The 72,089-nt window shown below is 42.3% G+C and overlaps 1 protein-coding gene and 1 pseudogene across 3 annotated transcripts; one reads left to right on the top strand and one right to left on the bottom strand.

Moving 5' to 3' along the window:
• The first annotated feature begins 17,440 nt into the window (after positions 1-17,440).
• On the top strand, positions 17,441-29,172 carry KLF17 (KLF transcription factor 17). Of its 3 annotated transcripts, XM_040469968.1 has the most exons (5): positions 17,443-17,590; positions 23,538-23,630; positions 25,978-26,102; positions 26,783-27,641; positions 27,993-29,172. In XM_040469968.1, the coding sequence occupies exons 4-5, from the start codon at positions 26,798-26,800 to the stop codon at positions 28,235-28,237; spliced, it is 1,089 nt and encodes a 362-aa protein (XP_040325902.1). In that variant the 5' UTR covers positions 17,443-17,590; positions 23,538-23,630; positions 25,978-26,102; positions 26,783-26,797; the 3' UTR covers positions 28,238-29,172. The 3 variants fall into 3 exon arrangements, with proteins under 3 accessions (XP_040325903.1, XP_040325902.1, XP_040325901.1); XM_040469967.1 differs by lacking the exon at positions 23,538-23,630; XM_040469969.1 differs by lacking the exons at positions 23,538-23,630; positions 25,978-26,102 and having other exon boundaries at positions 17,441-17,590.
• Positions 29,173-66,153: 36,981 nt separating this feature from the next.
• On the bottom strand, positions 66,154-67,326 carry LOC121018332 (metaxin-3-like; annotated as a pseudogene).
• Positions 67,327-72,089: the final 4,763 nt, after the last annotated feature.

A 72,089-nucleotide genomic window follows, 5' to 3' on the forward strand; every position in this document is an offset into this window, starting at 1 on the left:
AGCAATATAATGGAACAAGAATTTAGAATAACAGTCATAAAGTTATTTGCTGGGCTTGAAAAAAGTACAGAGGACAGCAGAGAATCTATTGCTACAGAGATCAAGGGACTAAGAAATAGTCATGAGGAATTAAAAAATGCTCTAAATGAGGTGCAAAATAAAATTGAGGCAGCCATAGCACAGATTGAAGAGGCAGAGGAGAGAATAGGTGAATTACAAGATAAAATTATGGAAAAAGAGAAGCTGAGAAAAAGAGAGATTAAAAAAAATCCAGGAGTATGAGGGGAGAATTAGAGAACTAAGTGATGCAATCAAACAGAACAATATCCGTATAATAGGAATTCCAGAAGAGGAAGAGAGAGAGAAAGGGACTGAAGGTGTACTTGAATAAATCATAGCTGAGAACTTGCCTGATCTCGGGAAGGAAAAAGGCATGGAAATCCAAGAGACACAAAGAACTCCCTTCAGGCATAACTTGAATCAATCTTCTGCACGACATATCATAGTGAAACTGGCAAAATACAAGGATAAAGAGAAAATTCTGAAAGCAGCTAGGGATAAACAGGCTCTAACTTATAAAGGGAGACCCATAAGACTAGTGGCAGACCTAACTACGGAAACTTGGCAGGTCAGAAAGGAATGGCAGGAAATCTTCAATGTGATGAACAGAAAAAATATGCAGCTGAGAATCCTTTATCCAGCAAGTCTGTCATTCAGAATAGGAGAGATAAAGGTCTTCCCAAACAAACAAAAACTGAAGGAATTCATCACCACTAAACCAGCCCTACAAGAAATCCTAAGGGGGATTCTGTGAGTGAAATGTTGCAAGGACCACAAAGGACCAGAGACATCACTACAAGCATGAAACCTACAGACGTCACAGTGACTTTAAACCCATATCTTTCAATAATAATACTGAATGTAAATGGACTAAATGCTCCAACCAAAAGACATAGGGTATCAGAATTGATAAAAAAACAAGACCCATCTATTTGCTGTCTACAAGAGACTCATTTTAGACCTGAGGACACCTTCAGATTGAAAGTGAGGGGATGGAGAACTATCTATCATGCTACTGGAAGTCAAAAGAAAGCTGGAGTAGCAATACTTATACCTGACAAACTAGACTTTAAATTAAAGGCTGTAACAAGAGATGAAGAAGGGCATTATATAATTACAGGGTCTATCCATCAGGAAGAGCTAACAATTATAAATGTCTATGCGCCAAATATGGGAGCCCTCAAATATATAAAACAATTAATCACAAACATAAGCAACCTTATTGATAAGAATGTGGTAATTGCAGGGGACTTTAATACTCCACTTACAACAATGGATAGATCACCTATGCACAGGATCAATAAACAAACAAGGGCCCTGAACGATACATTGGATCAGATGGACTTGACAGATATATTTAGAACTCTGCATCCCAAAGCAATAGAATATACTTTCTTCTCGAGTGCACATGGAACATTCTCCAAGACAGATCACATATTGGGTCACAAAACAACCCTTCATAAGTATAAAAGAATTGAGATCATACCATGCACACTTTCAGACCACAATGCTATGAAACTTGAAATCAACCACAGGAAAAAGTCTGGAAAATCTCCCAAAGCGTGGATGTTAAAGAACACCCTACTAAAGAATGAATGGGTCAACCAGGAAATTAGAGAAGAAATTTAAAAATATATGGAAACAAATGAAAATGAAAATACAACAATCCAAACGTGTTGGGGTGCAGCGAAGGCAGTCCTGAGAGGAAAATACATTGCAATCCAGGCTTATCTCGAGAAACAAGAAAAATCCCCAATACAAAATCTGACAGCACACCTGAAGGAAATAGAAGCAGAACAGCAAAGACACTCCAAACCCAGCAGAAGAAGAGAAATAATAAAGATCAGAGCAGAAATAAACAATATAGAATCTAAAAAAACTGTAGAGCAGATCAATGAAACCCAGAGTTGGTTTTGTGAAAAAATAAACAAAATTGATAAACCTCTAGCCAGGCTTCTCAAAAAGAAAAGGGAGATGACCCAAATAGATAAAATCATGAATGAAAATGGAATTATTACAACCAATCCCTCAGAGATACAAGCAATTATCAGGGAATACTATGAAAAATTATATGCCAACAAATTGGACAACCTGGAAGAAGTGGACAAATTCCTAAGCACCCACACACTTCCAAAACTCAAACAGGAAGAAATAGAAAACTTGAACAGACCCATAACCAGCAAAGAAATTGAATCAGTTATCAAAAATCTCCCAACAAATAAGATTCCAGGACCAGATGGCTTCCCTGCGGGATTCTACCAGACATTTAAAGCAGAGATAATACCTATCCTTCTCAAGCTGTTCCAAAAAATAGAAAGGGAAGGAAAACTTCCAGACTCATTCTATGAAGCCAACATTACTTTGATTCCTAAACCAGACAGAGACCCAGCAAAAAAAAAAAAGAGAACTACAGGCCAATATCCCTGATGAATATGGATGCAAAAATTCTCAATAAGATACTAGAAAACTGAATTCAACAGCATATAAAAAGAATTATTCACCATGATCAAGTGGGATTCATTCCTGGGCTGCAGGGCTGGTTCGACATGACCCCGAGACCAAGAGTCACATGCTCCACCAACTGAGCCAGTCAGGTGCCCCAGGGTTGATCAATTTTATTAATAATTTCAAAATAATTTCAAATAATTAAAACTTCAAAATAATTGAATTCTCAATAATTTCAATAATTTCAAAATGTTTTGAAATTTGATCAATTGGGGCTTGTTGCTTTTTTTAATTTTATGCTTGTTTTGCCTCATTATTTCTGCCTTTATCATTATTTCTTTTCTTAGGCTTTTGATTGGTCGCCCCCCCCCCAGGTTTATTGAGATATAATTGGCACATCACATTGTGTAAGATGAAGGTATACAGCATGATGATTTGATACCCATGTATATTGCAAAATGATTGTCACTGTTGCATTAACATCTCCATCACCTCACATAATTACTTCTTGTATGTGTGTCTGCTTTATTAAGATTTACTTTCTTAGCAACTTAAAAAAAAATTTTTTTTAATGTTTATTTATTTTTTGACAGAGAGAGATGGAGAGCAAGCATGGAAAGGGCAGAGAGAGAGAGGGAGACACAGAATCCTGAGCTGTCAGCACAGAGCCTGACACGAGGCTCAAACTCACGAACTGTGAGACCATGACCTGAACTGAAGTCAGATTCTTAACTGACTGAGCCACCCAGGCGCCCCTCTTAGCAACTTTTAAATATATAATTAGGTATTATTAACTATAGTAACCATGCTATACATTAGATCTCCAGAACTCACTCATCTTACAACTGAAACTTTGTGCCCTTTGACTGACTTCTCCCCATTTCTCCCCATCCCCCGACCTGCCCAAGGCCCTGGCAGCAGCCACTCTACTCTGTTTCTAGGACTTCAGCTTTTGTAGATTGCACATATAAATAAGATCATATGGTACTTGTCTTTCTCTGTCTGACTCACTTCACTTAGCATAATGCTCTCAAGGTCCATCCATGTTGCAAATGGCAAGATTTCCTTCTTTATGGCTGAATAATATACATGATATTACACAATGATAATAAGTTACATGTAACAATATACATAATAATATACATACACCATGTGATGTATGTGTCATGTGTATTGTTGGATGGCATGTTTTGCATGTGTCTATTGGTTCGATTTGGTCTAACCTGTAGTTTTTTTTTAAATTTTTTTTTTTCAACATTTATTTATTTTTTGGGACAGAGAGAGACAGAGCATGAACAGGGGAGGGGCAGAGAGAGAGGGAGACACAGAATCGGAAACAGGCTCCAGGCTCTGAGCCATCAGCCCAGAGCCCGACGCGGGGCTCGAACTCACGGACCGCGAGATCGTGACCTGGCTGAAGTCGGACGCTTAACCGACTGCGCCACCCAGGCGCCCCTGGTCTAACCTGTAGTTTAAGTCCAATGTTTACTTGTTGGTTTTCTGTCTGGAGGATCTGTTGTTGAAAGTGGGGTGTTGAATTCTCCTTTGACTGTATGGTTACCTATTTCTCCCTTCAGATCCATTGGTATTTGCTCAGTATTTTAAGGTGCTCCAATGTTGGATGGATGCATGTGTTTTTATAATTGCTATATCTTGTTTATGAATTGACCCCATTGTTATTATATAATGATCTTCTTCATCTCTTGTTACAGGTTTTTTTTTTTGTTGTTTGGTTTGGTTTTTTGTTTTTGCTTTTAATTAATTTTTTTTTTAGTAATCTCTACAGCATGGGGCTGGAACTCATGACCCCAAGATCAAGAGTTGCATGTTCTTTCAACTGAGCCAGCCAGGCACCCCTCTTGTTATAGCTTTTGACTTGAAGTCGACGTTGTGTGATATTGTATAGCTACCCCCCTCTCTCTTTTGGTTTCTATTTGCATGGAACATCTTTATCCATCCCTTTGTTTTGAGCTTATGTATGTCTTTAAAGCTGAAGTGAGTCTCTTGAAGGCAGCATATGGTTGGGTCTTATTTTCTATGCATTCAGTCACCCTCTGTCTTTTGTTTGGAGAAATCAATCCATTTGCATTTAAAGTATTATTGATAGGGGCGCCTGGGTGGCTCATTTGGTTAGGCGTCCGACTCCAGCTCAGGTCACGAAGCCGCGGTCCGTGAGTTCGAGCCCCGCGTCGGGCTCTGGGCTGACGGCTCAGAGCCTGGAGCCTGCTTCCGATTCTGTGTCTCCCTCTCTCTCTGCCCCTCCCTCATTCATGCTCTGTCTCTGTCTCAAAAATAAATGAAACGTTAAAAAAAATAAAAAAAAATAAAGTATTATTGATAGATAAGAACTTAATAATGCCATCTTACGGTTTTCCAGCCATTTTATTCCTTTCTTCCTCTCTTGCTATCTTCCTTTGTGAATTGTGAATTATCTTTTTCTGTAGTCCTATGCTTTGATTTCCTTCTCTTTTGTGTATCTACTGTAGGTTTTTGCTTTTTGGTTACCATGAGGCTGACACAAAATATCTCACAGACGTATCGACCTGTTTTGGACTGATAACAATTGAAATTTGATTGCATACAAAGACTCTACTCCTTACTCCCTCACTATGCTTTCTGTTTTGATGTCTCAACTTATCTCTTTTTATATTGTGTGTTAACAAATTATTATGGTTATAGTTATTTCTAATATTTTAACCTTTATACTAGTTTAAGTGGTTAATACATGACCATATTGCAGTATGAGTATTCTGAATTTGACTATACACTTACCTTTGCCAGTGAGTTTTTTTTTTTTTTAATTTTTTTTTCAACGTTTTTATTTATTTTTGGGACAGAGAGAGACAAAGCATGAATGGGGGAGGGCCAGAGAGAGAGGGAGACACAGAATCGGAAACAGGCTCCAGGCTCTGAGCCATCAGCCCAGAGCCTGACGTGGGGCTCGAACTCCCGGACCGCGAGATCATGACCTGGCTGAAGTCGGACGCTTAACCGACTGCGCCACCCAGGCGCCCCTGCCAGTGAGTTTTATACTTTCAGAAGTGCTTTTTAGATGTTAGTCTCTAATTTTGTTTACTTGTTTGTTTAAAATTTTTATTTTGAGCATGAGCTGGAGAGAGGGGCAGAGGGAGAGAGAGAGAATCTTAAGCAGGCTCCATGCTCAGTGCAAAGCCCGCTCAGTGGGAAGCTGGTCGTGGGACTCTATCTCACAACCCTGGGATCATGACCTCAGCTAAAATCAAGGTGAACCGACTGAGCCACCCAGGTATCTGCTTTCAGAGGTTTCCATGTTACTGACTAACATCTTTTCATTTCAGCTTGAAGAACTTCCTTCAGCATTTTACATAAGGCAGGCTTACGGTTTTAATTCCGTGGGCGGCATTAACTAGTTTCACCTCTGTCTCAGTATGCAGGCTGCTATCCTAAAGCACCGCAGGCTGGGGGGCTCATAAAGAACTGAAATGTATTTCTCCCAGTGCCGAAGGCTGGCAGTCTGAGGTCAGGTGCGAGCACGGTCAGGTTCCGCTGAGAGCCCTCTTCTGTGTTGCAGACTGCTAGCTTCTCATTGCCGCCTCTTGTGGCAGAAACACAGTGAGGGAGCTCTTTGGAATGCCTTTTTATAAGGGTGCTGGCGCCATTCATGAGGGTTCTAGTCCCATAATCTAATTACCTCCCCAAAGCTCCACCTCCTAATACCATCACCTTTCAATTTAGGAATTTGACAGGGGGCGGGGGTGACAAACATTCAGTCCATAATAGTCTCTTATTTAGCAAACTTACTTAAGTTTCCTCTTCTTATGAAATTATCTCTGTTCCTTAAACGCTCTTTGAATCAGCTTTCCCAACCTCCTGATTAATGAGCTAACTTTTAAAAAATTCTACTTTGAAAAAATAAAAAAATAAAACATTCTACTTTGACAGAATTAGCATGAATCTGGGGTGGAGGGTTGAGATGACATTACTGAGAAATTAAGATATGCTCTGTAGTTATATATAATTTGACAATTCAGAAAGCCCTTTATTCCTTTCTCAAAAAAAAAAAAAGAAACTAAAATAAAACAGGGCACCTCGGTGGCTCAGGCAGTTAAGCATGTTTGACTCTTTTTTTTTTTTTTTTTTTAAGCATCTGACTCTTGATCTCACCTCAGGTCTTGATCTTGGGGTCATAAGTTCAAGCCCTGCAATGGTCTCTGTGCTGGGCAGCAAGCCTACTTTAAATGAATGAATGAATGAATGAATAAATAAATAACACATTAAAACATATAGAGAATAATATAATAATGAACACCAATGCACTTGGCTCCCAGGTTTGTCAGATCTTAGCATTTACAATATTGCCCCAGGGGCGCCTGGGTGGCTCAGTGGGTTGAGCAGCTGACTTCAGCTCAGGTCATGATCTCCTGGTTCATGGGTTCCAGCCCGCATCAGGCTCTGTGCTGACAGCTCAGAGCCTGGAGCCTGCTTTGGATTCTGTGTCTCCCTCTCTCTCTGCCCCTCGCCTGCTTGCGCTCTCTCTCTAAGATAAATAAACATTAAAAAAAAAGTGTTTACAATATTTGCCCCAAAGGTAATATTTAAAGAGGAAGAAACAGACTACCTCTCTTGGATCTGTTTCCTTACTCTCTCCTCCCTCCTGCTCCTAGAAACTACTATCTTAAATAAGATACTTTTCATTCACATGAATGTTTTTATATTTTTATTACATATGTATGTATCTATAATCCATATCTAGTATTGTTTTGTATGTTTGGAAACTATTTATAAATATTACCCTATTGCATGAATTCCTTTTTATCTTTGAGCCTTTACTTTTATTTTAAAGACTTGCTTTTTTTCTTTCAGCTTACATTTTTACAAGCTATTTGGGAGTAATTTTAAAATTCTTTTTTTTTAATCTTTATTTATTTTTGAGAAAGAGACAGAGTGCGAGTGGGGGAGGAACAGAGAGAGAGGGAGATACAGAATCTGAAGCAGGCTCCAGGCTCCAAGCTGTCAGCCTGGAGATCGACGCGGGGTTCAAACTCACAGACCGCCAGATCATGACCTGAGCTGAAGTCGGCTGCTTAACCAACTGAGCCACCCAGGCACTCCAGGAGTAATTTTAAATTTCAGAGAAGTTGCGAAGGTAGTACAGAGAGTAACTGTATACCCTTTGCTCAGCTTCATGCAATGTTAGTATCATACATGACTGTGGTACATTTGTCAAAGCCAAGAAACAAATACTGATAAAATCCTCCTAACTAAACTAAAGACTCTATTCAGATCTCACTAGTTTTTCCACTAACGTCCTATTCCTGTTGTAGGATCCAACCCTAGATACCACATTACATTTAGCAGATTGCATTTTTGAGATTTATGATGATGCATGGCATTCTTACTCATTCTGATTGAAATTAGAATTCTACTATAACTATAACATAATGTTTTTATTCTCTAATTAGTAGATATTTAGGTTATTTCCAAGTTTCTTTTGCTATTATAAATTGGTGCAATCCTGGGATGCCTGGGTGGCTCAAGCTGTTGAGATTCTGACTTCGGCTCAGGTCATGATTTCACAGTTGGTGAGTTTGAGAGCCCTGCGTTGGGCTCTGTGCTGACAGCTCAGAGCCTGGAGCCTGCTTCAGATTCTGTGTCTCCTTCTGTCTCTACCCCTCCTCCAATCACACTTTCTCTCTCTCTCTCTCCCAAAAATAAATAAAAATTAAAAAAAAAATTAAATTGGCGCAACCCTTGTACTGTTGTCCTTATCTTCTTTACGCTGTCAGGAAACAGACAGAAAGCATCTCTCTGCAACTTATGATGAAGTGCAAGCCTGTACCTTCAAAATCTGGCTCTGACTTTCTTCTATAGCCACCTCAGCACCCCCAGCCAACCCTCCAAGTTCATGACTGAATTTTCCAGCTCTCCTCTGTTTTCTAAGTTGCCTTGTGCTTTCCTGTTTCCCACTCTTGCCTTTTCTGGTCTTCTTCCTCACCCCACTATCAGCCCCAGCAGTGTCTGTTAGAATGCTGTACAGACTAAAAGCCAAAAGGGGTTAGTAAGTATGTTGTAAGGAACAATTAATGTTACTTAAAATGGGGTTTTTGATCACTGGCCTGGACTGAAACCACACGGAAGCGTAAGAAAGTGAAGGTAGAGAAGAGGGAGGCAGACGTGCTCTGCTGGGGGCATATGAGGGCAGCACCAAGGGAGCGCACTCAACCAAGCAGTTGGGAAACCCAGAGAGCAAGGACAATTGCCTTTATGGGGGTCGGGGCGGAGGACACAAGCAGAAGGCAGGAAGGGATTCCTTGGCGTGTGTGAATGTCACTAGGGCAGGGCAGCGCGAGAAGGGGAGCTCGTGGCAGGGACCGCCCTTCTCACACTGGTGCACCTGGTATCCTGAACCGGGGGCTCACAGCCTGTTTGTGGGGCTGTTGAAGTCGCAGGAAAATACGAAGTTAAAATTTATAATACAGAAAGGAGAGCTTGGGCTTAGAATGAAATGGACTTAGGTCTTAACAACCTCTTCACTTGCCTTAAGAATCGCCAGTCATGTCCCTGTGCCAGACGCTGTGCTAGGCACCCAGAGCTTTGTCTGTGGCCACTTTTCGTCCCATTCTGTATTCTAATGGTTTCAACTTGGAAAACTACACCTCCAGCTTTGACTCTGTGTCCTGAGCTTCTAACCCATATATAGCTAACTGCGTTCTAGACATCCTTATTTGGCTATCTCATAGGTAACCTCAAAGTCAACCTGGTCAAAAATTAATTCACTATCTGTAAAATGTCCTGAATCTGCACGTCTTTCACTGTACCCTATATGTTAGGGAATGGCCTCAGGAAGAAAACACCTGGGGGTTTCCCTTGACCCCCTGATCTTCCCCAGTATCAATCCAATGCAGCACTAAATCTCTTTTATTCCATTACCTTAGAATAGACACTTTTGTCAGCTCTATTCATTTATTATTCACTTTTGCATTTAATTTTTTTTTAACGTTTTTATTTATTTTTGGGACAGAGAGAGACAGAGCATGAACGAGGGAGGTGCAGAGAGAGAGGGAGACACAGAATCGGAAACAGGCTCCAGGCTCCGAGCCATCAGCCCAGAGCCTGACGCAGGGCTCGAACTCACGGACCGCGAGATCGTGACCTGGCTGAAGTCGGACGCTTAACCGACTGCGCCACCCAGGCACCCCAATTCACTTTTGCATTTATTCAATGCCTTTTTATGGCAGAACTCAGGGAAATAAAAATAAACCATTGCTTCTCAAATTATCTTGGTGAGGGAACTTTTTTCCACCCCTAATCATTCAAGGATGGATTCTTTCCTAAAACACAATGAAAGCCAATTACTAGGAAAATAACGTGAAAAAAAAAGGGCGTACAAAATACAAGCCCCAGTTTTTCATTATTAGATTCAGTACGCAAGAATAACTTGCCAAACAGCTATGAAAGTTTTAAACGTTCGTCTCAGTTTCTGTACCGATCCCGTTGAAGACTGGTTCAGTTTGCAAACTGGGGTCATCCATGGACTGCGCTTTGAGAAGGCACAGAGGAGAGAGGCAAACACAGAACAGGGTGTGTATATGTGGGCTTCAGAGTGGAAGGAAGGAAGGCAGGAAAGGAAGATGCTTGAGCAATAAATACCAACCAACTTGTCAGCAGCAAAAGCAATTAGTTATCTATGCCAGGACGCGGGTGATCCAGGACACTGAGAGTACAGAGGAGGCACCTAACCCAGTGTATCGGGATAGGCTACCTTATAGGGGGTACAAGACGAGTAGTAGTAGTCAGGTTGGGGACACTAGCGATGAGTGGGCAGGGTGCTCCCAGCAGAGAAACAAACTCTGGAGGCATTAAGAAGCATATGGCTTGGGAATTCCCTTTCCTATGGTTTGAGGGACTGCTTTTCCCTGGGAGTCAGCATCCATTTCCACATGTGTAAGATGGCAGAACAGAAGTCATGTAAGTGCCTACAACAGATCCTGGCATTTAGCACCGTGCTATGTTGTGTGTAATGGGTACTCACAGGAATCAGAGCTGCCCCAGGTGGCAGCTGGGTTGGGGCACAGTGGGTTGGGGCGCAGCTCATCGACTCAGGACTGGGGTCTAGAATGACCCAGCTTCTAAGAGATGATAAGGAAATCAAGGGGGCATGCCTCTGGGATAGTCAGCCAAGGATGGGGTGTAGTTTGATGTTGTGGCAGGAGGCTGGACCCCCAGTGTAAGTGCCTCTTTCCCATAAGCCCCTGGTGTTCTAGATGTCCACAACAAAAATAGGCTCTAAGTTAAAAAGTTAAAGGGTGGGGCTGGCTCTGGCCTGACCTGCCTTGCCTTTGGAAGGTTGATAGGATAAAATAATGGAACATTGGTAAGTCACAAAGCTAATCCTCTCAGGTGCTGGTTTCTTTCTCTCTCCCTCCCTCCCTTCCTTCCTCCCTTCTTCCTTCCTTCCTTTCTTTTTAAAAGATTGTATTTTAGATAATCTCTACATCCAAAACGTGGGACTCAAATTTATAACCCTGAGATCAAGAGTCCCATACTCTGGCATGCCTGAGTGGCTCAGTCGGTTAAGCGTCCAACTTTGGCTCAGGTCATGATCTCGAGGTTTGTGAGTTTGAGCCTTGCCTCAGGCTCTGTGCTGAGGGCTCGGAACCTGGAGCCTGCTTTGGATTCTGTGTCTCCTTCTCTCTCTGCCCGCCCTCCCCCCCTTGTGCTCTGTCTCTATCAAAAATAAATAAATGTAAAAAAAAATTAAAAAAGAGTCCCATGCTCTACCAACGGAGTCAGCCAGGCACCCCTCAGTTGCTCATGTAGCAGGATTCTCGCACAGAGAGTCATGACACTGAGGCTTTTCTTTCTAGGAAGTGTTATGCCCAGAATTTGTGATCCCCAAAGACCACCAGGGAGCCAAGTCTGATGTAAAAGCAAAGAGCCTTTATTCGAGCTAGCTCGAGCTCAATCCCCTACCTGCACCGACGCAGCGGTGAGATACCGGAGAGAGAGAGCGAGGGTTTCAAAAAGCACAAAGGTTTTGGAGGTGCCTGGGTGGCTCAGTCGGTTGAGCGTCCGACTTCAGCTCAGGTCACGATCTTGTGGTCTGTGAGTTCTAGCCCCGCGTCGGGCTCTGGGCTGATGGCCCAGAGCCTGGAGCCTGCTTCCGATTCTGTGTCTCCCTCTCTCTCTGCCCCTCCCCCATTCATGCTCTGTCTCTCTCTGTCTCAAAAATAAATAAATGTTAAAAAAAAAAAAAAAGCACAAAGGTTTTATAGGGATCATGGCCTCAGCTGATTGGCTGGGGAAGGATAGAACAATGGCTGCCAAGGTGTGGTCCCAGATCAGCAATTATCAGCTTCACCTGGAACTTGTTAAAAATGCAAATGTTGGGCCTGGTGGTCACAGACCTACTAAATCAGAAACTCTGCGGGTGGGGCTCAGCAATCTGTGTTTGAACAAGTCTTCCAGGAGATTCTGATGCACCTGAAGTTTAAGAACCACTGTATCTGAGGATCTCTAACATGTTTGGCCTCAGTGTATACAGAACGTTTCTCACTGGTCACCTATTAACCATTGGCTGTCAGCCTTGATGTGCTATATAAATACCTAGCACCAAACACCATCCCCAGAGACTCTGATTAATTGGTTTGGGGAGGGGTAAAATGCTCCCAGGTCATTCTAAGCCTGGACAGGGTTGAGGGCTCCTGCCTCTGGCCCCTACCTGAGAGAAGCCCTCCCTCTTCTACTCACACTTTCCACGCCTCTCATACTCCCCTTCCTCCCACCTTAGACTTTGGAAGAAAGCATCAATCAGTAGTCTGCTTTCTTAGAAAACATAAGTTACTCAAGGGGAGGAGGCGTGGTCTGAGGTTTGAGCGGGAACCTCTTTCTGCGGACATGTCAGGGCATAGTCACTAGTCGGCCAGCCTAGGTCTGCTCTTTCAGAAGCAACTTTATTCTGGCTGGCACCGCTCAGTTGGGTTCATACCCAAAGAACTGAGCCCTCGAACGTCAAGAGGCACAGTTTTTTATATATTTTCTACTTCTTTGTCTCCCATGTATGGTAATACACACAAACATGCAGTCTGATTAAGCGGTCTCATGTTACAAGGTCATGAGTGACGTTGTCATGTGCGTGCATATCCAGGTTACCTTGAGGTTTGTTTTGTTTTGTTTTGTTTCTTTCCTTAGGGAGGGGGCCCTACCACACTAGTTTCTAATAAACAAAGTAAGAATCAGGGAAATTAAATCACACATTCCAAAATCTCAGAACCAGAGCCATCTCTAGGAGTTAAGCCTAGGCCCTGACTCCAGATTTCACCTCTGAACCAGAGGATACATTTAGACAATTTTCCCGATTTTTTTTTTTTTTTTAAGTAGGTTCCATGCCCAGCATGGAGGCCACCTCGGTGCTTGAACTCATGACCCTGAGATCAAGACCGGAGCTGAGATCAAGAGTCAGATGTTTGACTGACTGAGCCACCCAGGTGCCCCATTTCCTGACTTCTTTTTTTTTTTGCCTGAAAATATCTTGTTTTTACTCAAAGCACAAAAACTGAGACATAACATATGCATTTGTACATGAAGAAAAAAATACCAGAAAGTTTACAAAATATTGGTCACTGCCATGAATATATATGTACACCCAACACATATATGAACACACATACAATGGAATATTATTCAGCCATAAAAAGAAGGAAATCCTGCCATTTGTGACAACATGGATGGACCTTGAGAGCATTATGTAAACGAAATAAGTCAGGCGGAAAAAGACAAATATGATCAGATATCACTCATATGTGGATTCTAAATAAAATAAAGCAGAGCAAAGCACTGATTCATAGAACAGATTGGTTGTTGTCAGAAGTCGGGGAGGGGGGGAAGTGAATGAGGAAGGAGGGCGGGCAAAAATGGGTCAAGGTGGTCAATAGGTACACACTTCTAGTTGTAAGATAAAGAAGTCCTAGGGATGTAAGGTACAACATGGTGACTATAGTCAATAACACTGCATTGTATGTATATATTTTTTACTTATTTTTTTAATGTTTATTTATATTTGAGAGAGAGATACAGAGTGCAAGCGAGGAGGGGCAGAGAGAGGGAGGGAAACAGAATCTGAAACAGGCTCCAGACTCTGAGCTGTCAAGCCAGAGCTCAACATGGGGCTCGAACTCAGAAGCAGCAAGATCATGACCTTGAAACGCCCAGAGTCTAAGAGACCCCCAAAAACAAACCACCAGAGTCCAGAGTCAAAGCTAAGCAGCAAGGGTCATTTATTGCAGGTTCGAACCTGGACCTCTGCGCCCCGGTTGCCGGTGACGCCAAGAGGCCCTGAGAGAGGTTTTTACACCCCTTTTATAGACAGGTACAAACAATTCATGGGGAAATCAGGAATTTTCCACAGTTACAGAGCTGCGATTGGTTGGTGTTTAAAGTTGGACACTTAACAGTATTCGATTGGTTCCTGCCTTTAGGTCAGACCACAACCGGGGGTACGGGTATCACAATGATTGATCAGGAATACACGGATGTGCCAAGCAACAATGATCAGGAGTACACGGATGTGCCAAGTAACAATGGTTGATCAAGAATATACGGATGTGCCAGGCAATAATGATTGATCAGGAATACATGGGCGCGCCAAGCAATTGTACAGAAGCGGAACAAGCTGGTTAAGCTTGGTTAGGTTTCAGTTTCCCATAACTTAAGCTTTTAAGTTTCAATTTTCTCAGGCCTCTCAACCTGAGCCGAAGTTGGATGCTTAACCAACCGAGCCACCCAGGAGCCTCTACTGTATTGTATATTTGAAAAGGGGTGCCTGGGTGGCGCAGTCGGTTAAGCGTCCGACTTCAGCCAGGTCATGATCTCGCGGTCTGTGAGTTCGAGCCCCGCGTCGGGCTCTGGGCTGATGGCTCAGAGCCTGGAGCCTGTTTCCGATTCTGTGTCTCCCTCTCTCTCTGCCCCTCGCCCGTTCATGCTCTGTCTCTCTCTGTCCCAAAAATAAATAAACGTTGGAAAAAAAAAAATTGAAAGTTGCTGAGAGAGAGTACATTTTGTAGTCTCATCACAAGATAAAAAATTGTAATGGTGGTGATGGGTGTTAATTATTGTGGTAATCACTTTGTGGTATATACAAACATCAAAACATTATGTTGTATACCTGAAACTAATATAATATGTCAATTATATCTCGATAAAAAAGGAAAAAAAACCCACAAAAATCATGTAAGCTTACATTAGCATACTTTTATTACAGTACTTTTAATAAAATTGCATTCAATGTGGAAGTTAATTAAGAGAATGTTCAGTTCTATGTGTTTGGAATTCTAGGCATGGGTCATGTCTCCAACCCCTGTGGTTATTAGATGTGCCTGTTTCATGATAGCTTCAAAAGATTTATAGTCAATGTTTATAAAGGCGAGGAAACAACTTGATTTACTTCAATTTTGTCCTTCAATGTAACCAGTTGGAATTTTGTCTTAAAAGTGAGAACAGTGAAACAGAATGCAAATGGGAACCAAAATATTTTTGCTTGGTTAAGTACAAATTTTAATTCATACATGAAATATTTTACTGAATGGGAATCATATTTTTTAATGGAAAGTTATCCTTTTTTAAAAAATATTTTTTAACATTTATTTTTGAGAGAGAGAGACAGAACATGAGCCAGGGAGGGGCAGAGAGAGAGACACAGAATCTGAAGCAGGCTCCAGGCTCTGAACTGTCAGCACAGAGCCTGACACGGGGCTTGAATCCATGAACCATGAAATCATGACCTGGGCTGAAATTGGACACTTAACCTACTGAGCCACCCAGGTGCCCCTGGAAACGTATTCTTTAAAAATTGTTAGCTGTTTTAAAATGAAAGGCGAATCAGGAAAATAAATGTTATATCACGGGTACAATTTAGCTGTTTTGGTTCAAGAGTCCCAGGCTCCACGACTCAGACAGCCAGGCGCCATTATAGCAAAACTTCTTTGAAAAAGTTGTTTACAATGTTTCAGTGTCCCACAGCATCAATTCCTATTCTTTTTTCATGCGCTCCCATCAGGCTTCTCTCTCCTCTGTAGCTGGTTTTGTCAGTCACTGATGACCTCTAACTTGTCAGATACAATAGGTAGTTAGCTGGTTCTTAGCAACATTCAGTTCACCTGAATAGTCCCTCTTTTTTAAAATGCTTATTTGATTTAGAGAGTGGGGGATGGGCGGGAGAGGGAGAGAGAGATTCCCAAGCAGGCTCTACCCTGTCAGCTCAGATGTTGACTCGGGTTCAAGCTAATGAACCATGAGGTCGTGACCTGGCCTGAGGCAAAATCAAGAGTCAGTGGCTTAACCCACTGAGCCACCCAGGTGCCCTGAAAGGTCCCTCTTTTGAATGCATACTTCTCTCGGCTTCTTGAAATATAATCTCCTGACTTTCTCCCTACTTCCGTTACTTCTCAGTCTCCTTGCATGAGCTTTCTGTTCTGCTGAATCCTACAGGAGGTCCTCAGGTTTTGTCCCCAGTCCTTCTCTCTAACCAGCTCCCTAATTGGTATCACTCACTCTAATGGCCTCATAACCACCACCTCTGTGCTGATAGCACCCACATTTACATTTACAGCCCTAACCTCTCCATGAGCATTTTTAATAGACACTTCAAAACCAATGTCTAAAATGGAATTCTTGTTTTGGCTGTCTCCAAATCTGCTCTTCTCCTTTTTCCATATTACCAAATGGTACAGTCATCACTTGGTTGCTCAAGCCAATAATCTAGGGGTTATCTTTGATTTCTCTTTTCCTCCCAGCCCTTCACCATTCCAAACCATTACCAAGTCCTGTCCCTTTTAATTGTAGAATATTCTCTAATCACCATCACCCCCCCCCCCCCCAACAAACACTAACAGCTTTTTCTTGGAGAGCTCCTTTAGCTTTCTAACTGGTGTCCCTGCTTTGATCTCATTTCCTATAATCCATAAGCCTCAAAGAAACAGAGGATTATTTGTAAAACTTAGATCCTGTCAATTTCCTGTTTAAATTCCTTCAGTAGCTTCCCATCACACTTTGAATAAAGTTCAAACTGCTGTCCATGGTCTCTAAGACCATCCCCATCATGTCATCCCACTCTCTCCTTTGCTCACGTGGTGGAGATTGCCTGGCCCCTTTGCGTTTCCTCTAGCATGCCAAGCTCTTTCTTGCCTCAGATCCTTCCAATTTTCCTATGGGGAGGTTCCTTTCAGGCACTTAGTTCTCAGCTCACATTTTCCTATTTTGTTTTCTCTGTGGCACTCAACACCGAAGAAAATTCTATTAACTATTGGCTTTACTATATTCGTTTGTCTGCCCTTTTTGGATGAAAATTCCTTCAGAGCAAAGACCCTTGGTTCTGTCTTGTTTGCCATTGCATCCCCAGTCCCCCCAAACAGTGCCTACACACAGGAGGTACTCTGTGAGTCTGCTGGAATGAAGACACCGTGCCACGGAGCTCCCGGTATTCGTTTTGTACACGCAACAGACAGGGATACCTGGTCTACAGCAGAGAAGGTCCAGGCCTCCAGGAGCTTGTATCAAGAACCCTGACCTGGTGGGGAGTGGGGTGGAGGCTCTCCTGTCTCCTACACCCCTATCTGCCTCTGCCTCTGCCTCCAGCATCCTTCCTTGGTTTTTCCACTCTTGAGACTCCACAGGCCTGGAGTCTGAAACCTCGGTGTCCTTATCCCTACTTGGGCTAAACAGAGATGTTCAGACCGAAGGGTGGATGGGGGAAGTAGGGTGAGGCAGACATAAGATACAAGATATAGTGAAGGTCTGAGGTCCCCGGGCAGGACCCGGGTGCCTGCTGGGGCGGGGTGGGGCAGCGGCTGAGGGGTGGGTCGGTGGGTGAGCCCCTTGGCTCCGCCCCCCCGGCACCGTGGTAGGTAGAAGCTGAGCGCGGTGATTGTGATTGTGGCGTGGTGGTGTGAGGACACCCGACCTGCGACCCCGAGGCGTCGCGTATCAGCTGTCCTCTGGTGCGGGTCTGGACCCGCACACAGTCCTGATGTGCAGCCGATCCCAGGCTGAAATGGAGCAGGAGGCCGAGAGGCTGAGCCAGTGGCAGGAGGCTCGGCACCAGCTCGTGCAGGTGAGTCCAGAAGTCAGCACCAGGGCGGGCGGGGGGGTTGGGGGTGGGTGGGTGGGTGGGATGGATGCAGGCTGGCGGTGGAGGGAAGTACATATCTGGGGCATTAGAAGTATGAGGGATGGAGTTGGGAAGGGGGTGGGGATGGGAGATCGAGGACACAAATCATGTGTCATTTATGCAATTAATATCCATCGAGTATTAGCACCTCTGCTGGGAGCTGGGGGGTTAAAAAAAAGGTCCAGGTAACTCGTGTCGAGGGACTTGAGTATCCAGGAAAGAAGACAAAGTTAGGAAGTCAGCGGGGAGCAGGCAGGGAGGAAAAAATTACTAGGTGGCAATACTTTGCCAAGGCCCTGGGAATACAATGGTGAGCTCACTATAAGATATTATACCATTTTATTAATAAATCGCTGAATGATTGCAAGTGTACAAATTACTGTGAAGAAGAACAGGTGCCACAGGAGCAAATAGCAGAGGTGTTTGAGTTGATTTAGGAGGTTGAGAAGACAGCTGAGGATTTCGTTTGGGACTGAGAAACTGGTTAGGTCAAGGGTTTGCAGGGCCTGAGACCAGAGACAGTATGCCTCTATGTTGGAGGAAATGAAAGATGGACAGAGACCAAGGCCAAGAGAGTGATGAGAGCATGGCCCAAGGGGAGGGAGGCAGGGATTCCCCGACCTTACTGAGATCATGGAGGGGGCTTCAGCCAGTAGGAAGCCACTGAGGATTTTAAATGTGATCAGTTATGATTAGATTTGCATTTTGTACAGAGTGCCCTGGTGGAGATGGGGGAATTCAAGGCAATAGTTAGAAAGGTATTGGGATAATCCAAGTGAGAACTAAAATGGCAGTCTAACTAGGGAGGTGAGAGTGGAGACAGACAAAACCAAATAGATCCTGGACATATTTTGGAGGTAGACACTGCAGGAATTGGTAATTACTTAGACCTAGGTGGTGAAGGAGCCATCCAGCACACCTTACCAGGTTTCTGGCTTGCATGGTGGGCAACAATAGGGACATTTTCTGAGAGAGCAAAGGATGGGAGGGAACCAGCTCATTTTGTTGTTGTTTTTAAACCCCTTTGGTTGGGTGAGTGGAATGAATGGGAGTTTTAGATACAGTCTGTTGAAGTGCCTTTGGGCTATCCAAATGAACTGAGCATTGGGCAGCTGGAAGATTCAGGAGAAGTCTGCCCTGGAGCTACTGGTTTAAGAATAAGTGGAATATAAACCAAGATGGATCATTAGCCTGAGAAAGATTGACTAGAAATTTGTAGGTGAGGGAAACCAGTAGAAGAGATGGAGGAGGAGGGAGGGCCAGGGAGGAGGGAAGGAGAAAAATCCAGCAAGTGTGACAATGTGTTCTTGAGTCCAAGGAAGGAAAACATTTCAAGAGAGTATGGCCAGTAGTCTCAGGAGCTCCTGAGAGGCCAATCAAGAAGGGATCTGACAAGTGTTTGGACTTAGTAGAGACAATGAAGGTCATCAATGACCTTTATGAAAGCTGTTTCTGTGGTGAGATGGGGGCCATATGGAATTTGGGAATAATAAAGCAAGGTAGTGATAAAGGCGTATTTTTTAGACATGTCCAAAGAAGTTTGCCTGTGAAGGATCAGGAAAATGAAAGAGGGCCATCACTGAGAGGGAGGAAAAAGGGGCTGGGCACCCCAGAAATACTCATCCAATAGACAGTGACTGATCTGGGGCCTATTATGTGCCTACTTTATGCTAGTTGCATATAGTGGTAAATAAAACAAGATAGGATCTCCTCAGCCCTTCTAGAGGTAAAAAAAAAAATTATTTTCAGGGCACCTGTGTGGCTCAGTCAGTTGAGCGTCTGAATCTTTTTTTTTTTTTTTTAATTTTTAATGTTTTTATTTTTGAGACAGAGACAGAGACAGAGCATGAACAGGGGAGGGTCAGAGAGAGGGAGACAGAATCCAAAGCAGGCTCCAGGTTCTGAGCTGTCAGCACAGAGCCGGACGCGGGGCTCAAACTCATGGACTGAGAGATCATGACCTGAGCCGAAGTCGGATGCTTAACCAACTAAGCCACCCAGGCGCCCCGAGTGTCTGACTCTTGATCTCCACTCAGGTCATGATCTCACAGTTTGTGTGTTTGAGCCCCTTATTAGGCTCTGATCTGACAGCATGCAGCCTGCTTGTGTTTCTCTCTCTCCCTCTCTTTGCCCTTCTCCTTCTGTCATGTGCACTCTCTCTATTTCTCAAAAATAAATATTTTAAAAGAATAAAAAAATGTTTTCTTCCATAGTCAAAACATTTTCAAAACTACCAAAATTTATAATTTCTTAATATCATCTTGAATGTAATTCTTGTTCAAATTCCCCTAGTTCTCCCTAAAATGTCCTTAATGCTAATATGTCCAAACCAGGATCCAATTTAAGACCACACACTGCATCTAGTTGTTACATCTCTTGAGTTTCTTTGAAATTAGAATAGTTTTCTTTTTTCCTGACTGGCTTTCCACTTTTCACAATCCTAATTTTGTTTTATAGACAAAATCCTTCTTCTGGATTTATCAGATTGTTTTCTCATGGCATAATTTAGTTTGATATCCTATCTCTTGTATCACCTCTAAATTGGAGATAGACCTTAAAGTTTAATTGCATTCCTGATTTTTGGTGAGAATGTCTCAAAGATACAATGGGCTCCATCCTCATCAGGAGACATATCTGGCTTCCCCACATCGGGGGGATGCTAGAATTAAGGTAGTGAAAAGCCTGGTTGATCTCATCTCTCTTTTCAAACTTAACATTTAGCCTTGTGGTCAGAAAGTAATCCATGTTATATGTTTCCTCGGATACATCCAAATGTCCAGTTCCCCACCAATCATCCACCTAATGGTGTCAACCAAATATTAATTTTTCCTTAAAAGTTTCATTAAGGGTTGTAAAATAATTTCCATTCCCACCATTCCTTCTACATTCATTAGTGTGCGTTCTTCTGTAAAATAGGATTTTTCTTAAACCCCTGGGCTCTTTTTTCGGTGATTTTGAAGACGTTTCCTCCCGGAAAGATAATAAATGATTAATTCTTTCACTTCAATTCACGATGTTCAAAGCTTCTGTTAAAACCAACAGTCATTATTCTTCTTGATTCTCAAACTGTCACAAATTTGGCCAGTGGGAACCCCTTCTGTGTCCTTTTTTAGACATTTAAAAAAAGGGTGGTAAAATCTACATCCATGTTTAAGTGTATAGTTAGTGACATTAATCATATTCATGTTACTGTGCAACCATCACCACTATTAATCTCCACAGCTTTTTTCAGCTTCCCAAACGGAAGCTCTTTAACCAATAAAAAGTAGCTTCCTAATTCCATCCCCCATCCCCACCCCAAATCCCTACCAGGCCACCACCATTCTACTTTGTCTCTTGGAGAGCTCTGAATCCTAACCACTAGACCACCAGGTTCTGTTTCTTTGATTTTTGACTTCCTTAACTACCTCATATAAATGGAATCATACATTCTTTGTCCTTTTGTGACTATCTTATTTTACTTAGCTTAATGTCTCACAGGCTCATTTGTGTTGATTTCCTTCTTTTTTCTTTTTTGTAAATGTTTGTTTATTTTGAGAAAGAGTGTGTGCACACAGGCCCTCGTGAGCTGGGGAGGGGCAGAGAGGGAGAGAGAATCCCAAGCAGGCTTCTCGCTGTCAGCGCAGGGCCCTTTTGCTGGCTCCATCCCACAACCATGAGATGATATTGACCTGAGCTGATAACCCACGGAGCAACCCAGGCACCCCTCCTTTTTTTAAGGCTGAATAATATTCCAATGTATGTGTATGCCACATTTTGTTGATCCATTCATCTGTAAATGGATGCTTGGGTTGCTTCCACGTTTTGGCCACTGTGAATGATGGTGCTCTGGACATGGGTGTACAAATATTTATTTCGGTCCTTGCTTTCAGTTCTTGTAGGTATATACCAGAAGCGGAGTTGTTGCATCACATGGTAATTTTATGTTTAATTTGTTGAGGGAATGTCATACTGGTTTCCACAGTGGCTGCACCATTTTACATTCCTACCATCAGTGTGCGAGGATTCCAATTTCTCCATATCTTGCCAACACTTTGGGTGTGGTTTTATGTTTTTGTTTTGATAGAAATCATTTTATTTAAAAAAAAATTTTTTTTCAACGTTTATTTATTTTTGGGACAGAGAGAGACAGAGCATGAACGGGGGAGGGGCAGAGAGAGGGAGACACAGAATCGGAAACAGGCTCCAGGCTCTGAGCCATCAGCCCAGAGCCTGACGCGGGGCTCGAACTCACAGACCGCGAGATCGTGACCTGGTTGAAGTCGGACACTTAACCGACTGCGCCACCCAGGCGCCCCTATAGAAATCATTTTAAATGGGTGTGAAGTGATATCACATTGTGGATTTGATTTGCGTTTCCCTAATGATTAGTTATGTTGAGCATCTTTCATTTGTTTATTACCCATTTGTTTATCTTTGGAGAAAAGTCTAGTTAAGTCCTTTGCCCATTTTTGAATTGGGTTGTTTCTATGTTAAGTTTTAGGAGCTCTCCATCTTTGCTGGATAAAGTCTCTATTAGATATGTGATTTGTGGGGTGCCTGGGTGGCTCAGGTGGTTAAGCGTCCGACTTTGGCTCAGGTCATGATCTCGAGGTCCAAGAGTTCAAGCCCCACCGTTGGGCTCTGTGCTGACAGCTCAAAGCCTGGAGCCTGCTTCAGCTTCTGTGTCTCCCTCTCTCTCAGCCCCTCTCCTGCTCGCACTCTGTCTCTTTCTCAAAAATAAATAAATGTTAAAAAATTTATTAAAAAAAAGATATGTGATTTAAAAATGTTTTATCCCATTCTGTGGGTTGCCTTTATACTCTGTTGGTGGTGTCTTTTGATGCACAAAAGGTTTTAATTTGATGAAGCCCAACTTGATCTCTCTTTTTCTTTTGTTGCCAGTGCCTTTGGTGTTATATCCGAAGAATCATTGCCAGATCCATTGTTATGAAGCTTTTCTCCTATGTTTTCTTCTGAGAGTTTTAGTTTAGCTCCAACATTTAGTCTTTCACCCATTTTGAATTGTTGATTGTGGTATTAAGTAAGGGCCCTTCATTCTTTTGCATGTGAATATCCAGTTATACCAGCACCCTTTATTGAAAAGGCTGCCCTTTCCCCCATTGAATGGTCTTGGCACCCTTACTGAAAATCATTTGACCATATGGGTAAGGGTTTTCTCTGGGTTCTATTCCTTTCTGTTGGTGAATAAGTCTATGTTTAATGCCAATATCACATTTGTTTTTGTTTTTTTTACTTTTTTAAAGTTTATTTAAGTTTATTATGAGAGAGAGAGCACGTGTGTGTGTGTGTGTGTGTGTGTGTGTGTGTGTGTACATGTGTGTACATAAGCAGGGAAGGAGCAGAGAGAGAGGGAGACAGAATCCCAAACAGTCTCCACACTGTCAGCCTGGAGCCCAGACTCTGGGTTTAATCTCACAACCGTGAGATCATGACTTGAGACAAAATCAAGATTCGGACGCTAACCTACTGAGTCACCCAGGTGCACCAATGCCAAGAATACACTGTTTTGATGCCTTGTAGCTTTGCAGTAAATTTTGAATCAGGAAGTGTAAATTCTCCAATTTTGTTCTTTTTCAAAGATTGCTTTTGGCTTTTTGGGGTCCCTTGAAGTTCCATATGAATTTTAGTGGGTAGATTTTTCTATTCTTGCAAAAAATGGGATTTTGTAAGGATTATATGGAATCTGTAGATTGCTTTGAGTAGCATTGACTTCATAACTAAAAGTCCTCCAATCCACGAACATTAAGGTGTTTCTCCATTATGTTTTTAATTTATTTCAACAATGTTTTTTGTAGTTTTCAGTGATTAAGTTAATCTTCTTAGCTATTTCTAAGTATTTTTTTGATGCTATTGTAAATTGAATTGTTTTTCTAATTTTTTTTTACAGATAGTTCATTGTCAGTGTATAGGAACAACTGATTTTTGTGTGTTGAATTTGAATCCTGCTACTTTTGCTGAATTTGTTTATTAGTTCTAACAGGTGTGTGTGTAATCTTTAGAATTTTCTACATGTAAGACTATCATCTGGGAGCAGATAGTTTTACTTTTCCAATATGGATGCCTTTACTTCTTAAAAAAAATTTTTTTTAACGTTTATTTGTTTTTGAGACAGAGAGAGACAGAGCATGAACAGGGGAGGGTCAGAGAGAGAGGGAGACACAGAATCTGAAACAGGCTTCAGGCTCTGAGCTGTCAGCACAGAGCCCGACGCGGGGCTCGAACTCACGGACCGCGAGATCATGACCTGAGCCGAAGTCGGCTGCTTAACCAACTGAGCCACCCAGGCACCCCTGGATGCCTTTACTTCCTATGTAATTGTTCTGGTTAGAACTTCCAATACAATGTTAAATAAAAGTGGTAAAAACAGCCATCCTTGTTGTCTTGATCTTAAAGGAAGAGCCTTCAATCCTTCATCATGAGTATGATTCTAACTGTGGGCTTTTCATAAATGCCTATATCAAGTTGAAAGTTTCTATTCGTTTTTTGAGGTTTTTTTTTTTTTTTTTTATCATGAAAGTTATTGGATTGTTTCAAGTGCTTTTTCTGCTTTTTTCCCCTCTATTTTACTTTGATTTTCAGATGTTGAATCAGCCTTGCATTCTTGGGATAAATCCTATTTGGTCATGTGGTATACTTTGCTTAATATGCTGGTGGATTTGGTTTGCTAATTTTTTGAGGATTTTTTTTTTTTTGGAGAGGGTATCCATCTTCATAAAAGATGTTGCTCTATTGTTTGCTTTACTTGTGTGATGTGTTTATCTGGCTTTGGTATCAAGGCATGCTAGAACGAGTTAGCAAGTATTCTCTCCTCTTCAATTTTTTGGAAGAATTTGAGAAACATTTATATTATTTAAATGTTTAGAATTCACCACGAAGCCATCAAGTTCAGGGTTTTTCTTTGTCCTGGAGGCTTTTGATTGCTGACTCGGTCTCTTTTACTAGTCACAGGTCTGTACAGATTTTCTTTCTCTTCATGATTCAGTGTTGGTAGGTTTTGTCTTTTTGGGAATTTATCTATTTCATTTAGGTTATCCAAACTGTTGGCATAAAATTGTTCATAGTGCTCTTATAATCTTTTTCATTTCTGTAAAATTGATAGTAATGTCCTCACATATTTTTCTTGGTCAATCTAGCTAAAGGTTTTGCAATTTTGTTAATCTCTCCAAAGAACTAACTTTTGGTTTCTTTGATATTTTTCTAATATTTTCTTCCTTATACCAGCTTAGGGTTAGTTTGTTCTTTTTCTAGTTCCTTAAGGTGTAAAGTTAGGTTGTTCATTTGAGTTTTTTTTTTTTTATTATAAGCATTTATAATGCTTATTTTTATTTTTTAAATATTTTTAATTTTTTTTTAATATTTATTTATTTTTGAGAGAGAGAGAGCATGTGAACAGAGGAGGGGGCAGAGAGAGGGAAACAGAGGATCCAAGAAGGTTCTTTGCTGTCAGCACAGAGCCCAATGCGGGGCTCTAATTCACGAACTGTGAGGTCATGACCTGAGCCAAAGTCAGACGCTTAACTGACTAAGCCACTCATGCATCCCGAAATTCCATTTTTAAGAGGGACATTGTATAGAATATTTCGTATTTAAATTCAGCCTTATTTTTACTTCTCTGATTTTTATAATAGAATTTTTCATTTTCTGAAAATCCTGATTTCTCACAATATTGTTTTAAAGCGATTTTATCATGGAAAGTAACACTCAAACAGAAAAGTGCATTTAAGTAAGTGTAGAGCTTAATGAATTATTACAAAGTGAAGACCTCTGAAACATTGCCACCACCATAGCAGCTCCTCCAATGCCCCTTATCATTGTCCCCTCCCTCCCCTGTAATATAACTTGTAGCCCATTATCTGTACATAACTTCTTTGAATTCCTCTATTTCTGCTCTGTGATGTTTCTGTAATTGGTGTAAAAGCTGAAATTGCTTTCTTAAATTTGCTTTCTTTGTGTGTGTGTGTGTGTGTGTGTGTGTGTGTGTGTGTTTGAATGTTGCTCATTTTTCCTTGCTCTGTGGCAATATTTTTTCTGGTGATTTTTTTTTCTTTTTGAGAAATTACAATCATTAATTTCTGTTTTGGTGTTTAAGTGTCTTTTATGGATACTGTATTTTTTACTTATGCGTTGGTTTTCATATTTGAATGGATTGGTCTTTTCTGGACTGTTCCAGTGGATGAATAGATGGGAGATGGTGGGGTTGCTTTTCCAGTTTCTCAGCTCAAGAACTATCTCTAATGCTACAGTAATGGGCAGCTTTAAAAAAATATGATTCTTGGATCCTGTCCTGTTTCTACCACCATTATCTTCCTTTCTTTCCTTCACACCAGTTAGTCACCAAGGAATACTGCCTTGGACTTCCAAGCCAGTCCCCCACCATTGTTAAAAGTCTGCCTCTTTTCCTTCCTTCCTCCAATGCTTGATCTCAGACTTGTCCACAGCAGTTCCAACTCAGGTGAGACCCTCTTCTGTAGGTAAATATTTGCAGATGGTTTCTAAGTTGTGCTACAGCCATGACCCATCTGAAACTTTGTGGGTTTCTTAAAAAAAATTTTTTTTTAATGTTTATTTATTCTTGTAAGAGAGACGGTGCAAGTAGGAGACAGGCAGAGAGAGAGGGAGACACAGAATCTGAAACAGGCTCCAGGCTCTGAGCTGTCAGCACAGAGCCTGACACAGGGCTGGAACCCATGAACTGTGAGATCATGACCTGAGCGGAAGTCGGACGCTCAACCGCTTAACGGACTGAGCCACCCAGGCGCTCCTGTGGCTTTCTTATTATGCTGATTTTGGATGTTCTTTCACCCTCACACTTAAATATAATCTTTGAGGGTTTTCTCAGTTTTGCTGAAGGTATAGGTTGTGGAATATTTTATTTGCTTTCTTTGTTGCTTTTCATGAGATAAACAAAAACATGCCAAGGGAAAAAAAAAAAACGGCATGAGGCACATCTAGGCTTCCACTGTGCTCCCATCAGCCGGACCTGCATCTCAGAAAGCCCAAACTGGAGAATGGCTTGGAGGCAGGATAATCCAGGCAAGAGATATTGGAGGCCTGGATGAGGGTGGGAAGGAGGGAAAGTGGAACTGGAATTTGAACTAGAGTGAATTTCACCTGACTCTCTCTCTCTTCAAGGATACTGAGAAGTCCATGTCCATCTTGGACACGTCTCCATCTCCTGGAAGCTGTGGAGTGGACGCCTCTTGGAATGACGGCCCATCAGACACTCAACACTTCCCTCAGTGCACACAGCTGGAGAGGATCCCCTTGGCCTTGACTGAGGCGCCCAGGCAGAATGCAAGTGATATGGGACAACAGTTCAGTATGTTGTTGCCAGAGCATGGCGTGAGCTACTGCTCCCAAGTGATTCACACTCCTTCCCAGATGATTTACTGTGAGGGGATGTCTCCCTCCCAGCCAGGAATGATGATTTTCAAGAGGTCCCAGATGATGGCCTTAGGAGAACCCAGTATTCCAGGGATGGCCATGAACTTTTGTAAGAATCTAAGGATGCCCTCCAGTGGTCTGCCAGTCTCAGCTCCCAATGGAATCTCAATGATGTCCCACATCAATGCACCCACAATTTCTTATTCTGGCCCACCAACGGTACCTTCTAATAGAGACTCTATAACACCTAAAATGGTATTGGCCCCAACCATGTCTTCTACTGAGGCTCAGGCAATGCTCCCTTCTTTGGCTCAGATGTCACCCCCTAGAGATCCCCATGATTTTAGGATGCGCCCAGCTGGGTCCCCATCATTGCAGGCTTTAAAATCCCAGTACTCTCTCATGAGCCAGCCAGCCTCCCCGGAAGACTCCTTCCTACCCAAGCAGCCCATACAAGCTCCACAGCGAGCAGAGTGGAACTCCAGGGCCCAGGAAAGGGCTCCCAGGAGATCCCCAGTTTCAAGGCCTTACTCCTGCCAATATGAGAACTGTGGAAAAGCTTATACTAAGCGCTCCCACCTCGTGAGTCACCACCGCAAACACACAGGTGAATGAAGTGTCAGATAGGAGGGGTAGGGTTGGGTGGGGTGGAGGAGTCTCTGGGCTTTAGATTTGTGCTGGACCACTGGTTTGTAATGCCTTGAGGTTAGCTTGTCATCCTTCAAGTTTGGAGTCAAGCTATATTGGCCCCACCAATTTGCTTTCCCATGGTCCAGTGTGACTGTGTCAAGATCATGGGGACTACTGATGGTGTTGCCTCCTCATTACTTTCCTATGGTTTTCTTTTGGTTTCTCAGCCTTGACTGCTCTTCCGCATAGAGTAAGACTCCTTCCTATGCACCGGCTGGCCTATCGTTAAACTTAATTTCTTCTGTCCCTTGTCACCCCCTCCCCCCAGGTGAGAGGCCTTATAAATGCATGTGGGAAGGCTGTACATGGTCTTTCTTCCGTTCCGATGAGCTTGGACGACATATGAGGATACACACCAGATATCGACCATATAGATGTGATCAGTGCAGCCGACAGTTCATGAGATCTGACCATCTCAGGCAACACCAAAGGACTCATCTGCGGGTGCCAGGATCCCCAGACCCACAGACGAACAATTGGAAAATGGCTGGTCCTCCTGCTCCTGTTCTTTAGGTCAATCTCTCTGTTTATTTTAGCTTCTCCCAGATCCTGCCTGCCTCTGACCAGCTAGTCTCTGGAAGGTGTAGGCTTAGATGAAGACAGAGAAAGATTATGAAGTGGTGTTAAAGCCTATATGAATTCTGGACCCAATCAGAGACTTCTCAAAAACTGTCTTGCATGCCCTCACCTCTCTGGGGCCACCTACTTTTCCCAAGTTTAGCCTCATGGGAAGATGGAGGAAAGTAGAAATTGGAAGCTTTATAAGAAAGCTCTTTATCTTATATCACTCCCCAGCTTAAAACCCTTTAGTGACTCTCTTTTGCCTGCTATGTAAAATCCAACTTCCTTATCTTGGTCTTCTATAGTTTCCAGAGCCAGACTATGCTCAAATCCTGAATTTACCATCTACTAGCCATGTGACCTTGGGAAAGGTCCTTGATCACTTTACCATGTTTCCTCTTCTGGTAAATGAGAAAAACAGTATTGGACTGCTTGGGACACTTATGTACAGAATCACATTCTCTCTGGTATTCATCAGCCATAAGCCCAGAGATTGTCTTGTCCTACAGCTTCCAGACTTGCATGGAATGTCCCACTGCAGGACATGGGATCTGGCATCTCAAATTGCCATTAACAACCCAGAAGTGTGCGGGAGTTAATGCTCTTGGAATAACATTTGACTAATGAAAGATGGGAGAGAGTCAGGCAAATAAATTCCTTCTTCCCTCCCTTTCCTCAATTGCCACAAGGCACTCTTTCCCCAAAATGCACAGCCAATGGGAAGACCTCCCATGTAGCCAATGGACACACCTATGGTGTTTCCTCAAGGCTTGTCATGAAGCAGGACCCAACTGCTATCAATTTGCATTACCACTAGTTCTCCCTGCCTTGCTTCCCTTTACTTAGTGCCCGGGGTTTGCAGTTCTCAAATAAAACATCAGCACTTAGTTCTTGTTTTAGGCTCTGTTTTCTGGGTGACTTGGGGGTGGAGGACATTAGACTGGGGCAGAGAAGGAAGAGCCCTATTGTAATTTCCCCTCCTCCCTTCACTGAGCCCAGGTACGTGGACTACCAAATACCAGGTATTAAAGGCCCTGTCCAGGGCGCCTGGGTGGCGCAGTCGGTTAAGCGTCCGACTTCAGCCAGGTCACGATCTTGCGGTCCGTGAGTTCGAGCCCCGCGTCAGGCTCTGGGCTGATGGCTCGGAGCCTGGAGCCTGTTTCCGATTCTGTGTCTCCCTCTCTCTCTGCCCCTCCCCCGTTCATGTTCTGTCTCTCTCTGTCCCAAAAATAAATAAACGTTGAAAAAAAAAATTTAAAAAAAAAAAAAAATAAAGGCCCTGTCCTACCTCGTTCTTCCCCTAGGGCTGAGAGCATAATGACTCTCCTGGATACTCAGATAGTTTTGAACCTCTGTTTCTGGACTTCTCAGCTAGCCATTACACTGACCAGCAAGCTAATAAAAAGGAACTTGCCCAAACTCTCAGGTGGCAGAACTGGGATCCCAACCAGAATCTCTCTACTCTAGAGATGATACCTTCTGCTGATATTGCCAAGCACTTCCAGGAGATGGCCACAGAAAGATGAATCAGGTCCAGTTCCTGTGGCCAAGGGGCCATCTTGCTCTAGGGCAGAGAAGTCCACCTAAGTGAGGTGGCCATGGAGAGGGGGAGCACCTAAAGGGGAGGATCAGAAAGGCTATCTGGGGGAGGTGACCCTTGAGCTCAGGGAGTATATGTAACATCTAGTAATCCCTATTGTTGTAATAAATTAAGCAGGTGAATGAAGAGGAAAGAATTCCAGACAGAATGCTGGACCAACACAACTGCTCAGAGGAGAGTCAACCTGCAAGCTTCCATTCATTTGACCAATGTTCTTTGAGCCCACTACAAAGAGCATCACAGCTGTGGGGACTCATGGTGAGGGGCACAGAGTCAATGGAAGGGTGTGTCAGGGAAGAAAGACTTCTCAAAGAGGTGCCTGAGTCAGACCCGAAGAGCTTGTGGAGGTTAACTAACCTCCCATTTCCTGGATGTCTACCCTTGGCCATGCCTGTGTTGGACACTAAGGACTCAGAGCATGACAGTGCCTTGCAGTGGAGCATAAAAACCACAGATAAACATTCTGAAATCACTTAATGTTGCCATGGAGAGGAGCCAAACCTCTGTGGGCTCAAATTTATCTGGGCATTGTGGAAGTCCCACAGATTTGGTGACACCTGTCACCCCCATCCCCACCCTGACCCCTTCCTGCATGGCCACCTTGGTCTGTTCCCCTAATGGCCCCAGCATACCTGGTCTAGGCATCCAGGTGCCCTCTACCCAAACTCTGAGTGAGGGGAGTAGGCATGATAAATAAGGGCAGGGGGTGCTTGTTTGTGCCCCAATGACTTACCCCAGGTCTCAAGTGCCTGAAATCTCTTAAATTCCCACCTGGGCACTAGGTCCCTTCTGTGAAGTGGAACATCTCAAGCTCAACGGGCCAGGGCTGGTCTCCATACCCTGCCCCACCTGGCTTACACTTATCCCTGCCGGTAAGGTCAGCAGGCGAGATTGCTTGTTGGGCCTCAAGAGGGAGAGGTCTGTTGATGACCCATCACTCTCATCAAGGAATGGAACTGAGAGGAGCCAGAGTGGGCAGGGGTGTGCCACATACACTACATTGGTGGGCAAAACAGGTGCCTGCCCCTGTGGAGGTCACAATCTAGTGGAGGAAGGACATAGAAGTGTATGGAATGCGGTGAGGACAAATATCAGGGACTTGCTGTAATAGGACAAGGGGGCTCCCTAAGGAAATGTGGTTTGAGCTCAGAGGTAAGGACTAACTGGGAGTTAGGCAGGTAAGGAGGTGAGGAGGTGATTGGAAGAGAAAATTCAGGCTATCTTTTATTTAGAGGTTACCTTATGGCAAGCCTTGGCTAAGCCTGTCTCGGTATTATCTTATTCAACACTGGGCAGCATAGTGGGTGGGGTAAAGACCTTGTGGGCTCCCAAGTAAGAAGTAGATTTTGAATCCTGCCTCTGCCATTTCCTGGCTGTGTGGCCTTGGGGAAGTTATTTATCTCTGCACCAGACAGCAAGGGGCAAGGTTCAAGCTAAGGAGGATTCAAGGGGACACCTTCAAGCTAAGGAGAGAATTAGTTACATTGAAAAGGTTTCTTCTGCTTAAGGGAGAGGGAATGATTTCAGTGTTCCAGGTGAGAGTGGAAGGTGCTTGGGCGGGTGTGGCAGTGTGGCTGGAGAGTAGCAGAAAGATTTGCGAGGAAATCAACCTAGGTGATAGCTGGATCAAGGATGACTCCTGGTTTATAGCTTGTGTTATAAGTGACACAGAAGGAGAATGGATGAAATTCATTTAAATTATTTTTCTATTTTTAAATTGTTGATGTCTCATGCAAAAAATAGTTTGCTTATATCATTTAAAGTAATAACTTATTTGCCCTTATGCCGCCTTTGAAGCCTCTGTGTTCCCCACTGACCACATTCCTCATCTTCTGCAGAGGCTCCTGAAGTTTGGTTAATCTTGTGTTTGCTTTTCTTTGTTTTTAAGCCATATGTATACGGCTCTTAAACCACAGAGTGATTTGTTTTATGTGGTTTTGAACTTTGTTTATTCTGTTTGGGGTTCATTGAGCATCTTCAATGTACAGGTTTATTGTCTTAGTGAAATTTGGAAATTTTTTGGCCATGTTTTATCAATTTTTTGCCCCCCCTTCTTTTTCCTCCTGACACACAATCTGCCCATATAATAGACTATGTGATATCATCTCACAGGCCACTGATGCTCTGTCCATTTTTTTTTTTCAGCCTTTTCGTTCTCATTTTTTTTTTTTTCAACGTTTATTTATTTTTGGGACAGAGAGAGACAGAGCATGAACGGGGGAGGGGCAGAGAGAGAGGGAGACACAGAATCGGAAACAGGCTCCAGGCTCTGAGCCATCAGCCCAGAGCCCGACGCGGGGCTCGAACTCACGGACCGTGAGATCATGACCTGGCTGAAGTCGGACGCCCAACCGACTGCGCCACCCAGGCGCCCCTCGTTCTCATTTTAGATGTCTTCAAGCTAACCGCTCTTTTCTTCTGCCATGTAATCTGCTATCAGTTTTTCAGGTTCTCTACTTTCCATCTCTAGAAATTCCATCTTGGATCTTTAGGAATCTATTTCTCTCCTTAACATGCTCACTTTTTCTCTTCCTTATGAAGCATAGTTAAAATAGCTGTTCGAATGTCCTCAGATGATAGGTCCCATCATGTTTGTCATTTCTGGGTCTGTAATGATTGATTTTTCTCTTGATGGTTGTCCTTAATTTCCTGCTTCTTTGAATAGCTGATAATTTTGTACTGGATGCCAGATATTTGTGAATTTACATTGTCGGTTGCTGGATTTCATATTATTCCTTTACATATTGTTGGTTTTTATTTCTGGCATGCATTTTACTTTTTTTGGAGTTAGTTGGAGCTCTTGGGGCCTCTTGGAGGCTTACTTTTTTTTTCCTTAGGGAATTTTTATGTATTTAATTTATTTAGTTTTTAAAGTTTATTTATTTTGATAGAGAGCACAAGTGAGAAAGGAGCAGACAGAGAGGGAGGGAGAGAATCCCAAGTAGGCTCCACACTGAAGTGTGTGTGTGTGTGTGTGTGTGTGTACACATCCTCTTTATACATTCATTTATCAATGGACACATGGTTTGCTTGCATACCTTGTGCTGTTAATAATGTTGCAATATACATAGGTATGCATATATCTTTTCGAATTAGTGTTTTCATTTCCTTTATGTAAATACCCAGTAGTGGAATTACTGGATCATACGGCATTAAAAAAAATTTTTTTTTATGTTTATTTATTTTTGAGAGAGAGCGTAAGTGGTAGGGGCTGAGAGAAGGAGACAGAGGATATGAAGTGGGCTCTGTGCTGAGAGCAGTGAGCCCAATATGGGGCTCGAAGTCGAAAACTGTAAGATCATGATCTGTGCCAAAGTCAGATGCTTAACCGGCATCCTGACATTTTTATTTTTAATTAGAGGAACCTCCATACTGTTTTCCATGGTGGCTGTACCAACTTATTCCCACCGACAGTGCACGAGGGTTCCTTTTTCTCCACATCCTCACCAACACTTGTTATTTTTTGTCTTTTTGATTCCAGTCATTCTGACAGGAATAGGTCATACATCATTTTGGTTTTGATTTCCATTTCTCTGATTAGTAATGTTGAGTGTCTTTTCATGTGTTTGTCATTTGTGTGTCTTCTTTACAAAAATTTCTATTCAAGTCCTCTGCTCATTTTTAAATCAGATTATTTCTCTAGGGTTGAAAGTTGTATAAGTTCTTTATATATTTTGGATATCAGCCCCTTATTAGATATATAACTTGCAAATATCTGGGAGAACAATGTTTTTTAAGTAGCAATGTAGTGAGATCCTAAGGTAGGTGGCATGGGGAGAATAAATTCTAAGGTAGGGATGGGTTGGGATGTCTTCACAAGGCAGAGATGTGGCAGGATGTGAAGGCAAGCAGAAGAGAGAGCTTCTTGGAGGATGTGGAGGATGTAGGGGAGCTCCCAGATTATGGAGGAGTTTCAGAGAGTACAGTGGGCTACTTTGGGAGGGAGCTTGGAGGAAGGATGGGAAATAAAAGATAAAATAATGGAAGGCTTTCCGAAGGTCTTTGGCAATTGTCTGTGTTAGAACTTGTATTATATTTATTCTTGTTCGTTCATCAAAAAATTTACCGAGTGTCTCCTGGGTGTCCAGGGGCTCAGTGATGGGAATATAGTGGCCAAGTGGTCAACTAGACCTCAGCTCCTCCTGGAACTCTAAGCTAAATGCAGGAGAGGCTGACTCAGAAACAGATGATCACAATTGCATTTGGAAAGCCCATCTTGGTTGCCTTGGGTGGAGAATGGATGGATTATTCTGGGCTGAAGAGTATGCAACTGCATTTGGGCAAGGCAGATAGCGGTCCGCACAGTCAAGCAGACTGTTGAGGAATGGTTGGGATAAGAAATGTGAGCTGAAAAGAACTTCTGACTTAATTCCATAGGTCACATCCTAACCCCCAGCTGCAACCCCTGGTGTCCGGCTCTGTTGACAGCTTACCCTGTGCTGGGTGCATTTGATGATGATCCTCCTTTTGCCAAGAAGGTGCTGGGGGCTGCCTGGCTTGAGGCTCTGGGGCTGCAGCTAATACCTTCCCAAAGGCAACTTCCCTGGGCCAGGCCTGGGTCCAGAAGAGAACAACCCCTCCTCTATCTGGGCTGGTGTAGAATTCACCCATCCTTCACAGACTGGAGAGACCATTTTTAAAGAGAATCCTAGGTTCTGGGGAATAGGGGATGGAAGGCACCTATAGAATGAAGCCCTGAACAGGTACGGAAATGGTGTGAGGGGTTGAGTGGGGGAGGGATAGGAGGGATGACATGTAAATAGGGTCTTAGAAAACACTGGCACATCGATTCCACTCCTACATGTAATGTAGCAAGAATGCCTTTTCCAAGAAATCTTTCTCTGCATTCATTCGTTCACTCAATTCTCACTGACTCACACCTCAGGCAACGAATCATACTTTTACTTGTGTGTTGAGAAAAAAGATAAAACAAGGCCTCTAACTTTGTTTTCTCTTTCCTTTCTTTCCTCCTTTTCCTTTGCCTGGTCCGTTGAAAACATTTTAAGTAGATAATATATGCATGTAGCGCAAAATTCAAAAGCCAGGACATGTTATTTGGCAGAAGGTCCTAATGCTCTTTAACCTCTCTCCTTGAAAGTGATGCTATTTTTTTTAATGTGCCTTCCAGACCCATCTGTAATACATAAACAGCAGATTATACACACTGTTGAGTCTCTTGCTACCTTCGCTTATCAGTACATCTTGGAGACTTTTGTGTAAGCAAATACAGAACGACTAGAATCTTTTAAATTGATGCACACAATTCCGTCGTGTGGATGTGCCATATTTATTTATCTGTCTTCTATTGTAGGATGTTCAGCCCGCTTGTCATGAAACATTGCTATAATCTTGAGAAAGTTGTTTTCCTTCTAATGGATGAATGTGTTTCCATCGCAATTATAAAGTCTTACTGATTTATTTTATTGCCTTTGGGGGAGCAGTTAAATGAACTTTATTTTAGAGCACTTTTAGAAAAATTGGGATGATTGTATCTAGAGTTCTCCTATACTCCAGACCCGGTTTCCCTTGTTGTTAACATCTTACCTCAGTGTGGCGTATTTGTTATAACTAATAAACCAATACTAATACATGTTCACTGACTAAAGTCTGTACTTTATTTATATTTCCTTAGTTTTTCCCTAATGTCCTTTTTCTGTTGCAGGATTCCATCTAGGATAGTACATTACATTTAGTTATCATGTCTCTTCTGGCTCCTCTTGGCTGTGACAGTTTCTTACACTTTCCTTTTTTTTTTTTTTTTTTTTTTTTTTGGTGACCTTGACAGTTTTGAGGAGCACTGGTCAGATATTGGTAGAATGGTAGAATTCTAACGGCAGAATGCCTCTCAGTTGGGATTTGTTTTTTCGCATGACTTCAGCTAGAGGTAAATAATGTGTTTTTAGGAGGAAGACCACGGAGGTGAAGTATTATTTCCAGTAAATGCACTTAACAGAAGATCCAAGTACACTGTCATAGCCCTTTGGTCTCCTCCTCTCCCACCCCTGTGTGTTGGTAACAGGCCACACAGGCCCTTTTCACCTCTTGCCTGCACTGTCACGATAACTGAATAAAGCCTTGATTTTTTACCTTCAGTTTGGTTCATTGTCCTAATTAATCATCTTGGCACCTGGCATCTCAACAAATTGATGCAGCAAGCCAGTGGCCAACTGAGCACAAAGCTGTTCTGGAAGAATAAAATGCCCCGGGGTCCCACAAAGTACTTCCACAGCCATGCCAGTAGGACTTGGTGAGTGCTGGTGGATTATTTACAGAAACTTTTCAGTTCTGAAGGGAACCATTGGTTCCCTTTAGCCCTCGACTCCCTGGCCGGGCTTGCCCAGTGGGTCACATTAGAAATTCAACAAAGGGAACTCTAAGAAAGCTAGGAAATCAGTTCCCTAGCTACTTCTCATGGTGCTCCAGAAATGGGACCAAAACTGTCAGAGAATCCGCATGCTGAACGGCACCCAATAATTATTGGCTCTAAGTAGTCCCTGATGCTAAGGGACATCCTGCAATGTAGACGGTAAAACTGTTAGCCAGACTCAAATTTCCAAGTTTGTCCCAGCTACCCCTGCTGGCACTGGTCACTAGGCCCAGTTAAACCTCTTCATGAGATTGGGTCAATTCACCCATGATACTATCGAAGTTGTTTTTTTTTTTTTAAGTTTATTTATTTTGAGAGAGAGAGAGAGAGAGTGAGAGCACACCTGTGCGCGCCTAAATGGGAGAGGGGCAGAGAGAATCCCAAGCAGGCTCCATGCTGTCAGCACAGAGCCTGATTCAGGGCTCAGTCTCATGAACTGGAGATCATGACCTGAGCTGAAATCAAGAGACAGATGCTTAACTGACAGTCCAAGACTTAACTGACAAATTCCCACATGTGGAAAAAGCAGCCACTGGCAAGAAAGCAAAGATTGACCAGGAGAAAGAGCAGTGTAAGAGTAATGACCCAGTGCCCTCTCCTGGGCAAGGCCTTTCCAGAAAGATCTCTGAATTTGGTTCCTTGGTGACAGTGTCAAAGGAGGCAATTGGTAGGGCAAGGAACTTAGGGCCTGTGGGGCACCTGATGAGCAGCTCCCTTCTAGTGAGCCTGGAGATGAATGGGAGAGTACCACTAATATTATCTGGACCTGTTGGCATTCAAAAATAAACAAGACTAGGGGACAGGCCCAGGACCCTCTTTTCCCAAGGGGGACCAGAAGCCTTATACCAAGGTCAAGGTTCAACAGGGATGTAGGAGAGAATTGCACTTCTTGGGTCTTTGGCTGCTGGTGCATAAGTGACCATGATCCCTGAAACCCTAGCTCCAGGATGAGGGGGAAACAAAGCTCTACCTCTGGGACGCTTGCCCAAGCCAAGTTTTAAGTGGGTCCTTTGGGTCCCTACAAACTTCTTTTGCTATGGCTCCCACTAGTGAATGTATTATTGGTATAGGAATATTGTTTACATCTATAGATGATTTGCCTTTACCCCTTTACCCCTTTACCAAATCCCTGATAAGTATGGCTGCATTTAAGTGGGGCATATGGATGAACCTACCCAATTACTTACCAGCGCCTAGTACCATTGTCTATCCAAGACAATATTTGCTGCTTGAGGAAGAAAAAGAAATAACCACTCACATTGCCAGTCTCAAGAAAGCCAGAGTTCTATGAGATGATTTCTGCATTCAATAGACTAGTTTGGTCTGTGCAAAAGGCCTTGGGTATCTGGAGACTCACCATTGATTATAGAAGGTTCAATGCCATAGTCCTGGCGGTACCTGGTATTATAATTGTCACAGAGGCTACTGCCCAAGCTGAAGACGCTTGGTATACAGCAGCTGCTATTGAAAATGCCAAAAAAAAAAAAAAAAAAAGAAAAAGAAAAGAAAAGAGAAAAAGAAAATGCCTTTTCTAGCATTCCCTCTCTACCCGGATGATTGGGATCAAATTCACCTTTATGTGCAATGCATTGCAATACACCTTTGATGTGCTACTAAAAGGCTACCTAAATTCTCCAGCTATCTGCCATGAATGTGACCTGGAAAAATTTCTGCTCCTGGAGGGAGCACTAGAGCACATATCTGAGAAGGGATGTGAGGTCTCATTCCAGAGATGACTACCTTGACAAACAAAGGACGCCTAGTGATTGGTGGGCCTCTTTGGCTAATGGTGCTCTCACATAACCAGTGTAGGGGTCTTGGTGGCATCCATCCCCTGGGTTACCAAGAAGGCTGCTACCTTAGAGTGGGACCTTTAACAAAATGCTTGGAGGCCCTCCAATGGGCCACCCTGGTTGACCTTCCCCTGGGGCCTATAGATCCACATTTGCCTTTGAGTTACAGGTCTCGGCAAACTCTGAGTTCATGGATTATAGCCTATGGCAGAACAGTGCCATGGGCTGGTTGCACCACTTGGTTTTTGGATCCATAACTCCTCAAGTTGGCCGAAACAAACCACTCTTTATTCATCTGTTAGGGCTTTGCTGGTGCCTCAAGTGCACTAACCTTATTAATGTGGACATTATGCATTGCCACAACTGGATTCTACAAGAGCAAAATACCTCCCTAAATGTAAACTCACTCCTGTCAGAGAAGAAGGCAACCAGAACATCTGAGAGAAAAGTGTGGGATCTGCCATCAGAACTATTTTGGCTACAGTGGTGGTGGCCTTCCCTCCACTCACGCTTGCCCTATCTATATAGGCTGTGTGGTTATTCTCACTGTCATCCAATTAGAAAAGGTTGTACATAATCTGTCCTTGATCCTCACTGAGACTATCAATAATACAATCTCAGCCTCAACTCCTTGGCCCAAGTAGTGTTGGCTAACTGTAGAGTCCTTTTCTTCCTGTTGGCCAATCAAAAAGGAGAATCTGTGCAATTGCCAACACTTGGATCAATGAACCTGGCAAAATAGAACAGTCCATTAGGGGGCTTAGACAGAAGGCCTCCTGGCTTTCTAGGGTAGACCCTAATGAGCTATGGATCTTTTTCTGGCTTGGCAGTTGTTGGGGCTCATGGCTATATTCATTCCCTGGGCAGGCCTGATATTCTACTTAGAGTGACTTTGATCATGTTCCTCAGAATGGTTAAGCAGACTTATCGCAACGTCTGGCTCATTTTAGTCAATGATGGGGTTGCCTGTGTCTCTTGCTCAGGCCCTGAAAGATCAAGGGGTGGAGCTGAGGAGTCCAGTTCCAGGCCAAATTCCTGTTTGTGATCTTTTAGGCCCAACCATAGCTAGTTATAAGACCTTGCCTGCCAGTCCTCATGGGAAAAAGCTGACCCCTCCCCTACAGCTGACTTGGTGCCGGACAGGTGCACTACAATTTTCTGAAGGGAGTTGCTATCAAGGAGTCACTGCACAAGCCAGCCCTGCTCTTATGCATATCTGCATTCCCAGCCTGGGCACCTCCATTCAGAGGCCTCTTTCCTGGGGGCCTTGCTGAGGCATTTTTTTTTTTCCTATCTACCTCAGTACTTTTCTAATGCTAGCACTTTCCCGTCTTCCTCCTTCTATTCCTTCCTCCTTCCCTAAAAAGATAGGAGAATCCTTTTGTTTAAGGCAGTGAGAGAATTCCCCCCATCTGCACTGCATGTCCCTTAACCCTTGCCTGGTGCTGTTTCATGGGGAAGGATGGAACACTGGGGAGCTGGTGCCTCTTCTTTTTGCATCTTGCTTGCTCTGTAGAAGGAAGTAAATACAGTCTTGATTGTTACTTTCAGTTTGGCTCCTTGTCCTAATTGGCCATCTTGACACCTGATCGCATACCATTGGGGGATGGGCTCTCACAGATGTTTGTTTATGCCTATAACTTAAATATATTATTTCATAGCACACCAAATACAGCATTAAGATATAACTTTTAAAATGCTGCCTGAGCCCCTTAAAGACTCAGAGATCTAGTGTCTGGGGGCTCTGTGAGGTGAGTGGGTGGGTCAAAAAGCATCTCAAATGCTGCAGGACCAATGAAGCCCTGGGGATTTGTAGTCCACTTCCCTTTTAGGGCTCTGGGTAGAAAGTGCTCCTTTTGAAAATGAGGCTTGGGATAGACCACATCCTTGACTTTACCCAGACCTTTTTGCCAGGGGGATATCACACAAGCTGGGGCTTGGGCAGGAGCCAAGCCTTAAATGGGCAGAGCCCCCAAGAGCTGGAGAAGGACGGAGTCAGCAGGGGAAGATGGTGGAGCTTCTCTGAAGCACTTAAGTCAACCCACGGAAAGAAAAACAGACGGTGGGTTACCCCACCTGCAGAAGCGATGCACAAAAGGACCCAAAGCTCAGTGGCAAGGACAGACCCTTCCCCTGGCAGCCAGCACAAGACCGCCCTGTTCCACTGCTATCACTCCGTGTCCTGATGGCATATGGAGAAAATAGGGGGGGAAAGAGACACTTTGAGAGAAAAAACAGCCATGAAAGGAGGTTCAACTTTTGAATAAATTAAGTACTCATCCAAATAAATCTCATTTAATTTAGACCATTTTACATTCAAAGGGACCAAGTGCCCCCTCCTCTTAACCCCATAGAAATGGAGACCAGAGAAACATGAGCTCGGATATAGAATGCTACATTCTTTACAGATCTGAACCATGTATAAATTTTAGTCACCTACACATATACATTTTTACATGTGTACATAGAGGCAAATGCACAGCACAAGATCTAGAAGGACTGATAGCACACAGTAAAAAGTTACCCTTGGAGCAGGGAGTGAATGAAAAGTGCTTCTGCTTTTATTGAAATGCATACATCTATTCCTTGTATGTTTTAGGGGGAAAAAACACCTTAAAAGCTTACCAATAATATTAAGCACTTAACTATATACTGGCACAGTGCTAGGTACAGAGCAAACAAAGGCTTAGTAGACGGAGTCTTTCAGCTGTACTCATTTTCTTATGGCTTGATGAGTTCAGTCATGGGCGAGTATTATCTGTGGATTCTTTGATGCTGCTTTAAGTGATCAGATCGTGCAAAATTCCTGTTGCATTTAGTACATAGGTAGGGCCGCTCCCCACTATGTTTTCTCTTGTGTCTGCTGAGCTCATCTGAACGGGGAAATTTCCATGTGCATCCCTTCACATTGCATTCGTAGGGCTTCTCCCCTGGACCAGAGAAAGAAAGAATTTTGTCATGCTTCTGGGTAGCAGGGGACAGGGAAAATGAAAGTGAATAGAGAAGATAAAGGTTTTGAGCATGTTGGAGTGGGAGAGGGAGAGCCAGAGGAGAGGAGACCGGAGGTGGTGAGTGAAAGAAGAAGAGAAGAAATGCATCATGAGCTAGAAGGACAAGAGGAAAACTGTGAAGGAAGGAAAAGAAGAGAAAATGAAAAATCTGCACTTCCCCAGCTCGCGCTCTTTCTCTCTCAAAAATAAACAAACATTAGGGGACCCTGGGTGACTCAGAGGGTTGAACTTCAGGTCATGACTTCAGCTCAGATCATGATCTCAGTGTTTGTGGGTTCGAGCCCTCCCATGTGGCTTGCTACTGCCAGCACAGAGCCCACTTTGGATCCTCTGTTCCCATCTTTCTGCCCCTCCCCCATTTGCACTCTCCCCAAATAAATACATAAAAAAAAAAAAAAAAAGAAAATGAGAAATAGGAAAAGCAAGGGTCAGCAGGAAAGTCAACAGGGGAATAAGGAGGTTGGGGGTGGGTATCTGTTGGGCTTAAAGAGAGGACCATGAAGTGTCAGTCCCAGTAGAGGTGAGGCCAAAACCATCCATAAGAGGTCAAACAAATTCTTCCACTTATTCCCATCATTAACAACACAAAAGGTTGCAGCCAGGTTGGCTCAGGCCCAGAACTATAGTCTGTCCCTGGGACTGCTTTGTCCACCCTTTCAAACAGGCCAACCTTTTCCAGTCTTCTGAGGTCCCAGGCTTAGAAAGAGGTGTCAACAATCTCAAATGATCCCAAAGTTTCATAAGGGCACAAATCTTTAATCACTTGCTTGTCACCCCTATCCCTCAGTCCTACGCCTCACTTACCAGTATGTTTGCGCTCATGGATCCGGAGGTGGGAAGGCTTAGTATATGATTTACCACAGTCCTGGTATGTGCAAGTGTAGGTCTTCAAAACGTTAGGATTCTTCTGGACTTGACATCTCTGGGTCTTGACGTTGCACTTCTGCTTTTCTAGGGTTTGTCCATAGATCAAATGGGAACTGGAAAAGTATAGGAATCCTGGGTATGGCAATGATGATGATTGATGTGGCATCATATGGTCTCCATAGACAGTGTGGTCATCAGTGGAAGTTGTCATATGATGCCCCTTAAGGGTCATCATCTGACCTCCATAGAGGGTCTGGTCATCACCAAAGGTGTTCACCTGGCTGTCATAGAGGATCTGGTCCCCATTGTAGGTCATCTGTCCTCCATAAAGGGTCTGGTCATCACTAAGTGACTTCATCTGGCCCCCATAGAGGGTCTGGTACCCGCTGAGGGTCATGTGGCCTCCATTGAGCATCTGGTCACCACTGTAGGTCTCCATCTGGCCCCCATAGAGGGTCTGGCCCCCAGTGAAGGTCATATGGTCTCCATAGAGGGTCTGGTCATCACTGAGGGTCTTCATCTGTTGTTCTTCACACAGTGTTGTCATCTGGTTCCAATTCAGGGTCTGGTTACCACTGGAAGTCATTGTATGGCCCTCAGTGAAGGTCTGCTTAGCACTGAAGGTCATCATGTGGTTCTCTTTAGGAACTGTCACCTGGCCTCCATAGAGGATCTGGTCATCACTGAGGGTCTTCATCTGACTACCTTCATTGGGGATCGCTATCTTATTTGCAGTTATCTTTTGGCAAGCAGTGAATGTTGTCTTTGGGTTGTCAATAACATCTGTCATCTGGGAGGTTGTGGGTCTTCTCTCATCAAAGAAGGTCACCTTTTGGATCACAGAAAAAGATTCAGTTAGGTCTCCAGGGGACATATCAAGGGCTGTAACAGTGGGTATTGTTGAGTTCTGAACAATGACTGTCCCAGGGATGTTAGGACAGGTAGAACTCACCATTGTAGACTTCAGAGGAGTCATCATCCTCTGGGTTGACTCATGTTGGCTGTCTTCACCATGGTCAGCCAGAGGTATATGGAGCTGTGGTTCTGGTGCAGCTGACATTTTTGCCTTATATGTCTCAGAGACGTCCTTGAGGAACTCCTCGATTTCCTCAACTGTTTGAAGGAAAGAGTCCACGGAAGTCTCTTTGCTATTGCTGGGTAACTGAACTGGATCTCCAGCTGTGGGATCCTGCCAAAAAAAAAAAAAAAATAGAAGTTCAGGGGTCTTACCCAGCTCAAATCCCAATTCCATATACCCTTCCTCTCCATCTCTGCCAATCCTTTCCTAATCTACACCACCATCATTTCCTGCCTAAAAGCCTGTGATGGCCTCCTAATTTCTCTGAGTCTGAAATAAGAAGGAACATACCTCAACATGATAAATGCCATATATAACAAGCCCACAACTAACATCTTCTGAATGGTGAAAAGTTGAAAGCTTTCCTCTAAGGATCGAGAACAAGATGAGCATGCTCATTCTCACCACTCCTATTCATCAAGGTACCAGAGGTCTTAGCCAGAGAAATTACATAAGAAAAATAAACAAATGGCACCCAAATCAGAAAGGAAGAAGTAAAATTGTCTTTTTTGCAGATAATATGACCTTATATATACAAAACCCTAAAGACTCTTAAAAAAACCCTGTTAGAACTAATAAATGAATTCAGTAAAGTTGCAGGAGACAAAATTAGTACGCAAAAATCAGTTGTGTTTCTATACACTAGCAACAGACTATTGAAAGAGAAATTTAAAAAATAATCCCATTTACAAAAGCACCAAAACCAATAAAATTCTTGGGAATAAATTTAACCAAGGGTGAAAAACTTGTACACTGAAAACTGTAAGACACTGAAGAAAGAAACTGAAGAAACACAAACAAAAAGATATCCCCTGTTCTTGGATCAAGAGGATTATTGTTATAATGTCCACACCATCAAAAATGACCTACAGATTCAAAGTAATTCCTAACAAAGTTCCAATGTCATTTTTCACAAAAATAGGAAAGTTTTTTTAAACTTTTAAGAAGAGTTTATTTTGAGAGAGAGAGAGCGCACGCATACATGAGCGTGCACAGCATGAGCAGAGGAGGGGCATAGAGAGAGGGAGAGAGAGAGAGAGAGAATCCCAAGTAGGCTCTGCACTGTCAGCACAGAGCCTGACTCAGGGCTTGAACTCACAAACCACGAGATCATGACCTGAGCTGAAATCAAGAGGCAGAAGCTTAACCCACTAAGCCACCTAGGCACCCCAGAATTGGGGCGAATTGTTTAGAATTATTTAGAAAAACAATTCTAAAATTCGAATCAAACCACAAAAGATTCAAAATAACAAAAGCAATCTTGAGAAAGAACAAAGCTGGAGGCATCACCGTTCCTGATTTTGTATTATGTTACAAAGTTTTAGTAGTCAAAACAGTATGGTACTGCCCTAAAAAGAGACACAGACCAATGAAACAGAATTGAGCACAGAGATAAACCCACACATACAGGTCAACTAATCTTTGACAAGGATGCCAAGAACACACAATGGGGAAAGGATAGTTTCTCCCATAGGGGTGGGAAAACTGGATATGCCTGTGCAAAAGAATGACACTAGACTCCTTTCTGACACCACTCCCAAAAATTTACTTGAAATGGATTGAAGACTTAAATGTAAACTTGAAACCATAAAACTCCTTAGAAGAAAACAAAGGTCGGCAACAACTTTTGGGATGTGATACCAAAAACCCAAGCAACAAAAGCAAAAATAAACAAGTGGAACTGCATCAAACCGAAAAGCTTCGGTGCAGCAAAGGAAACAACAAAGTAAAAAGCAACTTGTGGAATGGGAGAAAATATTTGCAAGCTATCTCTTTGATAAGGGGTTAATATCTAAATACATAAGAAACTTACACAACTCAATAGCAAAAAACTAAACAATTCAATTGAAAAATGGACAAAAGACCTGCATAGACGTTTTTCCAGAGAAGGTATACGGATGGCCAGCAGGTACAGGAAAAAGTGTTGATCATCACTAATCATCAGGGAAATGCAAATATAAACCACAATGAGATAGCACCTCATTAACTGTTAGAATAGCTATTATCAAAAAGACAAGAGATAGGGGTGCCTGGGGGTCTCAGTTAGGCGTCTTGATTTTGGCTCAGGTCATGATCTCAGGGTCGTAAGATCAAGCTCAAGCTCTGCGTTGGGCTTTGCACTGAACGTGGAGCCTGCTTGGTTGGGATTCTCTCTCTCTCCCTCTCCCTGCCCCACCCCCACTGTTTGTCTGCTCTTGTGTGCTCTCTCTCTCTCTCAAAAACAAAAAAAAAAGAAAGAAAGAAAAAGAAAAGAAAGGAAAGAAAAGGAGAAAAGAAAACAGACAAGAGATAACACATCCTGGGGAGGATGGGGAGAAAAGGGAACCCTTGTGCACTGTTGTTGGAATTTGTAAATTGGTACAGTCATTACGGAAAATGGCATGGAAGTTTCTCAAAAAAAAAAAAAAAAAAAAAAAAAACAATAGACTATTATCCAGTCATTCCACTTCTGTGTATTTATCTGAAGGAAATATAATCAGGATCTCAAAGAGATATCTGCACATTCATGTTCATGGAAGCATTATTCACAGTAGTCAAGATATGGAAACAACCAAAGTGTCTGTTGTCAGGGTGAATGGATAAATAAAGAAAATTTGGTGTGTGTGTGTGTGTGTGTATATATGTATGTATATATACATACATATATACATATATATATACATACATATATACATATATACACACCCACAGTGGAATATTATTCGGCCACAAAGAAGATGGAAATTCATTTATTACAACATGGGTGAACCTGAAGGGCATCATGCTATGTGAAATAAGTCAGAGAAAGACAAATACTGCAGCATTTAGATGTGGCATGTAAAAAAGTTTGAACTCAGAATCAAGGAGTAAGAATGGTGATTGCTGGGGGCTGGGGGCGTGCGGGGGCGGGGGGGGGTGGGAAACCGGGGAGAGGGTGGTCAAAGGGTACAAACTTGCAGTCTTAAGGTGATTAAGTTCTGAAGATCTAATGTACAGCACGGTGACTACACTTAATAATGCTGTATTGTATCCTCGAAATTTGCTGCAGATAGCAGATCTTAAGTATTCTCACCTAAACAAAAAGCTGACCACGTGAGGTGATAGATGTGTTAATTATCTTGATTGCAGTGGTCATTTCACAACATATACACACATCAAATCATCATGTTGCACACTTCAAATATACTCGAGTTTGTCAATTATACTCCAGTAAAGCTGGGGAAAATTAAAAAAAAAAAAAAAAAAAAAGGTGTTCCGAACAGGAAAAAAGGAAAAGAAAGAAGGAAGGTGGGAAGAGAGGGAGAGAAGGAAGGAATCATTTCCATCCGCGCTATTTTTCCCTCTCCAGATGCTAGTTAATTTTTAATCGACCCATCCAGGCCCCTCTGCCTCCTCAGCCTCGCGTTCTGCCCATCCTTCCACCCCTTCCACGACAATCGAAGTCGCCCAGGACCAGGCGGTGCAGTCTGGGGACTCTGGGGGACCAGGCGGACAGCGGCCATGCCCTCGAGGAGACTTCGGGGACAGCAACCAGAAGGCCCAGCACTAACGTTGTTTCCTCTGCAGGCCGCGTCAGTCTGCAGGAAGGCACCCCTTGGGCAGGGCAGGCACGCGGGGTCGCGGGATGCTCGGGAAACACGCCCCCCCGAAGAAATGAACCATTTCGCTTGTTTCCGCCCCTCCTCCCCACGAGGGACCAGCATTCCCGACTGTCCACCCGAGAGTTTCGGACCCTCCCCGCTCCAGGACCCGGCCTTAGCCCCTCCGTTTGAAGGTGCAAACTCACCATAAGTGGCTCCAGCGCGTGACCGGGAAGCGTGCTGTCGTGTCTAAGGAGAACCAGCACTGAGCCTCTGGGCGCACCGCCTGGCTTCATATACGGCCAGGCCGGATGCGCGGGGGCCCGCAGATTCGCGCCTTTGGTTGGCCACGCCCTTCGGGGCGGGGCCCAGGGCACCCATCCCGCCACCTGTGCAGTCTCAGGACAGCTACTGATCGCGTTACCTATGAGGCCCCTCCGGATGTTACTACTGTTTCCCAAGTGCCCCCTCCTCCCCCCGCCCCCGTGCCGGGAAGCAATTTGTATGCGTTAGCCCATTTACCCTCACAACAGTCCTGTGAGGTGGATGTTAGAATCGTCATTATACTATGCGGAAACTGGAGCTCAGAGACCATTAAGTCATTCGCTGGAGGTTACAAAGAAAGTCAATCGCAGAGATCTGAACTAGATTTGAACTCAACGGTTTTGCGCTTGTAGGCTGTGCTTAAGCATAGGACGGTTCAACCCTAAATCCAATCAGCCGTTCAGTTCTGCGGAGTCCATCTCTTTGCTGTAAGTTTAACCAAATTACTTCCAGGGTAAAGTTCTAGATTCGATCAGGTCACCTAGAAATGGTAACGGCATTTTTGATGCCTATCTCCCTTCCCCCACCCCTCAAGTCCCGGAGACGGTTTCACCCCAGCAAAGTGACACACGCCTGGGGTTGCATGAGTGACTTCTGACCCCCTTCGGACTCCGCTCTAGGTCTCCATTTGGTCCCCAAGACCGTTGACCCAACTATCACCAACTAGCCTTGGGGCGTTAGCGATTCCCACAAAGTCCTGCCCCAGGGCCACCCTTCCAGCCTCAGGTCTCTAAAATTTTTAACGCAAGCCGCCCACGCCCCTTTGCCTGGGGCCCTGAGATGGGTTGAGAGGTGAGGCGAGAGGGGCCACAGGGACTCCCAGACCCTGGCTGGGGGTATCGGCTGCTGGAAGGCCTGTCCTACTCGCATATCCAGTTGCCTCCTTCTCCCTCACTAAGGAGCTGCCATCATGGGATAAATTTATAATCCACACTGGTTTCTCCCATGGCTCCATCCCCAGGCAACACTAATCTGCTTTCTCTCACTATACTAATGTTTTTATGTGCTTTTAAATTCATATAAGTGTCATTATTCACCACTTACTCTGAAATTTGCCTTTTTTCAATGGACGTTATGTCTTGACATCTATTCATGTGGATAGGGAATTAGCCTTTTAATTGCTGCTTTTCTCCTTTGTGTGAATAGAGAAATGAGGAGGCGCTTCCAAGGGGTCTCAGGGTCCCCAGGAGGGACTGGCTTTTCTGATTCTGAAGCAAGGCGAGTAGGGAAGCATTGGTGTGAGCACACGACCAGGGCAAAGAAGGTCAGTTCCTCTGGAGATTACCTTTGAAGAAGTTGGGAAATTGCCTCTGAATAAGGGAGGCCAGTCCACTTTCTTAGATGTTTGGAAAGTAAAGGACATAAGCCCCTCAAATTCAGTGTCGCTGGCTGAATTTGTCTTGCTCTGTTAAAGAAGTATATTAGGGGCGCCTGGGTGGCTCAGTCGGTTGAGCATCCGACTTCGGCTCATGTCATGATCTTACGGTCTGTGAGTTCGAGCCCCGCGTCGGGCTCTGTGCTGACAGCTCAGAGCCTGGAGCTTGCTTCGGATTCTGTGTCTCCCTCTCTTTCTTCCCCTCCCCTGCTCATGCTCTGTCTCTCTCTGTCTCAAAAATAAATAAAAACATAAAAAAAATTAAAAAAAATAAAGAAGTATATTAAATAGAGTGAAGAAGGTAGTCTTTTTTTTAAATGGTTATATTTGAGGTGGGGGGGGAGAGAGAAATAAAGAGAGACAGAGAGAGAGAGTGCAAGTGGGGGCAGAGAGAGGGTGACACAGAATCTGAAGCAGGCTCCAGGATCTGAGCTGTTAGCACAGAGCCTGGCATGGGGCTGGAACCCACCAACTGCGAGATCATGACCTAAGCCGAAGTTGGACACTTAACTGAGTCACCCAGGTGCCATCCCTGAAGAAATTAGTCTTTAGTACTCTGAATCTTAAGGCAATTTAATTTTTTTAAGTATCTTTTAAATGTTTATTTATTTTTGAGAGAGAGAGAGCGCACACAAATGAGGGAGGGGTGAGAGAGAGAGAGAAAGGGAGACTCAAGGATCCGAAGCGATCTGAGAGCACAGAGCATGAGGCAGGGCTTGAACTCACCAACCATGAGATCATGACCTGAGCTGAAGTCTGACACTTAACCGGCTGAGCCACCCAGGCACACAATCTTAAGGTGATTTTCTACTGGGGGGAAAAAGTGCCGGGCAAATGAAAAAAGTAAATTGGACTAGAATGAGGGTTTTTTTTTTAGGTTTATTTATTTTCAGAGAGAGAGAGAGGCAGAGAAAGAGGGTGAGAATGAGAAAATCCCAGGCAGGCTCTGCACTGTGACACGGGGCTCAAACTCACAAACAGTGAGATTATGACCTGAGCCAAAGTTGGAGGCTTAACCAATTGAGCCACACAGGCACCCCAAGGACTAGAATGAGTTCTAAAACTTTGGTTAAAAGGTAAACATAATACTCTAATAAAAATTTAGAACTTCATGTAAATAATCATGTAAACAACTAAGTTATTAGAAACATTTTAAATAGTATTCATCTAATATAATTCCTTTGCCTGAAGAGTTGGGTAAGAAAAGGAAAGGAAAGGAAAGGAAAGGAAAGGAAAGAAAAGAAAAGAAAAGAAAAGAAAAGAAAAGAAAAGAAAAAAGAAAAGCTGCATTTGACCAAGTTGGAGATATAAAATGAAGACTTTCAAGTTGCTATCAAGTCAGCCATTACTAGTCATAAAAAAAGGTTTTAAGAAACTCTTTTGTACTAAGTTTTTGTTTTGTTTTGTTTTGCTTTTAAGGAGGCTCAGCCTCCAACATGGGGCTTGAATTCAATCCTGAGATCAAGAGTCGTGTGCTCTCCCCACTGAGCCAGCCAAGCACCCCTGTACTAAGACTTATAGCTGAGATTCAGAAAGTAAACAAAATCAAGGAAATCTAAAGCTCATCAATATTAATTTAATGCATTTAATCAAGGTAAACCCTTTGATAAATTAAATTGTTTGAGGAGTCTGGCATTTAAATGATGACTTCTAGATTTTACCTCTGAGAAATAAGCAGGCAAATGGTTTAATTTATGTAAGACTCTGGATTTGATTTCAATAAAAAGCCTAAATTAAAAGAATCACCTAAATTCCTTTAAATTGCCTTATGAAGCATATAGTTTATTATTAGTTACACTAGTATTTAAGAATTTCAAATTAGGGGCGCCTGGGTGGCGCAGTCGGTTAAGCGTCCGACTTCAGCCAGGTCAAGATCTCACGGTCCGTGAGTTCGAGCCCCGTGTCGGGCTCTGGGCTGATGGCTCAGAGCCTGGAGCCTGTTTCCGATTCTGTGTCTCCCTCTCTCTCTGCCCCTCCCCCGTTCGTGCTCTGTCTCTCTCTGTTCCAAAAATAAATAAACGTTGAAAAAAAAAAGAATTTCAAATTAAATATGGGTGTACAATTCAGTTGAATTATATTTTAAATAACTAGTATCTTTATATGGAAGCAATCTAAGTGTTGAATGGCTAAAGAAGATGTGGCAGATACACACAATGGAATATTACTCAGCCGTTAAAAAGAACTGGAGATCTTGACAATTGCGACAACCTGGGTGGATCTCGAAAGTATTATGCTAAGTGAAATAAGTCAGAAAGAGAAAGACAAATACCATATGATTGCACTTACACACGGAATCTAAAAGACAAAACAAATGAACGAATAAAAAAGCAGAATGGGACCCCTAAATACAGAGAACAAACTGGTCGTTGCCAGAGGGGAGGGGAGTGGGGGTGGAGCAAAATGAGTGCAGGGGAGGGGGGTGTACAGGCTTCCAGTTATGGATTGAATGAGTCACAGCGATGGAAGGTACAGAGTAGGGAATATAGTCAATGATACTGTAATAGCATTGTATGGGACAGATTATAGCTACACTTGTGGGAAGCATAGTAGCATAATGGATAGACTCGTAGAATCACTATATTGTATTCCTGACGCTGATGTAACATTGTGTGTCAATTATACTTCAATTAAAAAAAAAAACAACAACAACACTAGTATGGGGCGCCTGGGTGGCTCAGTCAGTTAAGTATCCAGCTTTGGCTCAGGTCATGATCTCGTGGTTCGTGGGTTTGAGCCCCGTGCTGGACTCTGTGCTGACAGCTCAGAGCCTGGGGCCTGCTTCGGATTCTGTGTCTCCCTCTGCCTCTGTCCCTCCCCTGCTCATGCTTTGTCTCTTTCTGTCTCTCAACAATAAATAAATGTTAAAAATTAAAAAAAAACCCACTAGTATCTTTATAAATTTTATCCTCGTAAATCTGAGACAAAAATAAAAATTATGTAAGCCTATGGAATAATGCTAATTGTACTAACAGGATAAAGTTTTAAGAGCTCATGTTCTCTGTCAGATTCTTATCATTAACAGTGATTGCATCATTCTTTAATGCTGATTTAATTATGTTATCTAAAATTGCTTGCTGACTTCAGGATCTTGGATGAGTACAATATTGAGAAAATTAGTAGTCGTTGTTTACCTGGAAGCCTCCAGAGAAATTAAAATTCAGAGAGGGGAGGTAATAAAATTTTTAATTGTCATCCAGTCTTCAAATGAATTTTTAGAAAAGGTTTTTTTTTTTTTTTAAGTTTGTTTATTTATTTTGAGAGAGAGAGAGCGTGAGCAAGGGAAGGGCAGAGAGAGAGGGAGAGAGAGAATCCCAAGCAGGTTCCACACTCTCAGCCCAGAGCCCCACACAGGGCTTGAACTCACGAACCATGAGATCATGACCTGAGCCAAAACCAAGAGTCAGACACTTAACTGACTGAGCCATCCAGGCGCCTGTAAAGATTTTCTTTTTAAGTAATCTCTACATCCAACGTGGGGCTGGAGCTCACAACCCCAAGATCAAGAGACACACATTCTACTGGCTCAAAGAGTCAAGCACCCCGCCGTCCTCAAATGAATTTTTAACCAATGTATTCTTGACTCTATGTTTGTTCTTCATAATGCTCAAATTAAGAGGTAAAGTCAATCCATGTCTTGAAATCATTGGCTAAAATGCTGCATCTTTTCATTAGCTTAAATGTCTACAAGAATCACCTGGTGAGCTTATCAAAATACAGATTTCTGGGCCCCACTTCTGGAGATCTTGATTTGGTAGGTTTGGAGTAGGCCCGGACAATCTGAACCTAACACGCTCTGCCATAAAGCTGCTTCTGTGGATCAGTAGACTATTTTGTGTAACTCTGTCCCCAAATAAGACATATCAGATTGATTTTGTTTTAAAAAGTTTAATGTTTGAATAATATCATCGTTTAAACGTACTGTGTGACGCAAATGTGCTATGTCACTGTCAACATATAATGCAGTTAGCCAATACAAGAAATGTATGAAAGAGAGAGACTGGTAGCTCAAAGGAAAAGGAATTTGGCTCTGGGTACATAATTAATGCTCAAAACTAGGTAGGAACATGCTCTTTTCTTTGATCGCTTCCGCCTAGGTGGCCTCACCCAGGCACATATCCTAGCCTCAAGAGTGTTAACATCTGGACTGGCTGGTATTATATTTTTGGATAGTTGCAACTTGAGACATTTTCGAAACAAGAAGGCTTCTCACACTTGAAGGAGTAGAAGGGTCTAATGATCCTTTTACCTTCTGTCGGGACGTAATAAAAATTGGCATGAATAACACAGGCAAGAGTGTAGCCATTTCTCATTCTCAGTCACCTTTGCTCTGAGTTGTGAAGTTTTGAACTGACTGGTTTTTTGCTGGCGACTTTTCCTGATCCTGCCTTTCTCCATGGCCAAGGTTGCTCTTGCTCTCAGATTATTTTTGCCTGTCACTGAATATCACCAAAGGTTTGTTCCTGGTGTTGCTCGGGCATCCTAAGGCAATGTCTCCTCAACAGCATTGTAGAAAAAAAATTTGCCTTTAGAAAAAAAATTGTTCTGCTCCCAATTCTTCCAAAATTGTTCAACAAGGCAGTAAAAACCGACTTGTTTGTCATTCCCACAATGTGGGGGAAACTGTCAAGACAAAAGATAAAAACTTCAGCACTGTCACAAGGTAATTTTTACCCAGAAGAGTGATCAATCATCTTCATATCATGTACCTCTAATAGGGCACTTCACCTCTGATATTCTTCCCCAAAATATGTAACTTCAGTCTAATCATGAGAAACCTTCAGAAAAACCTTACCTGAGGAACATTCCACAAAATATCTGACCAGTACTCTCTAAAGATGGCCAGATCATGAAAAAACAGCAGCACAGAGAAACTATCATAGATTGGAGGAGACTAAGGAAACATGGAAATTAAAGTAATGTGGTATCTTCGACTGGATTTGAAAAAAGAAAAACTGGATAAAAAAAAAAAGAAAAAGTAGAAAAACTGTTGAAATTCAAATACAGTCTTCCCTGGGTCAATCTAGCTAAAGGTTTGTCTATTTGGTGGATCTTTTAGAAGAACCAGCTTTTGGTTTCATTGATTTTTCTCTATTCTTTTTCTATTCTCTATTTTATCTCTGCTTTAATTTTTATTATTTCCTTCCTTCTGCTAGCTTCAGGTTCAATGCACTCTCTTTTCTAATTCCTTAAGGTGTAAAGTCAGGCTGTTGACTTGAGAGCTATTTATTTACTTATTTATAGATTTTATTTTTTTTTAAGTTTGTTTATTCATTTGAGAGAGACAGAGACAGTGTGAGCAGGGGAGGGGCAGAGAGAGAGGGAATCCCAAGCAGGCTCCACGCTGCCAGCACAGAGCCTTCTGTGGGGCTCGAACCCATAAAACCATGAGATCATGACCTGAACCAAAACCCAGTAGGATGCTTAACTGACTGAGCCACCCAGGCACCCCACAGATTTTATTTTTAAGTAATCTGTACCCAATTTGGGACTCATCACAACCCGAGATCAAGATTGCATGCTCTACTGACTGAGCCAGCCAGGCACCCTTTTCTTCTTTTTTATTTTTTAATTTATTAAAAATTTTTTTGATATTTATTTATTTTTAAGAGAGAGACAGAGCATGAGCATGAGCAGAGGAGGGGCAGAGAGAGAGAGGGAGACAGAGACTCTGAAGCAGGCTCCGGGCTCTGTGCTGACAGCACAGAGCCCAATGCTGGGCTTGAACTCACAAGTTGTGAGATCACGACCCAAGCTGAAGTTGGACGCTTAACAGACTGAGCCACCCAGGTGCCCCTCTTCTCTTTTAAAGTAAGCAGTTACAGCTTTAAATTTGTCCCTTAGCACTGATCTCATTGCCTCCCACAGATTTTGACATTTTCTTTGTGCATTTTCGTTCCTGTGCAAATGAAAACTATGTAGTTTCCTTTTCTTTTGTCTGTAGATATTTTCCAATTTTCCTTATGATTTCTTATTTGATCCACTGGTTGTTTAAGAATGTATTGTTTAGGGGTGGCTCAGCCTGTTAAGTGTCTGACTTTGGCTCAGGTCATGATCTCATGGGTTTGAGCTCCGCATTGGGCTCTGTACTAGTGGTGTGGAGCCTGCTTGGGATTCTCTCTCTCCCCCTCTTTCTCTGCCCCTTCTCCGTTGTACACACACATACACACACACACACTCTCTCTCTCAAAATAAATAAATGAACGTAAAAATTTTTAAAAAGAATTGTTCAATTTCCACAAACTCATTAATTCTCCAACTTTCCTTCTGTTCTTGCTTTCTAACTTCATCCTGTCAAGGTCAGAGAAAATGCTTTGTAGGATATCTATATCTTTAATTTTTTTAATGTTTATTTACGAGAGAGAGAGAAAGAGAGAGAGAGAGAGCACGTGCGGGCATGAGCGGGGGAGGGGCAGAGAGAGAGGGAGACACAGAATCTGAAGCAGGCTCCAGACTCTGAGCTGTCAGCACAGAGCCTGATGCGGGTCTTGAACTCACAAGACGTGAGATCATGACCTGAGCCAAAATCGGATGCTTAACTGACTGAGCCACCCAGGCGCCTCTGTAAGATATCTATTTAAAAAAAAAATTATTGAGAGCTGATTTGTGGCTTAATATAGAGTCTATATTGGAGAATGCCCCATGGATACTTGCAAAGGAAGTTTATTCTGTTGTTGGGTAGAATGTTCAATAGTTATAACTGGTTTTGTGTGTTCAAGTCTCCTAACTTATTCTGTCTTGTTTTTTATTGAGAGTAGAGTATTTTTTTTTTAATTTTTTTTTCAACGTTTATTTATTTTTTTGGGGACAGAGAGAGACAGAGCATGAACGGGGGAGGGGCAGAGAGAGAGGGAGACACAGAATCGGAAACAGGCTCCAGGCTCCGAGCCATCAGCCCAGAGCCCGACGTGGGGTTCGAACTCCCGGACCGCGAGATCGTGACCTGGCTGAAGTCGGTCGCTCAACCGACTGTGCCGCCCAGGTGCCCCGAGAGTAGAGTATTAAAGTTCCAACTATTATAGTATTTCTCCCTTCAACCCTGCCAGTTTTTGTTTTATATATCTTGGTTTGTTATTGCGGACATGAATGTTTATAATTGTTGTATTTTTTTGCTGTATCAAATCTTTTATTAACACATAACATCCTTCCCTGTCTCTTGTAACTGTTCTTGATTTAAAGTCTGTTTTGTCTGGTATTAGTATAGCAACTTCCCTTTCTTCTGGTCTGCTATTTGCATGGAATATCTTTCTCTGTTTTTTCACTTTCAACCTATTTGTGTCTTTGGATCTAAAGTGAGTTTCTTGTAGACAGCATGTAGTTATGTCATGTGTTTTAAATCCATTCTACTAATCTCTGTCTTTGTAGAGTTTAATCTGTTTACATTTAACCTAATTACTTATAAGAAGGGATTTAATTCTACCATTTTGTTATTTTTTCACATGCCTTACAACATTTTTGTTTTGCTCTTCATTTCCTGCATTACTGTCTTCTTTTGTATTTAGTTGATTTTTTGTAGGTTTTAATTTCTTTCTAATTTGTTTTTGCATATATTCTATAGGTATTCTCTTTGTGGCTATCATGGAGACTATCTTTAACATCTGGAGGTTTTAATGCTCTAATTTGAATTTATACCAGCTTAACTTCAATAGCATCCAAAAGCTTAGCTCCTATGCAACTCCATTCCCCTTTCAGGAAGAGCTAATGAGAACAATATTCCCTGAGTTGGGGCATATTTAAAATTGCTTTCCTACAGCCTTTGTATTACAGGTAAACTGTCCTGCAATATCTTTCCTTTTGTAGATGCTACTCCACTGTTTGTTTCTTTTTGTATTGAGTGTTTATGTGAGGAACATAATGTTGTACTGATTTTCCCCTTGTTTTGTTTTATTTTGTTTTAATGTTTATTTTTGAAAGAGAAAGAGTGCTTGCAGGAGGGGGGGACGGGCAGAGAGAGAGGGAGACAGAGAATCTGAAGTGGTCTGACAGCAGAGAGCCTGATGCAGGGCTTGAACTCATTAACCCTGAGATTATGACCTGATTTGCATTTAACAGTTTTTCTCTTGTTAAATGACTTGGCCTTTCTGTTTGGAGTCCCTGAGAATTTGTTTTAATCTTTTTTTTTTTTTTTTTAAATTTTTTTTTTCAACGTTTATTTATTTTTGGGACAGAGAGAGACATTGCATGAAGGGGGGAGGGGCAGAGAGAGAGGGAGTCACAGAATCGGAAGCAGGCTCCAGGCTCTGAGCCATCAGCCCAGAGCCCGATGCGGGGCTCGAACTCACGGACCGCGAGATCATGACCTGGCTGAAGTCGGACGCTTAACCGACTGCGCCACCCAGGCGCCCCTGTTTTAATCTTTAAAATCTAATAATTCTACCAAGATATGTCTCATAGTTAATTGTGCTGAGTCAATTTCTCCAGGCAAATGTGGTGCTTTTAAAATATATACACTTGGGGGGCACCTGGGTGGCTCAGTCTGTTGAGCGTCCGACTTAAGCTCAGGTTATGATTTTGAGGTCTGTGAGTTCGAGCCCTGCAACGGGCTCTGTACTGACAGCTCAGAGCCTGGAGCCTGCTTCAGATTCTGTGTCTCCCTCTCTCTCTGCCCACCCCCCCACTCATGCCCTGTCTCTCTCTGTCTTAGAAATAAATAAACATTTAAAAAAATTAAAAAAAATATACCTTGGATCCTCTTTAATTTCAAAATGTTTTCTTGAATTAGAATTTATACAATTAGTTCCACCCCACTGTTTTGCTTTTCTTTCTCAGAGCCTTCACTTATACATCTGTTGAATCTTCCTTGCCTATTTTCTGTATCACACTTTCTGATCTTTAAAAAAATTTTTTTTAATGTTTTTATTTATTTTTGAGAGAGAGAAAGAGAGAGAGAGCGAGCACGTGTGCTTGCATGAGTTGGGGAGGGACAGAGAGAGAGGGAGACATGGAATCTGAAGCAGGCTCCAAGCTCTGAGCCATCAGCACAGAGCCCGACTTGGGGCTTGAACTCATGAACCATGAGATCGTGACCTGAGCCAAAGTTGGATACTCACCTGACTGAGCTACCCAGGTGCCCCTGATGTGTCTTTTAAAATCATGGACGAATTGGGTCTGCTTATTTGGAAAGTCATTTCCCCACGGCAGAACCCCTAGGTCACTCTGGTCTTCATGTCTTCCACACGCTAGTTGACACCCAAGTCAAGGGATTGTCCCCATGCTCCATTTCTTTCTTTTTTTTATTTTAATTTTTTAAGTTTTATTTTTTTAAGTAATCTTTATACCCAACATGGGGCTCAAACTCACAACCGTGAGGTCAAGAATCACATGTTGTTTAGACTGAGCCAGACAGGAGCCCTCCCATGTTACATTTCTGAAAAGTTTTGACAAGTCTCTCTTCAGAAAATTGTAATGTTAAGGGAATTTCTAACTAAATTGTGACTTCTAGCTTTCTCACTGCAAATGTTACCTTAGGGCCACTCTGCTTTTAATAAATCCTTCCTTTACTGTCAACCCACTGAGTCATAATTCCCTTTAAAATCTCCATCAAGAGACCTGGTGGAGAGTTTCTAAGGACACACTATGCCCCCCAGGGCAAGAGGCTTCTGTGTTAGAAGTTACAACTAAATTTCCAGTGTCCACTTCTAAAAACCCTGTTTTTATTTTCATTTTTTTCAATGATCTTTATTTTTTTTAATGTTTATTTTTGAGACAGAGAGAGACAGAGTGAGTGGGGGAGGGGCAGAGAGAGAGGGAGACACAGAATCCAAAGCAGGTTCCAGGCTCTGAGCTGTCAGCACAGAGTCTGATGCAGGGCTCAAACTCAGGGACCAGGAGATCATGATGTGAGCTGAAGCCAGACGCTTCACCTACTGAGTCCCCCAGGCGCCCCATTCAATTGTCTTTAAACAACAAGAATTCTTGCTTTTGTGCTTCTTTCCTTCTGGTCTTGACGTAGCAGGTTGAGTTATTTGGTGTGTTTCATCAATTAAAATAGATTTTGGATAGGATTCTTCTAGAAACTCTTTCTGAGGCAAGGACCCATATGGAAGTGGCTTATTAAGGAAGGTTCCCAGAAGGACCAGTGAGGGAATGGTGAAGTAGGTTCCCAAAGGGGCAGAAATCAGGCAAGATTGCAGGTGACCTCCCAGATACACCTAATCTTGCTGGGAGCCCTGTGGCAGCAATTAGGCTTCAGGATTTATCTTGTCCTGAAGACTTAGGCTTTTGTACCCCTAGCCAATAACTGGTTAAGGGCTGCCAGGGGTGGGAGGTCAGGTGAATTTGTAAGAATCTCAGGCACTTCCAACCCATCGCATGGTACAGGTGGAGTGGAATGGTGGGTTGTGGGGGTGGGGACAGCGGGAGTCCATTGCTCAAGGGCAACCCTCAGAAAGCTGCGCAAAAGTACAAGCTTTTCGCAGCAAAGCATGCAGAAGCTGGAGGAAGGGTGCATAGCGCTGATAAAGGGGAACTGAGAGCATGGCGGGGAGCCCTACAGTGACCACTTCTTGCAGATAAATCTATTCTTAAAGTACCTGTTATGGGCTGAATTGTGTCCCCTTTAAATTCATATGTTGAATTCCTAACCCTAGCAGTCCTAGCAAACCAGTACATTACCCTTTGCATCTAGAAGCAGAAGAAGGCATCCTCTCTGTAGTTATATCACTTTTAAAGAAAAAAAAAAAAAATCAAACGAAAGCCTTTCTGTATACCTGGATACCTTGTAGAAAGGCCACAAACTTAGTAAAAATACCTATATTTCTATTCTGTTAAGGAAGCAATACTGCCTTCATTTCCAATTGCCCCTCGTCCAGCCACAACACTGTGCAACATACCAACTACTGCTAAGTATTTTGTAGTCACAGACTTGGATTCTACCTTCTCTGTTTGAACCTACATAAAAAACATTCCAGGGCTTATCTATTTTACTAAGTGATCTAAAAATAATATTATGTTTCCTGGTTGCTTAGTCTCATTCAATGTAGTGATGTTCCAGCACTCATCCTGCAGCAGGTGCCTACAAACAGAACAATTAGCTTTCCTGTATAGCCGAAAAGAGCCACGATGCTCTCGTGAAAAAGATTACGGTTATGGTGCCCTGAGTCTACTACATGGCACATAATATCTCTGCTTGAGAACAGCATCTCTACAATATCCAAGAAACAGCTGTTTTCAAGAATCCCAGACATACTCCAATTTCACAGATATACTCTTTATTTGGTATGATTGGAGATTTCCTCTTTTCCTTTCTTGCATAAGAATACGATAAACCAATGACTAATGGAATTCCCTAGTGAAAAAATGCATTTGGCTATCTTTTTTTTTTTTGCATTTATATTAATATTACTTATAAGTATGAGATACCAAAACTGCATAAGTCACTTAACAAGCCTTGGTCAGGGGTGCTTCCAGAGACAAGGTGAGCAGGGAAACACATAATAATCAGAATAAGTGTCTATTGCACTAGGGTCAAATCAGTACCACTTTATATGTAATCAACCTGCCCCAACGTGCCTGGCTCTCCCAAGCTAAATGGCTAAAGGTTAGTCTCTTTGCTGACAAATTGGGCAAGAGTGATCACAATAACATGCTCAAGCTTGGTAAGTGGAAGTCTATATCATTGAGCTGATTTTATTTATGAATTCATTGAGCAAGTTCTGGACTGGCTGGGGTAGGAAGACTGACTGACACCCACAGAACAGGTCCTCTTGTCTACCAGATTATGGAAAGTCTCCTCCATTTTGAAGATTCACAACACACACAAATACTTTCATAGTCTGGGCCCATTTTAAGAGGGTCTTTAAAAAAAATTTTTTTTAATGTTTATTTATTTTTGTGAGAGACAGAGAGACAGAATGCAAGTGGGGGAGGGGCAGAGAGAGAGGGAGACACAGAATCTGAAGCAGGCTCCAGGCTCTGAGCTGTTAGCAGAGGGCCTGATGTGGGGCTCGAACCCATGAACTGTGATATCATGACCTGAGCTGAAGTTGGATGCTTAACCGACTGAGCCACCCAGGTGCCCCTTTGAGAGGGTCTTAAATCCATCTACATACCTCTTCTTGTCATCCATTTTCTTATCTTGCCCTTTCCAAGTCCCTGACCATACAGCTAGCAATTCGTCACCCTTTTAGTATCTCTGTAGGGCCTCATCTCAGGTCAGCTCTCCTAATAGGGAAAGTGGACAACAAGATATGCTACCTGAAGTTCTACCCACTAGAAGGATTTTTCTTCTCTACAGTCTTTCAAGGGCACTCTGAATACAATATAATGATCCACAGAGTATAATAGTATACTTTGGGCCACTGCTGAGTACTCTGTAGAAAGGCTAAAAGCTTTCCCTCTTAGCTTACTGATCATAGAAAGCTCTCTGTGAGGTCCTGGGTATAGGCTGAAGATGCATGACATATGATAGGAGTGGATGTACTGGGAATGGAAGCAGTCCCTGCAGCCTACTTGTATATTCGGACTTGGGCCTGGTCTTATAAGGACCCCTTCTAACTGATGGATGGGGTGCACTCTATTTTATGGTTTGGGATCAGTTTAAGCTGTATAGTCACCAAATATTTTATGGTTAAGTGTTTTTATACCGTCCTGGAGTCCAGTAGCAAGCCAGGTGCTAGCTCTCAAAAAAGCCATTTGTTGAAGAGATGCTTTCTAAATGATGCTCTATTAGGGCAAAGCTAGCTTCACCTGGAAATTTCAAATGATTGTCCTGGTGACCTCAAGGAGCATATGTTTCTATCACACCAGTGTATCTCAAACCAAAGGCCACCAGATCCCATCTTTACTTTGCTCTAACTGACCAAATAAGAGATTAGTTTATGTCTCAATTTTTCCTCCCATCTGCTCCCCTCATCCACTGATTTAAAAAAAAAAGCAGAAGCAGAAGAAGAAGAAGAAGGAGAAGAAGAAGAAAAGGATGGAGTGTTAGAGAGCCCTTTGGGAAATTTTCCTATATTGGGCTCTGGATCCCATAAAACTGCCATGTAAGTATTTATCCTTCTCATGGGAAGCATATGGGATTAACAGACTGTGACAATGGTCTTTTATTTTTCCATAATATTTTAACTTCTATCTGTTAAAAGGCTTTCAAGACCAAAGGAAAGCAATTTATATTATAAAACTTTTATTTCATCTAACACTTGATCTTGCTCTTTTGAGTTCAATGGCTTCACCTGGGGAGATGTGAGTGAGAGAATTCATGCCTTTTTATTATGGAAAGTAGAGAGAATGGAATCAAAAGCCTCCATGCAGCCATCACCCAGCTTCAATGGTTATCAACATCCTGTTCCTCTTATTTATATTTTGTCTTTCTCACCACTAGTTTTTTTTCTTTTGTTAGAATATTTTATTTTTTTCCAACATTTTACGCTTCTTTTTCAAAGTTTATTTATTTATTGTGAGAGAGAGAGAGAGAGAGTGTGAGCGGGGGAAGGGGCAGAAAGAGAGGGAGAGAGAGAATCCCAAGCAGGCTCTGCACCGCCAGTGCAGGTTGATGCGTGGCCCAAACTCACAAACCGTGAGATCATGACTTGAGCTGAAGTGAGACGCTTAACCACCTAGCACCCCTGCTAGAGTATCTTAAAACGATCCAAGACATCATATCATTTCACTTCAGTAAAAATCTCTTAACACATACAGAATATTTTTTTAACACATACAGAATAATTTTATAACCACATCATAACCATAATTTTATTATCATATGAAATGAATAAATCCTTAATTCATCAAAAAATCAGTCCATGTTCAGTCTTCCCCAATTGTCTCAAATTATATATATATATTTTAATGTTTATTTATTTTTGAGAAAGAAAGAGAGAGCGTGAGCAGGGGAGGGGCAGAGAGAGGAGACACAGAATCCGAAGCAGGCTCCAGGCCCTGAGCTGTCGGTGCAGAGCCAGACATGGGGCTCCAATCCAGCAACCCGTAAGATTATGACCTGAGCTGAAGTCTAATGCTTAACTGAGTGAGCCACCCAGGCACCCCTCAAAATTTCTTTCTATAGTTGGCTTATTCAAATCAGGTTCTAAGGATGCCTGGATGGTTCAATCGGTTGAACGACAGACTCTTGATTTCAGCTCAGGTCATGATCCGTCATGGGATTAAGCGCTGTGTTGGGCTCCGTGCTGAACATGCTGAACATGGAGCTTGCTTGGGATTCTCTCTCTCTCCTTCTGCCTCTCCCCTGCTTGCTCTCTCCCCCCCCCCTTTCTCTCTCCCTCTCAAATTAAATAAAAAAAAAAAAATATATATATATATATATATATAGGGGCACCTGGATGGCTCAGTCGGTTGGACGACTGACTTTGGCTCAGGTCATGATCTTGAAGTTCACAAGTTCGAGCCTCACCGTCAGGCTCTGTGCTGACAGCTCAAAGCCTGGAGCCTGCTTCAGATTCTGTGTCTCCCTCTCTCTCTGCCCCTCCCCCACGCTCTCTTTCTCTCTCTCGCTCTCACACACACAAATAAATAAACATTAAAACAATTTTGAATAAAATTTAAATCAGGATCTAAAATATAATTATATATTGCATTTGGTTGGTAGGTATCTTTAGCTTTTCTCTTTTTTAAAAAAGTTAAATACAGGCTTTCTATTGAAGTAATTTATATTTTTTTCCTAGTTCCTAAAAGAGGCATCACATTTCTAAACGGAGCAAAAAAAGCCTTAGCTGGAGAGTCACATATTAGACATTCAGACTGGTCTAAGAAAACTGATAAATGAGTAAATTCATTTGAATAAATTAGAGTTGCACATTCAGAACAGAACTGTAGCTTTCTTTTTTTATTTTTTTAAGAATCTCTTTTATCATGAGGTAAAGAGGTCCTTTTTTTTTTTTTTTTTTAATGTTCATTTATTTTTGAGAGAGAGACAGAGTGCAGGTGAAGGATGGTCAGAGAGAGAGGGAGACACAGAATCTGAAGCAGTCTCCAGGCTCTGAGCTGTCAGCACAGAGCTCAACACGGGGCTGGAACCCACGAAAAGTGAGATCATGACCTGAACCAAAGTTGGACACTTAACTGACTGAGCCACCCAAGCACCCCAGAACTATAGCTTTCAGTTAGAGACATGTGAACCAAAGGCAAAAACCTGTCAAGATTAAGGCAGTTTTTTAATTGTTATTTATTTATGTATCTCTTACTCCTCCAATCAATTAAAGGAAAAGTTTATTGAGGCCCGGGGGGGGGGGGGGGTGGTTGTGGCTCTGGCAGGAGGTCCCCCTGCCGGCCAAGGAAGACCTTCTTGGGGCCATGTTGTTGGTGTGGCCGCGCTTCTTGTGGGGGAGCGCTTATGGCAGATCATCTTGTCGCAGTTGTATTTCTGGGCCAGCCGGCGGAGGGAGGGCTCGATGCCACCTCGCAGGCATAGCACCCAGTGCAGGGTGGACTCTCTGGATATTGTGGTCTGGGAGAGGGCGGCCATCCTCCAGCTGTTTGTCCTGCAAAAATCAGATGCTGCTGGTCAGGCAGGATGCCCTCCTTGTCTTGGATTTTGGCTTTGCCATTCTCAGTGGTGTCACTGGGCTCGACCTTGAGGGTGATGGTCTTGCCCATCAGGGTCTTCACAAAGATTTGTGTGTGTGAAGTTGCTGCCAGCCTGCCTCACTGAAGAGGAAGAGTATTATTTTTTAAATAGAATTTATTATGAAGTTAGCTAACATACAGTATATACAGTGTGCTCATGGCTTTAGGAGTAGATTCCCATGATTCATCACTTACATACAACACCCCAGTGCTCATCCCAACAAGTGCCCTCCTCAATGCCCATCACCCATTTTCCTCTCTCCCCTGCCCCCCCATCAACCCTCAGTTTGTTCTCTGTATTTAAGAGTCTCTTATGGTTTGCCTCCCTCTCTGTTGGAAACTAGTTTCTTTCCCCTTCCCTTCCCCCATGGTCTTCTGTTAAGTTTCTCAAATTCCACATGAGTGAAAACATATGATATCTGTCTTTCTCTGACTGACTTATTTCGTTTACCCTCCAGTTCCATCCATGTTGTTGCAAATGGCAAGATTTCATTCTTTCTCATTGCCATGTAGTATTCCATTGTACATATAAACCACATCTTCTCTATCCATTCATCAGTTGATGGACATTTGGGCTTTTTCCATAATTTGGATATTGTTGATAGTGCTGCTATAAACATTGGGGTACATGTACCCTTGTGAATCAGCACTCCTGCAACATCTTATTTTTTATTTTTTTAAAAATATATACACATACTATGCTTTTTTAAAAAAATTTAAACCCAAGTTAGTTAACATATAGTGTAATAATGATTTCAGGAATAGAATTTAGTGATTCATCACTTACATAAACACCCAGTGCTCATCCCAACAAGTGCCCTCCTTAATGCCCATCACCCATTTAGCCCATCCCACCAGCCACTTTCCCACCATCAACCCTCAGTTTGTTCTCTGTAGTTAAGAATCTCTTATGGTTTGTCTCCCTCTCTGTTTTTATCTTATTTTTCTTATCCTTCCCCTAAGTTCATCTGTTGTGTTTCTTAAATTCCACATGTGAATGAAATAATAGATTTGTCTTTCTCTGACTGACTTATTTTGCTTAACATAATATATTTTATTTCCATCCATGTTGTTGCAAATGGCAAGATTTCATTCTTTTTGATTGCTGTGTAATATTCCATTGCATGTATATACCACATCTTCTTTATCCATTCATCAGTAGATGGACATTTGGTCTCTTTCCATAATTTGACTATTGTTGATAGTGCTGCTATAAACATTGGGGTGCATTATGCCCCTTTGAATCAGCTTTTTTGTATCCTTTGGATAAATACCTAGTAGTGCAATTGCTGGCTCATAGGGTAGTCTATTTTTAATTTTTTGAGGAACCTCCATACTGTTTTCCAGAGTGACTCACCAGTTTGCATTCCCACCAGCAGTGCAAGAACATTCCTCTTTCTTCACATTCTTGCCAGCACCTGTTGTTTCCTGAGTTGTTAATTTTAGCCATTCCAGCCGGTGTGAGGTGGTATCTCATTGTGGTTTTGATTTGTATTTGCATTTACCCAATGATGAGTGATGTTGAGCATCCTTTCATGTGTCTATTAGCCATCTGGATGTCTTCTTTGGAAAAATGTCTATTCATGTCTTTTGCCCATTTCTTCACTGGATTATTTGTTTTTTGGGTATTGAGTTTGATAAGTTCTTTATAGATTTTGGATACTAACCCTTTATCTGATATGTCGTTTGCAAATATCTTCTTCCATTCTGTCAGTTGCCTTTTAGTTTTGCTGGTTGTTTCTTTCGCTGTGCAGAAGCTTTTTATTTTGATGAGGTCCCATGAGTTTTCTATTTTTCCTCCAAGTTCATTTAGTGTTCATCTTGATATTACATAAAGTGCATTGCCAAACTAGAATACAAACTATCAAATACAATTTTTTTTTAATTTTTTTTTTCAACGTTTATTTATTTTTGGGACAGAGAGAGACAGAGCATGAACGGGGGAGGGGCAGAGAGAGAGGGAGACACAGAATCGGAAACAGGCTCCAGGCTCTGAGCCATCAGCCCAGAGCCTGACGCGGGGCTCGAACTCACGGACCGTGAGATCGTGACCTGGCTGAAGTCGGTCGCTTAACCGACTGCGCCACCCAGGCGCCCCTACAATTTAAAAAATTTAATTGATATTCAATGCAATTAAAAATAAAAGATGGCATAGAAAGTTCCTTTTGGTTTAGAGTCTTCCTTATACTTATTAGCAGTGTTTTTCTTTTTGCCTTCACATACTTAGTGTAAGAGATTACTGCAAAATCATGGGACTCCAAGGCAAACACTTGGGCATACAGCAGAGTGATGGTCATTGTAAGGAATTGCTTTCTTCCTATGGGAGAAGCAACTCGCATGTTGGCAGTTTCCGAGGAGGAAGTGGAGGGCTTTGTCATCCATCTCCAATACCAAATCTAAACTAACTGTTTAGGATGTCATGTCAAAAGTGACACAGGCTGGAGAACTGTTTCAAATGTTGTAACTGAACTCTAGGAAAGTGCACTTAAAATTTTTTTTAAATTTAATTTACTTATTTTGAGAAAGAGAGCATGAGAAGGGGAGGGGCAGAGAGGGGGAGTCGGAGAGAATCCCAAACAGGCTTGGCACTGCCAGTGCAGAGTCCGATGCAGGACTTGAACCCACAAACCAGAGACCTGCGCCAAAACCCAAGAGTCAGCCGCTTAACTGACTAAGCCACCCAGGTGCCCCTAGGAAAGTGCATGTTATAAAGAGGTGCAAGAAAGCCAACACACAGGCATCTGAGGTAGAAGGTGCATCTCCAAAGAAAAGCAGAAATGTTCTCAATCTGCTGACAGAAGGCGTAGGCACCTTTTGGCATGTCTGTGTATATGTGCTTCCATTTCTCAGAGATGGTAGAGGGGAGACTCTCCTCTCATGAGGAGGATACTGTATTCAGTGTTCCCTAAGACATTTTTTCCAGGCAGGATCAAACCGAAGAGAAAGGACCTTATGAAGCAAACCAAAAATTTTGTCACACTTTCAATCCAGAATGTGGAAGAACTGCAAAAGCAGCTTCTTTTCTAGGAGAGCAGTGTAAGCCAGTATATCTGCCCCTGTTTTGCTGAGAGTTCATAGTCAGAATTCTTTTCGTTTTCTTAAGACTTTTAGTATTTTGTGGGCACCTGGGTGGCTCAGTTGGTTAAGCATCCAACTTCGACTCAGGTCATGATCTCATGGTTCATGGGTTCGAGCCCTGCATCAGGCTCTGTGCTGACAGCTCAGAGCCTGGAGCCGGCTTCGGATTCTGTCTCCTTCTCTCTCTGCCCCTCCCCCACTCACACTCTGGGTCTCTTTCTTTCAAAAATAAATAAACATTAAAAAAAATTTTTTTTAATTTTAGTATTTTTGCCAGCTGAGAAATAACGCTGTAGTCAGTGGTCAAAATTGGTACCTCTTCTCTTGAACCTCTGTGTCTTACCTATGATACTGATGTTCAAGAGTGCACCAGAAAATTTGGCGTAAACCATCACCACCAGGGACTCACTGTGTATAATGGGAGCCCCCAGCCACTTCTCCAGCAGCTGAGCTCCAAGGGGGCCACCATCTTGCTGGGGCTGAACTTTGCCACTCTTAAGTCTCTTTTAATCAATAGAATGGCCACTCTTTCTTTTACTAGTTTCATCTTGGTTTTGTTTTATGCCATCTATTTATTGAAGAAACTGGGTAATTTGTCATATGGGATTTCTCACATTATGGATTTGGATTTGTAATCTTATGATGTGATTTAACATATTTATCTACCCTTCCCATATTCTGTATAAACTGATATCTACATCTGGAGGCTTGATGACGTTTGCTTTTGTCAAGAATACTTCGCAAGCAGTGCTCTATAGGTTCTACTGCATCAGATCAGAAGGCACAGGGAGTTGTCGTTCAACTTGTAGTGATGTTGAGATTAACCAGTAGGTTCAGGAGTTTCCAGCCTGGTTTAAAGTTTGTCATCAACTTTTCATCCAATACTTTTAATAATAATTGATGATCATTGCCTAGATCCATTATTTCATAAAGGAGTGCAAATGGTGATTTTTCTATTTACACCAATTTTTTTTTGCATTAATTAGCTATGGTTTTTCTGCAAATTACTTTCTCTCATCATAGATTCCAATAGCTTGAAATACGGGTCTTGCAGGAAAGGCACCTGGATCTTTCCCTCCGAAAAAAAAAATCAACTTTCAGAATAATGAGATGGTACTTTAGTAACATCCAGGGGTAACAAATGAGGTTTTTTTTTTTTTTAGGGTACTATATTTTGGGGTGGGCTTATTATGCAGCAATAGATATTCAAAACAATGAGTCACAAAGGATCAGCATGCAGCGATGAGGTTTCAAAAACTTATCATTATGAACTCATTGATTTTTATATATTCTAAGTGTTTTTATTCTTTGTAGTTAATACTTTTCTTGATGCTGAAATTGTATATAAATGTGTATGTATATGTATATATGTATATATATATGTGTGTATATATATATAATATATACACTTTTATTTTCCTTTCATTAGTACATAAAAAGCATAATACTATACGTACCTTTCTGCATGCCACCTTTTTCACTTTTCTCCTGGAGATCACTCTTCAGCAATATATAGAGATGTTCTTCATTCTTTTTAAAGTTTAATAGTGCATGTATGTATTATGGTTTATTCACCTGTCCAGTCCTCTATAGAAAGACATGCTGGGGGTGCCCGGCTGGCTCAGGTTGTAGAGCACGTGACTCCTAGTCTCAGGGTCCTGAGTTCAAGCCCCACGTTGGGAGTGGAGCCTACTGTAAAAATAAAAAAGACATGCCAGCTGTTTGCAATTTTTTATTATTACCAAATATGCTTCAGTAAATAGCCTTGAACCTCCATCATTTCAAGTGTTTGCCATTTTATCTCAAGTATATATACCTAGAAGGGAGGTTGCTTGGACAAAGGGTAAATGCACCTGTTATTCTGCTGGCTGTTGTCCAATCTGGCTGCAAGGTTGTACCATTTTCATCCCCATCAGCAACGCATGAAAATACCTGCTTCTCTGCAGTCTCACCAACTCAGTCTGTGGTCAAGTTTGGGATTTCTACAGATCTGATAGATAAGTAATGGTATCTCAGTTCAGTTTAAATATGTATTTGTCTTAGAATGAGCAAGGTTAAGCATCTTTACATATGTTTCAGAGTATTTGCATTTATTTTTCTATAATTTTCCCATTTTTCTACTGGGTTGTTAGACTAGGACTTGAGTTTCTTTTCAGTAGTTAGAAATTTTATATATATCAAGGATATTGGCTGTTTGTGATATTAGTTACAGTTTTGTCCCATTTTTTAAATTTAACTTTTGACATTGCTGATGGTATTTTGGGCAGCCATTTAATTTTTTTTTACTTTTAGCTAGACAAATTTACCCATTTTTTCCTTTATTGATTCCAGATATGGAATCATAGTTAGGAAAGTCTTCCTCCTCCTTAGGTTGTAAAGAAATTGACCTATATTTTCCTCTAGTATTTGTGTGATTTAATTTTTTTACATTTAGATATCTGATCCGTTTGGAATTTATCCTAGTGTAAGGTGTGAGGAATGGATCCAATTTTACCTTATCCACATGGCTATCAGTTTTCCAATGCCATTTGTTTATCAAACACTAAATTTCCATATGCGTTTGGAATGTATCTTTGGATTTTATATCCTCTTCCATTAGCCATCTGTCTACGCACCAATAACATAATGTTTTAATTACAGGGGCTTTATAAATGTTTCAGTGTGGGGTAGGACTAGTCCCCCATTGCTATGTTTTGGGGATAGGGGGAGATTCCTGGCTAGTCTTGTATTTATTTTCCAAAATAACTTTATAATTGACTTGTCTGGCTCCAGAAAAAAAAAAATAATAACTTGGATATTTTTCTTGGGATCACATTAAGTCTATAAATTTTAACTTGGAGAAAGCTCATATCTTTCTGATACTGATTCTTTTCTGATAAAAAAATATGGCATCTTTTTCCATTTGTTCAAGTCTACTTTTTGTCCCATAAGAATGTTTTATGGTTTTTCTCATGTAGGTTTTACACAATTCTCATTAAATCTGTGCTGCATTTTGTTTTATTTTGTTTATGGTATTGTAAATGGCATCTGGGATCTTCCTTTCCATTATTTTTTCCAAGTGGTTACTATTGTGACTGTTTCTTCCCAGAGGTGATGAAAACTTTATTTCTGTATGTTAATTTTATATCTTTCTACTTTACAAAATCCTTTTACTATTCACAGGAGGTTTTCACTCATTACAAGTTTCTTAGAAACATATCGTCTGCACATGTATGTAATTTTATCTCTTCTTTTTAAATTCTTATGCCTCTTGGGGCACCTGAGTGGCTTAGTCGGTTAAGCTTCTGACTTTTAATTTCTGTTTAGGTCATGATCCCAGGGTCGTGGGATTGAGCCCCATGTCGACTCTGGGCTGACAGTGCAGAGCCTGCTTGGGATCCTCTCTCTCTCTCCCTCTGCCCCTCTCTCCCCCTTTGTACTCTCTCTCTGTAAAACAAAACAGAACAAAACAAAGCAATTCTTATGCTTCTAATTGCTTTTTCTTGTATTAAAATAGTGGCCATCCTTGTCTTATTTCTGATTTTTGCCCTGAGTTCTAACGCTGATTATCTGATATCGACTGAGTGTCTTACAATTCAATTTAGGTTCTGACAATAACTACCCACAGTTAGTGAAAACTCCACAGGTTAATGTTCTCAGTCCCACAAGACTGACTCCACATCAGATGCTGGTTGAAAGTTCTGGGTGGTGTTCCAAAGCTGCTTGCACTTTTGTTTTGCTGGCTACATCTGCCTTGCTGGGGCTTCTTACAACCTCCTCAGGTTGGTAATTCACTAGAATCACTCACAGAGCTCAGGAAAATGCTATATTCACACTTACCATTTTATTATAAAGGATACAAATGAACAGCCAAATGTAGAGTACATAGGGCAAGGTCTTGAGGGGAAGGGGCTGGGCCACAGAGTTTCCATGCCCTCTCCTTACAGAATCTAAGCCTGCTACCCTGCAAGCCTATCAAGGTTTTTACTAACTGGGGAATCTCCCTTGGCCTTGTGGTTCAGGATTAGTCTGCATGATTGGACTCAATCCGGAACCCCTCTCCCTTTCCCCAAAATTGGTATGGGTGGGGGGTGGGGGTTGCTGAAATTTCCAACCCTCTAATCACATGGTTGGCTCCTCTGGCCCTAGCCCCTGTCCTGAGGCTATCAAACCCCTCCCATGAATCATTGCTATGAATCATCTTATTAGCATAAACTCAAGGATTGAGTTTATAAAGTATTGAGTTTATAAACTCAAGTGTCAAGGGACTTGTTATGAATAATAAGACATTGCTATCAATTCAGGAAATTTCTAGGGTTTTTGAAGTTCTGTGACAGAAACCTGGGACAAAAACCAAGTTTATTTTTTATTATATCACAAACAGGAAAGCCTCTAGTGTTTGCCCATTAATATTGATGCTAAATTTGGGGTCAAGACGTATAATGGAAGTATCCCTCAATTTCTGTTTCATTGAGTCTTTAACATGTATGGGCTTTGAATTTGTCAAATGCCTTTTCAGGATCTATGGAGGTTATTAGTTCATTTTCTGCTTACATGTATAAATTTGTTACATTATGTTGACAGATTTCCTCATAGTAAATGATCTTTGTATTCCAGAAATAAACCCCACATGGTTATGTATTTATTTAACGTGCTATTGAGTTATGTTTGCTAATGCTTTACCTTTTTATTCATTTACTATCCATATTATACTTTTTTCACAAAAAGAAATTAGAAGTTATTTCTTCATCTTCTATGCTCTAGGATTGTTGAGGTAACATTCAGATTATCTTTTCTTTAAAGGTTTAGTATGAATTCTCTGTGAAGCCATCTTGGCCTGATACTTTTTTGTTGGGTTTCTGTTTTACAAATTTGTATTTCTGTATAATTCTGTCTGTTGAGACTTTATGTCTCTACTGAGGTCAATTTTGGTAAATTGCATTTGCCTAGAAAGTTATCTATTTCATTGAGATTTTCATATTTATTTGCATAAAATTATACAAATTAGTAGGCTATGTTTTAATGGCCACGTATCCCTTATCATTTAACTTGTATATTTGTACCTTCTCTGTTAAAGAAAAAGCCATCTAGGGGCGCATGGGTGGCTCCGTCGGTTAAGTGTCAGACTTCGGCTTAGGTCATGATCTCACGATCTGTGAGTTCGAGCCCCATGTGGGGCTCTGTGCTGACAGCTCAGAGCCTGGAGCCTATTTCACATTCTGTGTCTCCCGCTCTCTCTGACCCTCCCCCGTT

The sequence above is a fragment of the Herpailurus yagouaroundi genome, unplaced genomic scaffold (assembly GCF_014898765.1).
Source record: "Herpailurus yagouaroundi ecotype Mexico unplaced genomic scaffold, PumYag 77, whole genome shotgun sequence".
In the NCBI taxonomy this organism is placed as follows: Eukaryota; Metazoa; Chordata; class Mammalia; order Carnivora; family Felidae; genus Herpailurus; species Herpailurus yagouaroundi.

What these genes read in the sequence shown, in the direction of transcription:
- KLF17 (XM_040469969.1), top strand. Translation starts at nt 17,507, where the DNA reads ATGTGCAGCCGATCCCAGGCTGAAATGGAGCAGGAGGCCGAGAGGCTG. An exon ending in CTCGGCACCAGCTCGTGCAG is followed by an intron (nt 17,591 to 26,782) that starts GTGAGTCCAGAA and finishes TCTCTCTTCAAG; the next exon opens with GATACTGAGAAGTCCATGTC. An exon ending in TCACCACCGCAAACACACAG is followed by an intron (nt 27,642 to 27,992) that starts GTGAATGAAGTG and finishes CCCTCCCCCCAG; the next exon opens with GTGAGAGGCCTTATAAATGC.